Below are 72089 nucleotides of genomic sequence, written 5' to 3'. Positions count from 1 at the left end.
GACTTCTTTTATTTAATGCTGTGATTGACAAAGCACCAAAAGGACGGGAAAGGAGGCAGCTACCTGAAAAACTGGTTGCACCATCTAGTCCCCTGGCTGGAGCGGAAGATTAAGATTCACAGGACAACTGAGGAAATCACAGAAACCTGCCAAACAAATCAAATGGGTCAAAGTTAAGGATCTCCTCATCCTTTGGAATGGTTTTGTTTTTATGGGTCGTGTACAGCATTGCCCCTTTATCTGTGAGGTTGAAGTTACAAGATTCCTTTCCTCCCCCCATATCCTACTGAACTGTACTTTATGGTTTCCCTTTGGCTCCCTACTTATGTGCTTGAAGATCAATATTAAGAAAAATAAGGGGAGGAGGGGGGTGGAGCAATAGCATAAGGGAGAGGGCGTTCGCCTCGCAAGCGGCTGACCCCCAAGTTCGATCCTCGGCATCCCATATGGTCCCCCAAGCACCGCCAGGAGTAATTCCTGAGTGCAGAGCCAGGAGTAACCCCTGAGCATCACCGGGTGTGACCCCCCCACTCCAAAAAAGAGGGGATGGAGGTGGTACATGAACACAAGCACCGTGATACTTCCACAGCCAATGTGTTTATGATTCAGACCTTTATTAATGTGCTGGACAACAGGATGATTCACATCCCGAGGGGAATAGGAGTGCACCACATTTTATCTTGCTACTGAAAACTCGATTTTAAACGCTGTTTGTTTCTGAATTTTCAGCTGTGTTTTTCAGACGATGGCTGAACCTAAGTAATTTAAATCGAGCTAAACCAGAGATAGAACTACAGTATTCACTTTTTAAGACTAGCCTGGAGATGGACGGAGAGATATTACAGCAAGTAGGGTATTTTCCTTGCACCTGACTGACCTGGGTTCAATCTCCAGCGTCCCATATGGTCCTTGAGCTTGCCAGAAGTGATCCCTGTTGTGCAAAGCCAGGTGTAAACTCTGAGCAGTACCAGGTGTGGCCCAAAAACAAAAAGAAAAAGGGGATTGGGGGAGAGCCTGGGCAAGGGAGTGCTGTGCTACCACTCTTAGAGCATGGCCAGAGGAGTTAAAATCAGCTGGGGGTCCTGGTTGCTAGAGAAATCCAGGACCCTTTCAGGCATCAGCTACAAATAGAGACTGAATGTCATCACTGAAGTGCCTCTTATGCAGGAGGAATGGGTAGAATTTCCTTTTTCAGGGCCTCTCCCTCTACACTGGACCTATGCTGCAGGAGGTTTGGGCAGTATTTTCACAGGTATAAGGGGACCAGCTTCCCAAAGACTGTTGAGTTGAATGTTTACCAGCAATAAGATATTCTCATACAACAGCAAGGTGACTCAGAATTCGTCTTGGTCTGACATTGTATACCCAGAAATCATGTCTAATTCTACTAGTAAACGGCTTAGCTCCCAGGATTTCCCTCTACCTCAGATTTCCAGGCCATTATCTTTGCTTTTGACCAATTGGCAGTATAACTCACATAACCAACAGGTTCCCAGAATTGTTGGATTGGGTTAATTCTCAAGCACAGCTCACAAAAAAAGCAAGAAACCCATTTATTCTCCACGTCACCAATTTATTTTTTTAAAAAAATAGTATTAAGCAAGATCGTGGTATAAAGGTATGGAGGGCTCCTTGTGTTCATACAAGATCCTTTTCTTTGTAATGAAGACTTTATGACATAGGCATGATTGATCCAAACTCTCTAAGACTAGAAGTTTCAACTCTGTAATCACATGTTTGGTTATCCAAATGACTACCATTCCTGTTTCCCAAGCCTTATCCTCACAGACATATAAAAAAAATTACACTTTAAGCACTCTTAATATGTAAGGGGGTTGGGAATTGTAAGGTAGAAATATGATAAACCAAATGTATTTTTTAAATGTTAGCCACTTTAATCATATACATACATACAAATTCTAATCAAAATATCATTCCTGCTAATGGAATGCTACTGTGCGTGCTTGTATTGCACCCTGCAGGGTGGACAGGCACACCGAATATGATAAAAAAAAAAATTTAGCCCTCCACAGCAGGATCCTAGGAGGAAAAACGATATGTTTATTTCTGAGCTCTGTGTTACACAAATGTACATATTCTGCTTGCAGACAAGACTATGAGATGCTGAAGGGCAAGATCTTAAAGTAAAAACTAGGGCATTCTTTAAAAAAAATAATAGCTGGTTGCACTTGTTGCTGAAGAAGTCAGAAATCCTCTCAGGTAACAAGTCCAAATGAGACTGAATGTCCCCAGTTGGCAGCTGTTACATCAGAACATGTGCGCAAGTGATTCTGCAATTGTTACAAGTGATTGGAGCCAAACCCTAGTCCCCTGAGTATGAATGCACAGGACCTGCTGGCTAATAGGATGTCTATGGTACATGAAAGTGAAGTATTTCAATGTATGGACCTAGGCACAGGTCTAAACAAACCACCACCTAAATAAAATCCTATTCTACACTAAGATAATGTAATTACAGAGAGGTTTAAGATGCTAGACTACCTGATTAAAAAGTGGATGGCTGAGTATCTTATAATAAATTTCTCTGATAAAAATGTAAATGCTTGGGAAGAAGAAATCAGTTCCATAGACATTATCGGCAAATTCCAGAAACCCCAAGTCAAAATCTTTGTATTGTCAATTTGTAGCTCACCCAAATAGTGTTTGTGCAAAGCCCATCAAGACTTTAACCTACTAGTGATTTCAACCTCCACTAGAAATGTACTCTTAACTGGTCAGTTGGAATTTTCTGGTCAGCATGAATAAAGTAACCTTTTCCGTTCCCTAAAGGGAGATGACATCATCTACTGAAAACATTTCCCCATAGGTTGGTTCCATAAGCCCATAAGCTTGAAATAGTCCTTTCTTCCTTTATCTTGCCCTATTTCTACCTATAAAAACCTTTTATAACTTTTCGGAGCTCTTTGAATATTATTGTTGATCTTAGAGCTTCAGGTTATTTGTGTTAGGGAGTATCTGAATAGGACTGGCAGTGGACCATCCACTAAGAGATGCCGAACACCATGGAGATCATAGATCTCCATCTGGCACCACATCCAAGTTATTAAGTCTGATCACAATTTGTAGAGGTTGCCTCGGCCTCGAAATCACTTTCAGATACTGGTTCATTCTGACTTGGAGACTCTGCATGTGGTTGACTCAGACTCCAGCTCCACATGTTTGGAGAAGCCCCCTGCCGCCCAAACTCTGTGTTTAGTTCTACTGTTTAGTTTCCAGGGATGTATAACTAATGTCCTTATCTGGCCAGGGACAACTAAGCTTCAACAAAGATTTTTCCAGGCTCAAATGACACTGAAAAAAAAGAGACAAAATGATGCTTTCTGGTCATGATTATCATAACCTGTTATGCATCCATCGTTCTAGGTCTACATTAATCACATAAACAAGGTTCAAGACTAGTTTAGGTTTATTGCACCACCTAGATGTTGAGATCATATTAATTTTTTGTTTGTTTTTGGGCCACACCCAGTGATGCTGGGATTTACTAGCTGGCTCTACTCTTAGGAATTGCTCCTGGTGCTTGGGGAAACCATATGGGATTGCAGGGAGGGTTGGCCACCTGAAGGCAAGCACCACCCTACCCATTGTACAATCTCTCCAGCCCCTCATATTTATTTATTTTGGGTAAATAACTCCTGGTGATGGTTGGTGAACCATGTAGTATTGGGGACTGAACTAGGACTGGCCACATATAAGACAAGCACCTTAAGCCCTGCACAATCTCTCTAACCTCAATAAACAGATTTATAAACTAAGAATGGCCAATGTTTAGTAAACTGATATAAGGGAGTGATTATCAACTTGCTGAAAAATGTAAGGTTAGTAAGAGTAAGATACAAGTTGAAAATGCCCAGACTGACAAAAAGACAGAAAGCAAAATACACTGTTGTAAAGTCACTTCAAAATTCAGTAGAAGAAAAGAAAATTTATGAGATTATTTAAACCAAAATTTGGTACCAATTGCTGTGAGATAAATATCAGTGTTTACTAACTTCCTCCCTGGGTTTATATAGGTATACACAAGATTACATTATTATATTAAAGGGCATCTAGATAATTTCTAACATTTTTAGTCAACTAAAAGATAAGTTTCTGGAAGAATTAATAAAAGAGAAATATTAATTAACTCCAAAGCAATTCATTGATCTTGCAGAATTATCCTAGAGCTATGGTTTGGGAAGCTGTAAAGGACAGAAAGTATTTGAATCTCTAATCCTGGGCGGTTTAATCCTATAACTCTAATCCTATAGAAGTCTTCAAAATTAGACTTCATTTGCAAAGATAAAACCAGAAATAAACAATAGGACTATATCAAACTAAAAAGCTCCTCATTGCAAAGACCTGTGTCCTAAAACTAAGATACACCTTACTGATTTATGATAAAATATTTACATTTATTTATCTAATACCTAAGATGAGTAAATTCCTCTCAAAACTTAACAAAAAACTAAACAACCTCATCAAAATTGAGAGACATGGGCGCGTATGCTGCCTGAACCCATGTGCTGCTTGTGCCCACGTGGCCGAGTACATGTGGTGCCCAAGCACATGTGTCGCCCGCATCTCCCCTCTTGAGATGTGTACTTTCATGCTTTCGTGTCTAATGCTAGGATGTGTGTAGGGGATCTCTCCACTCTCGGAGAAGCCCGCATTCTCTCTGGACGCGTTACTCTCTTACTTTCCATTCCCCCGCTTATCTGCTTATCCCTTTCTCTCCCTCTCCAAAAATCCTCCAAATAAAATCTATTTATTTAAAAAAAATTTTGAGAGAGATGAACATACATTCAATAAAAGAAGACAGACATAAAGATGACCAACAAGTATACAAAAAATGTTTATCACTAATTACCAGGAAAATACAAATCAAAATGGCAAGGAAGTATCACCTAACACCGGTGAGAATGGTCCGTTTAAAAAGTCTGGAAACAAGTACTGCTGGTAAAACTGTTGCCTGGGTCAGCCTCTTTGAAAAATGGCTCAGAAACTTCTCAAAAAACCTGCAAATATATACGTTAATCCACGCCATCATGCCTGCCCAGAGGGGAAAGGATGTTGCCCCATTCGCCCTCTCCTCTCTGGAAAGAAAGATGGCTGCCGCATGGGAGACTTATGGAGAGCAGGTATGAGCCGGGGGTTTGGGGGCGACGAAAACCTTATGGGAAGGGGGGCATTCCGGCCCGTTCCTCACGCCCTACGGAGGTCACCAGTTGCCCCCCACGAGCGGCTCTCCAGCACGGCCACGACTCCAGAGCGCAGAAACCAATCTCTTAATTATCTGACTTTTAGTAGAAATACTTCCAGAGCTAATAAGTAAAATAGCAGAAATCCAAAACCATTTGGATTTGGACAACATTTAATTCTTGAACCCAGCTGTAGAAAGCAAATCACTTCACAACGCTTTTTCAGCATGTCTGATTGGGAGGGGGGGTAAACTCTAAATAATAATGGTGCACCTTTTATCGAAACAAGGAATCTAGTCAAAGTAGATAGAGTGTTAACTAGAATTCATCTGCCTCACAGGTATTGGGAGGGGTGGGAGATGGGGTTTTATTGGGGCTCTTCGTGGTAAAAAATAAGTACTGGTAAAGTACTGGTGTTTGATATTTGCATGACTGAGACCTAAACCTGAAAGCTTTGTAACTTTTCCCACAGTGATTCAATAAATAAATTATTTTAAAAAAACCTGCAAATAGAACTTCCAAATAACCAAAAAATTCCACTCCTGGATATTACCCAATAACATGAAAACATTAATTCAAAAGAACATATGCATACATAAATTTATGTGTATATACTCACATAAGGAAATACTAATATTGCTTAGCAATGAGAAAAGATGTTCTTTCAGTTTGCTGTAATTTGTATGGCATTGGAAGGGATCTTGCTAAGTGAAATGGTCAGAAAGTGAAAAACAAATACCAGATGATCTTGTTCATTTAAGTAATAGAAAGAAAGAAAGAAGGAGAGAAAGAAAGAAAGAAAGAAAGAAAGAAAGAAAGAAAGAAAGAAAGAAGAGAGAGAGAGAGAAAAGAGAGAGAGAGAAAGAAAGGGATTAGACTAATACCCAAAGGAAATAGCCAAAGACATGATCAATATAACTAGAAACTGAAGAAACAAAGGGGTCATTGAGAGTATCTTGACATACAGATGGAGGACTGCTGTAGTAGTACTGCAAATATAAATAATTATTTTAGTACTACTTTAATACCTAAAAAAAAGTAAAAAATGACATTTGCTATCAAAAGAATGAGATGAACTATTGAATAAAGAATATTATACAGATATTCACAAATAACTAGAATGTGTTAATACATTAATATTGAAGAAATATATTGATACATTAATATTAATGGTTTATGCAATGATAATGTTTATGCATTAATATTAATGGATTCGTAATACATTGTTATATTAATATTAATGGATTGATAAGACAAAAATCATGATTGCTTCATTAAAATTCTAAGCATAATAAATTCATGGAATAACTAATTATATGAATAATCCATAATAAAAAATTATATAACCCATGGGTATGAGTAAGAGAGGGTTCTCTGCTCTTGGTCTTATTCACACCAAATGAATTCAGGCAACTTCAATTTGAAAATAGGTGAAAGGTCATAGCAAGTAGAATTTGAATTGGAGATCAAGTTCATTACTTCAGTTTTAGTCATTGTCTTATCTATCCCTGGCCTCATATGTCTTGGTAATGACTTTTTAAATTGATGTAGTTCCATGTGTTTATTTTTGTTTTTGTTCTTTGTCTAATGAAATAAAATCATTAGAAGCATCTCACAAGTCTGGGTGTTTATTAATTTTGTTTATTCTCAAAAAAAAATACAGCTCCTGGTTTCACTGACTCTTTGTATTGTTTACTTGATTTTTATATCATTAATTTCTGCTGTATTTTTTCTTCCTTCTACTTTGCCATTTATTTGTTGTTCTTTTTTGAATTTCTCAAAATGAGTAGTAAGATAATTTGAGGTTTTTTCTAGGTTCTAACCCTAACCTTATTCCTACCCTAACCTGAGCCCTACCCTAGTCTTCATTTTACACTAATCCTAAAAAAACAAACCCCAGAACTTACTCTTCTACTTCCAAAGTCAGTCTTTAGTTCTTTTCACCCCGGAATACTTAATCTCACTTGCCAGTCCAACTGGGTGGCAGGTTGGTTTTTTTTTTTTTTTTTTTTTGGTTTGTTTTCTCTGGCTTTTGGCTTTTGGGGAGCATAACAAGACCACCTCTGGCAGGACTTGTTGGCTTCATTGTGCACGCACATTGCAGAAAAATTGTCTTTTCTTTGATATATATGGGCGGGGTCAGGTTTTATCTCATTCTCCATCTATTGCCCGTGTCATATGTCTGTAACATTGCATTCCTTTCTTTCTTTACCTGTTTGTTCTAGATCTATTCCTTCTTTAGACCCTGTCTCCTGGACAGAAAAATGTGCCTGGCTATTTTCAGAGACTGATGTGTGTTTGTATGGGAGATAGGGAGAGAGAGTTTGAGAAAGAAGAGAGTCAGTGTGTCACTGTAATTGATGACAGAGATGTTCATAGAGATGTAGTTAGAAAACAAAGTAAGTAAACAGAGAGATAAATAGATTAAAAGCTTAGTCATTACCATGCCACAACAGGTAAGAGATATAAGATAAAATCTAACAAATGGTCAGACCTCAATTAGAGAAGAGTCTGTGTCCTAGAACCTTCCACCAATTCTCAAAATAAATTTGCATAATTTAGATGCAATGGAAAAGTCAAAGGTGGAGAAGTCCCCATCTTTTATTAAATAATTTATATTAAATTATTAATATCAATTATGCATTAAATATCATTGATTATACTTTTATATCTAAGATAATGTAATTTCATTAACATGATCATATTAACTTCTGGATGTTTATGCATGCTTATGTAATAATATTTTACATTAATAATTATTTAGCTCATTAATCTCAGTGGTGCTTTTCATGATAATTATAATATTTACAGTGAATATTGAGTGATATTATTAAAGTTAATATCCAATTTTAAATGTAAATTTTAAAACTTGATGATTTAAATTTTTGTGAAATGTTAAATATTTTGGTGAAATTTTTAATTTTCTGAAATATTCATTTTTTTTGGCTATTTTTAGCGATAGCATAGCAGAAGGGCTATGGTTATACTCCAAATTAGACGAGCGTTTAGGAGCTACTACCTTTCACATATTTTCAAACTGAATTTGCATTGCTTTGTGTGGACTGAATAAGTCTGAGGTGGGGAAATCCTCAACCACACGAGTTAACAATCTACCATGCATTACTATTATTCACCAACTTATATTAAATATGTATACAAATATAAATTGTGTTAATTAACAATTCTAATTGTATTCCAATATAAAAATTAATTTTATCACACCATATGATAAAGTTAATATCAAATATCTATGAATATTATATGACTAAAATATACATTAATTATTTAACTCAATATCAATCATTCTGAATGATTTGGTGTATGTTAATTTCTAATTATTATATTATGTGCAAAAGATAATAGTTCATTAATACTTTTAATTTGTAGAGATAAAAGTGATGTGTTAAAATATTCAGAGATATATAAACCAGACTATGGTCCTCAGGTCAGGTTAGGGTTAGGAATCTAGAGTGCTGAGATTATATGAGATTTTGTCCTTGAGTCAATCTCATAGAAGTATATTAATATAAACACTTATATTTAATAATACTAAATATATAATATATATTTCTCGGAGAGCCCGGCAAGCTACTGAGAGTATTCGCTATGCCAGACACAGTAACAACAAAGTCTCCAATGGAGACGTTACTGGGCCCGCTCGAGCATATCGACGATCAACGGGAGGGCCTTTATATAATATATTATTAACTAGAGTATTGTCTTAATATGTAGCACTGTAGCACTGTCCTCCCGTTGTTCATCAGTTTGCCCAAGCGGGCACCAGTAACGTCTCACAACAAATTGTGAGACTTGTTGTGACTGTTTTTGGCATATTGATTATGTCACGGGTAGCTTGCCAGGCTTTGCCGTGCAGACAGATACACTCAGTAGCTTGCTGGGCTCTCTGAGAGGGGCAGAGGAATTGAACCCTGGTTGGCCACATGCAAGGCAAAATGCCCTACCCGCTGTGCAATCGCTCCAGCCCATTGTTAATATATTATAAATAAACAAACAAAAAACAAACACTGTCCTCCCGTTGTTCATTGATTTGCTCGAGCAGGCCCAGTAACATCTCCGTTTTTTGAGACTTGTTGTTACTGTGTTTGGCATATCAAATATGTCACGGGTAGCTTGCCAGGCTTTGCTGTGCGGGCGAGATACTCTTGGTGACTTGCCGGGCTTGCCGGGCTCTCCGAGAAGGGCAGAGGAATCGAACCTGGCTCGGCCAGGCTGGCTGTGCGCAAGGCAAATGCCCTACCACTGTGCTATCTCTCCAGCCCTAGTTCTTAATTCTATAAAAGATTATGTTGGATTGTAAAAAGGTAAAGGTAAAGGCCCTCCCGTTGATCGTCGATTTGCTCAAGCGGGCCCAGTAACGTCTCCATTGGAGACTTTATTGTTACTGTGTCTGGCATATCGAATACTCTCGGTAGCTTGCCGGGCTCTCCGAGAGGGGCAGAGGAATCGAACTCGGGTCGGCCATGTTGGCCGCTTGTAAGGCGAACGCCCTACCCGCTGTAGTTCAAAGCATTTTAAGAAGTAACATTGGTTTTCCCTTGCTCCTCCTGCAGGGAGCTTATGTTTATTGACTTACACCCATCATAGTGCTCCTAAGGCACACCCAATTCCATCAAACACTCCTAATCCTCTTTGTTTATCTTTATTTATTTTTTTTTTTGGGTCACACCCGGGGCGATGCTTAGGGGTTACTCCTGGCTCATGCACTCAGGAATTATTCCTGGCAGTGCTGGGGGGACCATCTGGGATGCTGGGAATCAAACCTGAGTCAGCCATGTTGGTTGTGTGCAAGGCAAATGCCCTACCTGCTGTGTTATCGCTCCAGTCCCCTCTTTGTTTATCTTTAACATCTCCTTTGTGCTCTTCTTTCCTTATTTGTTAATCACAAATATCCCCAAAGCAGACCCTGTAACCTGTAGGTCAAATCTCCTGAGGTGGGCTGGGGCAATAGCACAGCAGGTAGGGCATTTCCCTTGCATGCAGGCAACCCGGGTTCGATTTCCAGCATCCCAATGGTTCCCTGAGCACCGCCAGGAGTAATTCCTGACTGCATAAGCCAGGAGTAACCCCTATGCATCACTGGGTATGACCCAAAAAGAAAAAAAAATCTTCTGAGGCTCTGGAGCTTGTATACGTAAGTGAAATATTGTTTTTCTTTTTCCTTTATGTCCTTTGCATATTTCACTTTAGTGCAATGTCCTTTTTGTATAGACACAGGAAGACAGTTAATGCTATGCTTTTTGTAACATGGGAGTTGACTCCAAATAATATTTACTCCTGGACATCGGTCATATTTACTTGACTTAAGCCTCAGTTGCCCTTAGTTCCTAACATCCCAAAAGGGGGGCCTGGCAAGGGACGAACCCAGGGCAAGCCTTAAATTACTCTGGCGTCAAAAATGGACAAACTAAGCACCATAAGAAGAATAAAAAGTTAAGAACATGGCCATGGAACAAACTGTCATGACCCAAAAATGAAGAATCTGAATAAGGACCTTACTGGGGTTAGGAAACCCTAACCTAACCTGAGTACCATAGTCTGGGAAATATAGCAAGATGCCCCCAGGGAAGAACCACCCTTTAAGCTAAATATGTCTCTTATTGTGTCCATACAAAATGACTAGAAATATTATGAAGTAAAATTAAGATGATGTTTAAATGAATTTCCAGCTAAAGAGAGGAGAAAGCAATATACACTTAGATAGAATTCCACCCTTGGGCAGATCTCCTAGCAGGAATCTAGAGTGCTGAACACTTATGTGAGATTTTGTCCTTGAGTCAATCTCATAGAACTTTCCCTGAAGGAAGGACTTTGCATCTGTTCATCATTTATGATAATGTTCAACCACATCTATGTAAAATTGCTACTCTCAACCCTTCATGATTTCTCTATAACTAATGCTATGAGACTTGAATAAACAGCCACTCATTACCAACCAGCCTGATGGCCCTCATTCCTTTGTTTGTCTGTCACCATTAGCCACCCCGGGAGACAGTGATTGGGCCGAAATGTACCAGAGGATTTGGTGTATATTAAGTATACACCAAATGGTCACTGCAAGCAGGCCGAGACATCAGCAGAACAACAACAAAAATATATTTATTATTTAGTGTATTCTATATTTAATATAAAATATTGTTATTAAACAATTTGTTATTATTATTATAAATAATAATATGCTTCTTATTGTGCTTAGTCATAATATTAGAAAATATTATCATTAATGTATTCTAATTTGCCTAACTACATTTGTCATAAGCATATATATCAATGTTTATGTGCAGTGTAGTATATAATGTACATGTATGGAGTTATTGAAAGATAAGTATATTAATAAGTGCATAAGTAAACAGATAATAAGAAAGAGAGTCAGATGGTTCAGCCCTTTTGGAAAACAGTATGGTCAATTCTCAAAAAATTAGAAATTGAGCTCCCATTTGATCTAGCAATACCACTCCTGGGAATATATCCCAGAGAGGAAAAATTGTATAGTCAAAGTGACATCTGCACTTGTTTGTTCATTGCAGCACTCTTTACAATAGCCAAATCTGGAAAAAACCTGAGTGCCCGAGAACAGATGACTGGTTAAAGAAACTTTGGTACATCTACACAATGGAGTACTATGTAGCTGTTAGAAAAGATGAAGTCATGAAATTTATATAGAAGTGGTACTACCTGGAAAGTATCATGCTAAGTGAAATGAATCAGATAGAGAGGGACAGACATAGAAAGATTGCATTCATCTGGGGAACATAAAGTAACAAAATAGGATACTAACACCCAAGAATAACCGAGATACGTACCAGGAGGTTTACTCCATGACTTGGAGGCCAGCCGCACATGCTAGGGGAAAAGGCAGCTCAGATAGGAGAAGGGAGCACCAAATAAAGGGTGTTGGGAGGATCCTCCCAGGATGGGAGATGCATGCTGATAGTAGACTATAGACCGAACATTATTGCCACTCACTGCCTCTTTTGCAAATCAGCACCCAAAAGGAGAGAGAGAACAAAGGGGAATGTCCTGCTACAGAGGCAGGGTGGGATGGGGGGGATGGAGGGTGGGAGGGATACTGGGATCAGTGGTGGTAGAAAATGGGCACTGGTGGAGGGATGGGTATTTGATCACTGTATAATTGAAACCCAAGCACAAAAATTTGTAAGTCTACAACAGTACCTCATGGTGTTTCACTAATAAAAATTAAAAAAAATAAAATAGAGAGTCAGAGAGACAAGGCCTAGTAACTACAATGTCATGATAGATAAGGGATATCTGAGGCAATGGCTACAATCAACTGAATGGTCAGAATTTCAGTGGAAGAGTCTATATGCTGTGTATGACATTTTACCAATTTCAAACAGAACTTACTTTGTTTGGGTTGAATGATCTAATGTGCGGGATTACCCTAATCTTACCTTATGTTTTATAGGGCTCGGTGATGCACTCATAAGTGTTATCATATCATATACACAATGAATTCTGAGTATAGTTTTATTATCATTATGAATTATTATAGTTCAATATCTAGGCTGGAACGATAGCTCAGTGGGTAGGGCATTTGCCTTGCATGTGGCCAACCTGGTCGACCCGGGTTGGATTCCTCTGCCCCTCTAGGAGAGCTTGGCAAGCTATCTTGCCCACACAGCAAAGCCGTGCAAGCTACCAGTGACATATTCGATATGTCAAACATAGTAACAAGAAGTCTCACAATGAAGAGGTTACTGGACCCACTCAAGCAAATCGATGAACAAAGGGAGAACAGTGCTATAATGATATAGTCCAATATCTATGTAAATATAAATGTGTCAACATGATTACGAGTACTGGTTATTTCTGCATATTTATAATATGTTTAAATTTATTAATTAGTTCATTATCTTAACTATCTATTTAATGACAATTATATTTACAAATCACTAAATGATTTGAATATTTTAATTATTAAATGAAACTATGGATACAATATATATATAAATAGATAAAACTAGGTAGAGATTTAAGAGTTGGGGTTAAGGTTAGGAATTGGGTTACAGTTGGGTTTAGACTTATGTGTATTGTTTGGCTTAGAGTTGGCGTTAAGGTTAGTGTAAGCATTATGATTTTGATTTAGGATTTATGAATGTTAGGATTAGCATTAGGTTTTTGATGAGTTAGGGATGAAGTAAAGATATAATTTAGGATTAATTTTCGGGATAGTTTTAGTGCTGTGGTTAGTTTTACAGTTAGAGATAGGTAACAGGCTAGGGGTTGGATTAGTTTAAATCCAAGGGTTTGGGTTAGATTTCACATCATGTTAATATTAGGGTTGTGTTTAAGTTAGGGTTAGGTTTAGGGCTATGGTTAAATTTTAAACCATATTCAAAGTTAGGGATAGAATTATTTTGGGTTTAATGGATATAATTAGGGTTAGATTTTGAGGTATGACTAAATTTCATGTTAGGTTTAGGTTGTTATAGATTAGATTTTAGGAATATGGATAGTGGTAGAGTTCTGTTTGGGTTAGGGTTATGGTTAGGCATACTTCTAGGAGCTTAAAGTTTTGTTTTGGGCTAAATTTAGGGTTAAATTTATGATTATAGTTAAGATTTGGGTTATGAATAAAGATAATTAGACTTAGATTTAATGTTTATGGTTAGGGTGAAATTTAGTGTTTATGGTTATAGTTAGCTGTGTTGTTTGTGTTATAGTTAGAAGTAGAATTAGTATTTACAGTTAGGGATAGGGATGCTTTAGAGTTAGAGTTAGGGTTAGACTAGTATTAGGATTAGATTAGGGATCAAGGTTATGTTTAGTCTAGGTTTATGGTCTATGTTAAGTCTTTTGTTATGTTTTGTGTAAGATCCGAGTTAATGTATGACTAGGATTTAGTGTAAGAATTGGGAAACGATGAATGTTCAATTATGAATATTTAGGTAGGGTTAGGGTTATTTGAGGGTTAGGCTTGTTTTTTTTAGTTAGTTTGGAGTTAACATTAGGTTTAAGGTTATGGCTAGATTCAGGGTCATGGTTAGGGTAAATGGTAAATGTTAGGGTCAGATTAGTTTGTGCCAGATAGAGTATTGTAGGATAACATTGCCACAGGGAGCTTAGGTTTATTGGGTTACACCCATCACAGTGCTCCCTAGTCATTCCCATTCCTCTGTTTATCTGTAAACTCTTCTCTGTGCTCTCCTCCCCAGCCAGTTAATCACCTTTTCTCCCTAATCAGATTCTGTTATCTCCTAAGATCAGATCCTTCTAAGGACACTGAACTTGTATTGTAAGTTATGTCCTTTGCATAGTTTACCTTAAATCAATGTCCTTTCTGTATGGGCACAGGAAGATAGTTAATATTATGCTTTATAACTGGGGAGTTGATTGACTCCAAATAATATTTACTCCTGAGCATCTGCTTTCTTGACTCAGTTGCCCTTAGTTCCTAGCACCCCAAAAGCAGGGTCCCGATGAGAGACTGAATGGACCCAGGGCAAGCTGTGAGCTACCCTGTCATCGAAATGGGCCACAATACTCAACTAAAGTTGAGGGCACGATCATGGACAAATGCTGTCATGGTCCAAAAGTAAGTAACGATGAGACTAGGACCCTGCTGGGGCTAGGAAGACTAACCTGGCCTGAGGACTGACAACATATACATATATATATATATATATATATATACATATATATATATATATATATATAGAGAGAGAGAGAGAGAGAGAGAGAGAGAGAGAGATGTCCTCATGTCCTCAGGAAGAACCAAACTGTAAGTTTATCTCTTACTGTGTTCATACAGAATGACATTACTAGAAATATTAGAAGTAGACTTACTACAACTATTTAAGTAGATTACTAGCTGAGGAAGGACTATACCCTTGTTGGGTCCCACCCTTGAGCAGATCTCCTAGTAATCTGGAATAAATCTCTTTAGATGAGATTTTATCCTTGAGTTAATCTCCTCGAGGAGTGGCCTTACTCTCTTTGCTGATTTGTTAATGTTCAACCTACCTTTGTGTCACCACCCTATTTTTTTTTTATAAAATTGCTATATAAACTAAGACTGTAAGCTCCAAGGGGGCTTGGACTCCAGAGAGCGGAGACTGAGGTTCAGGCAGAGGCTCAGCGCTCGGACTCGGGCTCGGGCTTGGGAGCTTGGGCTCCAGAGGGCAGAGTCAGAGGTGAGAGTGAAGATTGGAATAAACTACAATTGATACCGACCAGCGTGGCCCTCATTTCCTTCCTTTGCCTACCCATCGCCATTGACCTCTCTGGGGTGGGGGAAGTGACGTGAGACCACCGAACGCGGCGGCGGGAGAGATAGAGCGCCACCGGACCTTCCGAAAACACACACAGTATTAGGGTTTATGTTTAGGATTAAGGTCGAGGATGAGATTAGGTTAAGATTAGGGTTTGGATAGATTTAGTACTAGAAGTCAAGGAACAGTACAAAAGGCTAAGAGTACAAAAAGGCTAAAGGGTAGTATTAGGTTTAGGGTTAGGCTTTGATTTTAGGATTATGGATAAGATTAGGGTTAGCATTAATGTTAAGGTTAGATTCAGGATTAAGATTCAGTTTGAGTTTGGGTAGGGCAGGTAGGGGGTGCAACTGATGGTGTTCAGGGATTAATTCTTGCTCTGTGCTCAGGCATCACTCTTGGTGGTGCTTAGAGAACATATTTGGTGCTGGTAATTGAACTAGGATCAGCTGTTATTCCATTTTAACACCTTAATCCCTGTACTATATAAAAACCATCAGTTTTAGAGTGGGTTGAGGTTTACATTTGTTGCTTAAAGTTAGTTTTAGATTTATGGCTTTGGAGTAACATTAGGAATAGCATTAGGTATGGGTTTGGTCAAGATTAGGATTTAGGGTGTGTTTTACAGTTAGATTAGTGCTCTATATTAGAGTTTAGGCTTTGAATCCTTGTCATTGAACTCCAAATTAATTTTCTGCCTCTTCCCTATTCCAGGGATTTCCTATTCCATGTTGTGACATGTGCTTTGAAATTGACAGGAAATGTCTTAGAAACTTGGAGATCCCCACAAACAGATTATTTTCCTTGTACAGTTTTTTCTTCCTTTGCTGTGTTTTCATCATGATGGTGATGATGAAAGATAAAAGAGCTAAGGCAGCACCATGACAGGCTCAATAAGGAGCCAGGACAATATTTCGTGTCCTAGGTTTAAGTTATGGTTTCCCTGAGTTACAGTTTCCCGAAGTGATGTGGTTGGCCAGGACAATCAAACAGAAATGACTAGGAGAAGTCTTCGAAAAGTCTCCAGCAACCGCCTCAGCCTGCCTCCAGCCAACCCGAAGTTATCAAGTAGCTAGAAAGCCCCCTATACCGTTGCCAAAGACAACGCCCTGTTATTTAATGCTGGAAGATTAAAAACCCTGCATACCTGTGGCAAGGGGCCGCTCGCTCCAAGGAAGCCCTCATGTCAGTGAGCCAGAGTGGGGCCCTACCTCAACTAGCCAATAAAGACCCTTTGCTTGTTGCATCACAACTTGTCTTTGTGTGATTTCTCTGGAGAGATCTCAGCCTGGTTTAACAATAACAGGATTTGCACACTTGTTGCCAGTCTTACACCCTTGGTCGGGGCACTCAGGGGAGCCAGTGATCACAGCAGCAGTGTCAGGTTTTGCCCTGGGTGATGTGAGCTGGTGCCAGCACTGAACTCTCAGCTTCATTCATTGGAAGCAGGTGCTATTTGAGGAGTCACTTACCTGGGCCCAGGCACTTCATTTACAGCAACATTTCTTAGAGTTCTCAGTCCTCTGTCAGGCTGTTGATGGCTATTCCGCTCTAGTTGGGCAGTTTGGATTTCCTCCCCATAAAAGGTCTCATTGGCCAGGAGAAAGGACCATTTGTTGACTGGCATAGGAGGTTTGTTTTCTCATGGCTGGTGCAGGACAGTTCTGAGTCCGTGTGGTTCTGAAGTCACAAATTGATAACTTTACCTTGAATACTGAGTAAGTTTAAGATCTAGTTTGTCTTCTAATCATGAATAACTTTGTAACTGTGTATCTCACTGTGATTCAATAAAAAAAAAGAAAAAAAGCTAAAAAAAGATATAGCTTGTTTTAATTTTATTTACCTATTCTGTATGCTTATATGGCTAATTATCACAAACATGGTTAACTAACACTTCTGTCTTGTCACATAGTTATAATTTTTACACTAAGTTTAATAGTATTGCTCTGGAGATTATTTAATTACCGTCACCACCATTTCAAAATTCTTTAAATCTTATTCTAAGCAATTCTTTTTCTTCAAAAACTCAAAGATATTGTTACATCATCTCCTTTCCTGCAACGTGACTGTGGAACACCAAGAACAATTCTTTATTTTTTCCATGTTAACTAAGATTTTTATCTTTCTCTTTGAATGTTTATAATGTGTCCTAATGTATTTGTTGAGCCACTCTATTTGAACTCTGTAACAATTCAATCTGATAGCACACAATTCCTTCAAGTTGCAGTATCAATTTTCTCCTCCCCCATATAAACTTCTCTTCTATTTTGGGACTACAGATATGAATTTATTTCCATCTCTGACCTCTTAGTTTTTTTCTTATGCTTGTTGTTACATAATCCCTTTCTAAAACCATCTTATAGTTATCCATCATGCTATTGTTCTCACCATTAGTTCCTCTAATTTTCATTCCACTTGCTGACAGTTTTTTTCATTAACAATAATTTTGATCAAATTCTGTAATTTTAATTTTTCACAATTGCTACTTCTATCACTTAAATCACTTAAATCACTTAACTTCCTGTTAGTCGTCGATTTGCTCGAGCGGGCGCCAGTAACGTCTCCATTTGTCCCTGTCGCGTACTAGTGTACCCCAATGGCATCTGTTCGCTCCAGGAACATGAAGGGCCTCAAACCGATCGTTCATGATCTTGACGAAGAAGTCTGACCATCTGGTAGGTGGGCGGCCACGCGGTCTTTTCACATCCCGTGGAATCCAGTCGGTAACAGCTCTAGTCCAGCGGTCGTCTTTAAATCTCATTACGTGACCAGCCCATCTGATTTTCGACACCTTGGCAAATGAGACAGCGTCCCTGATTCTTGATCGTCGACGGATGTCAGAACTCCGGATTCTTTCTCTCATTTGAGTGAAACGTGATATTCCAAGCATAGCTCTTTCTATTCTTCTTTGGGAGACCTGAATAGCGTTCTCATCTTGTTTGCGTAGGGCCCAGGTCTCTGAGGCATATGTTAATGCAGGAAGAACAGTGGAATCAAAGAGATGTGCCCGGAGCCGGAGGTTCTTCATCCTCTTAGCTATTTCTTCAACGTTCTTGAAAGCGTTCCAAGCCGCTCTCTTCCTCCTGCGCAGCTCGGGTGCCAGGTCATTTGTCATGTTGACCTCTCAACCTAGGTACACATAGCTGTTGCATTTGGAGATGGTCGTTCCGTTGAGAGTGAATGGGGCGTCAGGAACGAGGCTGTTTCTCATAAACATTGTCTTCGTAAGATTCAGCTGTAGTCCTACCTTTCCACACTCACGGTCAAAGTCGGCCAGCATTTGTGCTGCTTGGCTGATGTTTGGTGTTATTAAAACAATGTCATCAGCAAAGCTTTGCTACTTCTATCATCTAATTATAATGATAACATCATTTCATTTTCTTTTTTTTTAAATTTTGGCTTTTTGGGTCACACCTGGCAATGCACAGGACTTACTCCTGGCTTTGCACTCAGGAATTACTCCTGGCAGTGCTCGGAGGACCATATGGGATGCTGGGAATCAACCCAGGTCAGCCATGTGCAAGGCAAATGCCCTACCCACTGTACTATCACTCCGGTTCACGATTGCCACTTCTAATGTTGACCTCATCTCCTGAGAATACAGCAATTCTCTTTAATAAGCTTATTCCATTAGTTCCTCTTCCTCCATAATTGTTAAATTTCTTTTGCTGCAATAGTTGTTTTTATTTACTAAACAGCACTGATATTCTATCTCCCTCCCGCCCATGTTTGGTGGTCTCTGCTTCCCCCACCCGTGGGAGGCCCCCCACCCCACGGAGGCCGACAGCAATAGGTAGGTGATGGAAGGAACAAGGGTCAGGCTGGTCAGTATCAATTGCAGTTTATTCCAATCTCCTCTCCATTCTCCTCTGATTCCTCTTCTGCTTCTCTCTTTGGAGCCTCCTTCATTCTCCTTCTTGCTTCCCCCTCATTATCTTTTCAGCCTCACTGCCCACTCTTACAGCCTACTTTATACAGAAATCATGTAGGGTGGGGATACAAAGGTGGAGTTGAACATTAACAAATCAACAAAGAGAGGTAAGGCCACTCCTCCAGGAGATTAACTCAAGGACAAAATCTCATCTGAGATTACTCCAGACTACTAGGAGGTCCACTCAAGGGTGGGATTCCACTCAGGGTGTGTTGCTTTCTTCTCAGCTAGTAATCCACTTAAATAAAAGTAAAGTAAAGTAAAGGCCCTCCCATTGATCGTCGATTTGCTCGAGCGGGCCCAGTAACGTCTCCATTGGAGGCTTTGTTGTTACTGTGTTTGGCATATCGACTACTCTCGGTAGCTTGCCGGGCTCTCCGAGAGGGGTGGAGGAATCGAACCTGGGTCGGCCTTGTTGGCCGCTTGTAAGGTGAACGCCCTACCGCTGTGCTATGGTTTCTCTTCAGATCGTATAAATCCACTTAAATAATTGTAGTAAATCTACTTCTAATATTTCTAGCAATGTCATTCTGTATGAGCACAGTAAGAGATATATCAAACTCAAAGTTTGGTTCTTCCTGAGGACATCTCACTATATATTCCAGATTGCAATTCTCAGGCCAGGTTATTCTCCCTAACCCCAGCAGTGTCCTTATTTAGTTACATCTTTTGGGTCATGACAGAGTTTGTACATTACCATGCTCTTGACTTATAGCTAAATATTGTGGCCCTTTGGCCTGCCTCCTTTCAATGCCAGGGTAGCTCACAACTTGCCCTGGGTCCATTCAGGCTCTCATCGAAACCCTGCTTTTGGGTTGGTAGGCTACTAAGGGCAACTGAAGCTTAAGTCAAGAAAACAGATGTCTAGGAGTGAATATTATTCTGAGTATTCTGAGACAATTAACTCCCAAGTTACAAAAGCATAATATTAACTGTCTTCCTGTGTCCATACAAAAAGGACATTGCTTTAAAGTAAACTATGCAAAAGATGGGGAAGAGCAATATTTAACTTACAAGTTCAGTGTCCTTAGAAGGATCTGATCTCATAAATTAACAGAATCTGATTAGGGGCAAAGGGTGATTAACTGGTGGGTGAGGAGAGCAAGGAGAAGAGTTTACAGATAAACACAGAGGAGTGGGAGTGACTCGGGAGCACTATGATGGGTGTAACCCGATCCTAAGCTGCCTGTGGCAAGGGAGAAATGACAAACCAATATTATTCTACAGTTGTTCAGTTGTGTTTATTTTCTATAGCATTCAGTGATTTCTCATCCTGCAGTGCCCCCTTTCTGAAGATCAGCGAATTGGTTTTTGTTTTGTTTGGGGGCTACACCCAATGATGCTCAGGGGTTACTTCTGACTCTGTACTTGGGAATTACTCATGGAGGTGCTTGGGGGGGGGGACCATATTCCATGCCGTGGATTGAACCCCGGTCAACAAATGCCCTACTCACTCTACTATTGCTTTGGCCCTTGGTGAATTGTCATAGACTCCACTGCCAAGGGCCAATGCAGAGGTGAGTAAGTGTTGCCAGAAACCTTACTAATATATATATCCATTCGTTTTTCTTTCCCTTCTCCTATGTCTCTGTCTCCGATGATGGTGTGTTGCAATGCCCAAGACATAGGGATTGCACACAGCCTTGTGCGCAATATTGTGTTGCATGCCATTCGATAGGGTTGCTGGCTATTTGGTTGCAGGACCCCTGGGAAGTCACATATTACGTTGTGGTGCCAGCACACTCAGTTCTGATGTTTCCCAGAGGTTACAACTTAGTTGTAGTGCTTGCCCATGTACTTGATGAAGTCATACCCTTTAGTTTTGGTTCTCAAAAATACTTGGCTCTGGTGACCCACAATTCTACTGTGGCACAAAGTCTTTCAGACAACAGAGCTGCCTGAATCATCCTAGGGACATAAGGATCAAGCTCCAGGCCTCACATTTGCAAGACAAGTATTTTAGCCACCAAGGCCTCTCCTGGCCCCTGTTGTCCAGATACATTTGCTGTATCAAGAGATAGTTGCCCAGATGAGTGGGTATATTTGACAAAAACCAAAAAAAACCAACTGGGACATATTTAATTACTTGGGGAAAAAGTTTAACTTTATCTTCTCTCTCTAAGCTAAAATAAATTGTGTCTATTTCAAAGATGCGAACGTTAATATAAAATATTAAAATGATCCAGAGACACACAAAAGAATCTCTGAACTGAGCAACTTGCTGCAGAGATGCCTTCAGACTTTAAGCTAGGCCAGCTTGACTGGGCTGCCTCAGACAGGGGCAGGCGTCGTTCTTCCACCTTCCCTCTAAAAGCTCTGGCGGGCATCAACTTCCAGAAACCAATGAGAAGTGCAGGTACGTGGGTTCTGTCACGACAAATTCCAGACCCTAATTATCTAAAATTGTAGAATTCCAGGAGCATGCAGCCACTCTTGCGGCTGTGAGACATCTTGTGCTATTCATAACAAGCAATATAAAAGTGAGTATGGGGGAGATTGTCTGCTATAGAAGCAGGAGGAGGGGTGCCATGAGAGGGGATACTGGGGACCTTGGTGGTGGAAGATGTGCACTGGTGGAGGGCTGGATGATCGATCATTGTATGACTGAAACTCAAACAGAAAAGCTTTGTAATTGTATCTCACGGTGATTAAATAATAATAATACTGTTAGCTGTTCTGGAACCTCACCAAGAATGGCTATTTCATTTGGAAGAAACAACCCATACCTTCTCCCATTGGGAAAACCTCATGAATGACATTAAAATTTTTTTAAGCACAAAAAAATAACAATAATAATAATAATAAAATAATATAATAAAATTAACATTCTGAATTTTAAAAAATGTAATGTGGAGTTCATGCCCAACTCAATCAGCTTAATCAATGGCTGCACGCAAGACAAACGCCCTACCGCTGTGCTATCGCTCCAGCCCCATAAAGATTTTTTTGGGGGGGGTCACACCTGGCGATGCTCAGGGGTTACTCCTGGCTGATGCACTCAGGAATTACTCCTGGTGGTGCTCGGGGGACCATATGGGATGCTGGGAATCAAACCCATGTCGGCCATGTTGGCTGCGTGCAAGGCAAATGCCCTACCTGCTGTGCTATCGCTACAGCCAGGTTCAATTCCTCCGCCCCTCTTGAAGAGCCCGGCAAGCTACCGAGAGTATCTCGCCCACATAGCAAAGCCTGGCAAGCTCCCCATGACGTATTCGATATGCCAAACACAGTAACAACAAAGTCTCCAATGGAGACGTTACTGGGCCCGCTCGAGCAATCAATGGCTGAATAAATAGCTGTACTCCTACATTTAAAAAATAATTAAAAAATAAAAATGAAAACAAATATTTGTACAAGGGTGCCACCCCCATTAATGTAGGTGTATGAAAATATATAACAGAACAGAAATCATGACTAAAGAGAAATTTGTCCCAAATTACAAAATTTTGAATTCAAAACACCACACAGAAAAGATAAAAAGCAAAGAACTATAGTTTCCTTTTTAAAAAAATTATTAATTTTTGTTTGTTTTTGTTTGGGGGTTATACTTAGTGGTACTCAGAGTTTACTCCTGGCTCTACTTAGGGATCATTCCTGGCAGGGCTAGGAGAACCCTATTCAGTGCTGGGCATTGAACCCAGGTCTGCGGTATTGAAGACAAGCAGACTACTCTTGGTACTATCACTCTGGTCGCAAGAGTTTCTTTTCAATATTTATGTTAAGAAATTAAAGAACTTGATAATTCTTAGAATTTACCACAAATAAAGAGACACATTCTTTTTTTTTTCTTTTGACAGAAGACTACTCTGTTTATTTGGAGCCTTTAAAAGGTGGACTTTTTTTTTTAATTAGTGAAACACCATGAGGTACAGTTATAGACTTACAAATTTTTGTGCTTGGGTTTCAGTTATACAATGATCAAGTACCCATCCCTCCACCAGTGCCCATTTTCCATCACCACGGGTCCCAGTATCCCTCCCACCCCCCATTCCCCCTATCCCACCCTGCCTCTGTGGCAGGGCATTCCCTTTTGTACTCTCAATCCTTTTGAGTGTTGTGATTTGCAAGAGAGGCCATTGAGTGGCAATCATGTTTGGTCTATAGTCTACTTTCAGCATGCTTCTCCCATCCTGGGAGGATCCTCCCAACACCCTTTATTTGGTGCTCCCTTCTCTATCTGAGCTGCCTTTACCCCTAGAGTGTGCGGCTGGCCTCAAAGCTCTGGAGTGAACCTCCTGGTATTTATCACAGCTGTTCTTGAGTGTTAGTCTCTTATTTTGTTACTTTATGTTACCCAGATGAATGCAATCTTTCTATGTCTATCCCTCTCTTTCTGGCTCATTTCACTTAGCATGATATATTCCATGTAGTACCACTTGTATGTAAATTTCATGACTTCATCCTTTCTAACTGCTACATAGTACTCCATTGTGCAGATGTACCAAAGTTTCTTTAACCAGCCATCTGTTCTCGGGTACTCAGGTTTTTCCCAGATTCTAGCTATTGTAAAGAGTGCTGCAATGAACAAACAAGTGCAGATGTCACTTTGACCATACTTTTTTGCCTTTCTGGGGTATATTCCCAGGAGTGGTATTGCTGGGTCAAATGGGAGCTTAATTTCTAATTTTTTGAGAATTGATTGTACTGTTTTCCAAAAGGGTTGAAGCAGCAGTGAAGGAGAGTCCCTTTCTCGCCACATCCGTGGCAGCACCGGTTGCTTTTGTTCTTTTGGATGTGGGCCAATCTCTGTGGTGTGAAATGATATCTCATTGTTGTTTTGATCTGCATCTCCCTGATGATTAATGACGTAGAGCATTTTCTCATGTGCCTTTTAGCCATTTGGATTTCTTCTTTGAGAAAGTTTCTGTTCATTTCATCGCCCCATTTTTTGATGAGGTTAGGTTGGACTTTTTTTTTTTTTTACTTTACTGGCGCGATAGCACAGCGGTAGGGCGTCTACCTTGCACGCAGCCAACATGGCCGACCCGAGTTCGATTCCTCCGCCCCTCTTGGAGAGCCCAGCAAGCTACCGAGAGTATCTCGCCCGCACGGCAAAGCCTGGCAAGCTCCCCGTGAGGTATTCGATATGCCAGACACAGTAACAACAAAGTCTCCAATGGAGACGTTACTGGGCCCGCTCGAGCAAATCAATGATCAACGGGAGGGCCTTTTTTTTTGACAAATAAATAAATAACCAGATAGAGACTTTTAGGGCAAAGGAGCTCTGTAAGAGAAGTGGAAACTTTGTGTAGTTCCAAATGAACAGAAGGTGGCAGCAGTAAGCAGTGCATGTTTGCAGAAATGTAAAGGTAAAGGCAAAGGTAAAGACCCTACTGTTGATCATCGATTTGCTCGAGGGGGCCCAGTAACGTCTCCATTGGAGACTTTGTTGTTACTGTCGATTTGCTCCAGCGGGCCTGTGTCTGGCATATCGAATGCGTCACAGGGAGCTTGCCTGGCTCTGCGGTGCGGGCGAGATACTCTCGGTAGCTTGCCGGGCTCTCCGAGAGGGGCGGAGGAGTCGAACTCGGGTCGGCCATGTTGGCTGTGTGCAAGGCAAACGCCCTACCGCTGCAAAAACCAGGGATAGGAGACTTTGAGAAAGGTCAGAAAGTGACTATTATTTCTTTATCAGAGAGGCTGTGGTACAGAACATTCACCCTCTCTAGTAGGAATAGAGGGGGACAGAGGTGCAGGAGGCGGCATCTTACATGCCTGGGGCATTTCGAATCTGGTCGTGCCTGCCTGGGAGACTCCCTTGCTGCGGCTCATTTGCAGGCCCATGACATTTTGGCCCTAGCAACGCTGCGACTTTGAAAATCCCCTCCAATTCCATCAGGTTTTCCTGTGAAACTAGGTCAGCTCTCCTCTGTCGCAGCCTAGCACCATCAGGGTGCTCTGCATGTCATGTCTCTCCCTTCCTGTAGATTCACCATCTGAGAAATGTCTGTGGTCCTGATGCCATAAAGCTCTGCAGTTTTTAGCAATTGGGAGATCTGCTCCATCTGCTTAAAAGCCATATTTGACTTGAGATCTTGGGAACGGGCTCTTGCCCTGGTGGATGTAAACTGTTTATTAGCTTACACATGACCACGCCATCTATTAAGCATTTCTGAAAATGACTCCTGCTGGAGTGGGTGGTGATCTCTGTCCTCAGAGCACTGCAGGATCACTTGATCACTTGACTTCCCATTAATCGTCGATTTGCTCGAGCGGGCGCCAGTAACGTCTCCATTTGTCCCTATCACGTGCTAGTGTGGCCCAATGGCGTCTGTTCGTTCTAGGAACACGAAGAGCCTCAAACCGATCGTTCAGGATCTTGATGAAGAAGTCTGACCATCTGGTAGGTGGGCGGCCACGTGGTCTTTTGACGTCCCGTGGAATCCAGTCGGTAACAGCTCTAGTCCAGCGGTCGTCTCCAAATCTCATTACGTGTCCATCCCACTGCAGGATGATCCACCAATTTTTTCTCCAGGTCCACATCATCCTTATGCTAGATCTTCTCTTGCACCTCTCTCCTTTAAGCTGTAGCTTGGGCCCCTGTTAGCCATCCCTGCGAAAGAAGAGAGGATATGGGCAGTATCTACACAATAGCTTCAGCAGCCCCGGGTGCCCTGCAAAAGCAGCTGGTAGGAGGCTGGGCAAGCCAGTCCAGGAGCAGCCAAGAGATGTTCTTAATGCGAAAATGCCTAAAGGAGGTACAGAAACTGAGCAATACTTGTGGACTTCTGACTGGATCTGTGAAGGATCCATCAGTCTAAGTGGAACCACTCTTGTTCCTGTCATTCCTTGGGGAAAAAAAAATACTAAGAAAGGGAAATTCTAATTTAGAAAACAGTTTACCACTTTGTTTGTTTTGCTTTTTGGGTCACACCTGGTGATGTTTCAGGGGTTACTCCTGGCTCTGCACTCAGGAATTACTCCTGGCGGTACTCAGGGGACCATATGGGATGCTGGAATTCGAACTCAGGTCGGCTGCATGCATGGCAAACGCCCTCCCCGCTGTGCTATCACTCCAGCCCCTAGTTTACAATTCTGTGAGAACTTGGGAAGGTTAAAACTAGCTTAGAATCTGCGGTTAAACGATCATATTCAAATATGATTTAACTTGCAGGACAAGCTGAGTCATTGGCTGGAGATCAGAACAAAGCATAGACCAGCAATTTTAGAGACCCATGTGTTCCTTAGCTAGGAAAGCTTGAGTTCTAAACCATAAGGACACACCCAATACTCCATGCCTTTGGGAGAGGCCTGTTGGGTCTATGATGTTTGTGTTATGTGCTATGATTTGTGATTTGGAGAGTACTTTTCATGTTTCCATGTATGTCCATTAGTTTATGTATGTGACAGCTAAGCTCTAACTTTTCTCTTAATAAGAAGGAAAGTAAACAAAATTAATGTACACCACATTTCTAGGCTAGCTAGGTATTGGGCTTTTTGTTTTGTTTTTTGGGTGGCTTTTTTTTGTTTTGTTTTGTTTTTGTTTAATTTTTTTGGTTGTTGTTGGTTTTGGGGGGTTGGGTTTACTTCTGACCATGCTCAGGGGTTACTCCTGGTTCTACACTCAGGAACTACGCCTGACAGTGTACCATATAGTCAGGTCCCCCTCAAGGGACCAAATAGGATGCTGGGGATCGAACCCACATTGGATCTCTGCACAAGGCAAGCATCTTACCTACTGTTCTATCACTCTAGCCCTACTACTGGCAGTTTTGAGGCACAAACTACTGCTTAAAATATGAGTGGAGGGCAAAGAGAACTTGAGGAAACTTTGGCTCTAAATGAATCATATTTGGCTGATATTATTACTGTATTTTAATACTTAGTTTTGAGAATCACTAACAAACCACCTCCACAGTATTTTAAATTTGTGAAATACTAAGCTCGGAAATAGATACAGCATGGTGATCATTTCACAAAGTATAGGAAGTACCCAACATGGGCAAAGACGCTTGGAAAAGAATATTTTTATAAAGGGGAATTAAAAAGGAAGCAGTTTGTCAAATAACTATTATTTGAACAAAACTTTGCTATCTAAAATGAGAAGTTGATGTACACCTGAAACTAACATTTTATTATCAATTATTTTTTCAAAATACCCAAATTTCTCAGCTAACACTTGCATCTAGTCCTTAGCAATGAAAAAGGGGACAGCGGGAAAAGTCTGGAAAACATTCTCTTAACGCAAAGAAAAAAGACAGTGCCTCCATAACCTTGTTCATTTGGTTTGTTCACATCTTGATGAAGAACTAAATTGGTTAATTCAAGGGCATGTGAGGAAGTAGAAGGGGGAAGATAATCTAGATGATTCTGAAAAAGGATTCCTTGATTTTTTTCCCTTAGTTGTCAGGGGATACTTCATCTTAAACTGCCTTACAAACTCCATCACTCTGCTACCTTAAAACCTAGTGCACTTTGCAAACAACTCCTCAGAGAGTCAGTGAGATTGTTTACAATTCTTGGCAGGTCAAGGTAAACAGCCTTCAGCCAAAGAAACAGTAAATAGTCCTTGTGGGCAAAGAAAATGTCAACAGCCTCCAAGATCTGTCAGCCATTAGCTTCCAAAGGACTTAGCTACAGTGAAATTTGTACAAAGTTGCATTACACACCACTGAGACATCAGACAAACTTCTCAAAATCCTATCTCAAAACGTTCCAACTCCATCTGGTACCCTAACTAAGAGAAAAACAAACAGCATCAATAGTCATAGAGTAGTGGTCCAAGCTACTGCCGTTCTGAAGAGAACCAATAAAACCTTTAAATAACAACTGCTCTGTAGTGCCCTTTCTCTGATCTCTCTCTTAGTAAAGTCTTTCCTAACTTTACTCTGAATAAACTTTCACTTGCTTGAAAGGTCAAATCTCATATTCAATAGGCAATGTTTGGTGAGACAGACTAGGCCGGGACCACTTGACACAGCTCTCCCTGTAGAGGTTTGTTTATACCTGTACTTATCTGCAAGAATCCAGTTGATCATTTTAAATTCCATTTAGATGGGGTGTAGCTGGTCTGATAGCAAAAACAGCTGAAGGCGGGGAAAGGAGACAGATCTGATAAACCAGGAAGAGTTGAGTTCCAGGAACTGAGGATGCACTACTGCTTGGTTCTTCGGTGCTGCATTAAGTAATTTCTCTTAGAATTTAGTTCCTGGTTTAATCTAATACACACACACACACACACACACACACACACACACACACACACACACACACACACCCTAGGCTGGGTCTGGCGGGAATTACTAGAAATTTCTCAAACTCATCCCCTTTGATTTTGAATATTCACATGATAGCAGTGAATCATGTGACGAAAGTTGAAAATAAATTTCAGAAAGCTCTTGTCTTATTTTGAATCATTCTAGCACTTGACACAAACATTTAGCTAGTAATTTTGGCTGCTCTCTCTTTTTTTATGTATTACAAATAGATATAGGTCTCTGATGCTAAAAATTAATAGATGCTCAATCTCAGGGTGAAAGTATTAAGTGGCTTTGAAAAGAAATCAGGTGAGAAAATTGAACAGGGCTGAGAAGACACGGCATCTGGTCCCAGCATGACCACCACTAAATCAGTAATTGCCCTCTTATTTTTTTTTTAACCTGAAAATGAGATGTTTGGGCTGGGGGGACGGGAGAAGCACATGACTCAGCATAGTGCCTAGCATGTGTGAGTCCTGGGTTCAATATCTTGTCCTTGACATTACAAAAATACATGAAATGATGTAAACAAGAATGACATGCCGCAGAGATGCCTCCAGACCCCACACCAGGCTGTCTTAACCAAGGCAACTCGGAAGGGGGTGGGTGAATTCCCCTCTTGGTCCCAACAGCGCCCGGGCAAACAAAAAGTTCCAGAACTTAATCACTGTCATGCTCATGGCCACTCTCCACAGGCTTTGAAAAGCCTCACCCATGAGTGAATCTACTATATAATCGTATTCTAAATTTTAGAGTTCCTGGAGTGTGTGGCCACATTCATGGTCCCTAAGACTCTCATACTCTACACCACTGATGTACCAAGAGTAGCACAAAACATTTGATGGGGTTTAAAGTAGAAGGCAGCCAATCTCATGGGAGGAAAATATATATGCATATATATATATATGTATATGCATATATACATATATATATGCACACAAGACTCAACCTTTAACAAACATGTTAGTTATCTCTTATACAAAGGCTTAATGACACCAGGATGAAATACAACAATCTTCACACACTTTCCTCTAAAGAAAATTTGTTGGACTATTTTTAGAGGAGTATTCATAACAAGCAATAGCACTGTAGCACTGTCCTCCTGTTGTTCATCAATTTGCTCGAGCAGGCACCAGTAATGTCGTCGTTGTGAGACTTGTTGTTACTGTTTTTGGCAGATCGAATACGTCACGGGTAGCTTGCCAGGCTTTGCTGTGTGGGCAGGATACTTGCGGTAGCTTGCCCAGCTCTCCAAGAGGGACAAAGGAATCAAACCCAGGTTGGCCACATGCAAGGCAAATGCCCTATCCGCTGTGCTATCGCTCCAGCCTGTAACAAGCAATACAAAATGAAATGTTTCGGTTTTGCTTTAGGGGGCATCATTTGGGATTTGGGTTGGAATCATTCGAAATATGGCGGTGGGAAGGTGCAGCGTTGGTGGAATTGTGTTTGAATATTAAGTGTAACGAATTATTATGAACAACTTTATAAAAATTAAATTAAATTTAAAAATAAAATAAAGTAAAAAAATTTTAATTGAATTTTAAAAGGAAGGGCCAGGGAGATAACTCAAGTTTTAGAACATATCCCTTTCTATGTATCAGGCCCTGAATTCAAACCCAGTCCCCTGAGCAGCCACAGGTAAAATCTGGTGGCCCCTCAACAGTCACTCAAAGTGGTCCCTCTATAACAAAAAGAATAAAAATTAGAGCAAACAAAAAGCAGCTTTAAAATAACGTAAATAGAGGCGAGAGCAATAGTACAGGGGGTAGTGTGCTTGCCTTGCATGCAGCCAACCCAGTTTCAATCCTTAGCACTCCATATGGTCCGTATGGTTCCCCCAAGCATGGCAAGGAGTGACCCTGAGCAAAGAGCCAGAAGTAAACCTTGAGAACAGCCAGTGTGGCCCCCTAAAGGAAAAGAATTACAACTAAATAAAATTAAAATTATGTGAACACTAAAACAGGATAAATTTTTGTAAATAATACTTGTAGTGGGCTGGGGCGATAGCACAGCGGGTAGGGCATTTGCCTTGCATGCGGCCAACCCGAGTTTGATTCCTTCGTCCTTCTTGGAGAGCCCGGCAAGCTACTGAGAGCATCTCGCCCACACGGCAAAGCCTGGCAAGCTACCCCTGATATATTTGATATGCCCAAAACAGTAACAACGAGTTTCACAATTTCTTGTGAGATGTTACTGCTGCACGCTCAAACAAATTGATGAACAATGGGAGGACAGTGCTATAGTTCAATACTTGTAAAAATATGCTAATAACTTAGACACAGTAATAAACTACATTTTAACATAACTGCTTTATTTTTTATAGTTATGTATAATAAACAATTCCAACATAAACAGAAGTCAAGAGAATAGTATGCTGCACATCAGGATACCCATTACTCATGTTAAATAATTGTCTTTACTTTCCTATATTTGCTATAAGTACTTATCTACCTATCTTACAAAATTATTTGAATATAAATAATAAACAATGACATTTCACCCTGCAGCTCCTAAAAAGAAAATCATTACCAAATGCTATAATAGCATCATTATTATGACCATAAATGGCAACAATCATTCTTAAGTACCATTTTGTTATTTTTGTTTTCTTAGAAGATACATATTTTTTTGTTGCACTTAGTTATCTTATTCTCTTTAGGTTCTATTAATCTGAATTAGTACTCCTCAGCTACCCCATCCCCTTTTCCCCACACATGAACTAATGGTCATCTTGTAAAATGTATAAATGATTCTTTCTCCTGATATAACAGTCTCCAAGATCATTGTGCTCTGAAGGACTTTTATTTTTTCTTTTTTGGGGGGTTACTCCTGACTCTGCACTCAGGAATCACTCTTGGCGGTGCTCGGGGGACCACATGAGATGCTGGGAAATTGAACCCGGGTTGGCCGCTTGCAAGACAAATGCCCTCCCCATTGGACTATTGCTCCAGCCCCTCTGAAGGACTTTTTTATCTTTATGTTAATTTATCTTTTTTTCATTTTACTGAATTTCTATTACAATATTTGTAATTTCCAATTGCCCTGCTTGCTCTTAGATTGTTTCTTCCTTTAGCACCCAGTTTTTCTTTGATGGATACAATAGCTCTCTGAAGTATTCCATCATTTTGTGCTTCAGTGCTTAGTTTCCCTAATTCCTCCCTCCACCCCTCTCATTCTTATATGTTGAAGATTCTTCCCCTTGTTTCATATTTAAGGTTTTCCTCTGGTATTTGCTGATTTTAGGCCACTCATTTTTTTTTTATTTATTGAATCACCATGAGAACAGTCACAAAGCCTTTCAGTTCAAGTCTCAGTCAGTCATACAATGATCAAACACCCGTCCCTTCATCAATGCACATTTTCCACCACTAAGAACCCCAGTATACCCCCCTCCCACCCACCTTCTGCCTGTGTGGCAGATTTCCACTTTACTCTCTCTCTATAGATAGATAGATAGATAGATAGATAGATAGATAGATAGATAGATATCTACGTTGATCACATTCAATATTACAACAAAAGGCCAACATTGTTATTTGGAATTTTCCCCAACATTCAGACCTGCCACGGAGACATCATCAGATAATTTGTTTTCTATTGCTGATTATGAAGAGCATATGATGTTGTATGGCTGCAATAGCAGCCACGCAAATTTGGATTTCTGATATTTTAGTAATAAACCTAGAGGGATTACTGCCAGAAGGCCCTGGGTTCCAAGATTGGTATGTGTGCCTCTGGGTTCATGGTAGGTCAGAAGCTGGAGGAGGCATTTGAGGGTGGTAAACCGGAGCATTGTCATGGCAGGGAGCAGGGCCAATTCCACCCCCCATCCCATGAAGCCCCATGTGCCTCGTCAATGCAGTCTCATACCTGGCTGTTGATTAGGCTCTGAAAGATGCAAGCCACCATGCTGCCGCTGCCGCAAAGAGGACAGGCGGAGGGATAGAAACCATTCCCCTCCCAGGACGGCACAGCACCATACTTAAATACACAGTCCAGATATTTTTCGGTTGGGCATTATCTTTTGCTCAGATTTTCCCACCACCACTCAAGCCTGATTTTCAGGGACAAATGCTAGATCATTTACTTTCCATTGATCACTTTGCATATCAGGAAATGCCGCGTGGCTGCAAATGCAGCCGCATGGTTTGGAAAAAAGTCCTGGTACCCGCATGCCAGAGCCATGCTTATAGAAGCTCATGGTCACCAGGATTCCATCTGGGGAAGGTGAGGAGACAGCACCTACCCCATCTGGGACCTCCCAGTGATATCGGCTCTGGCTGGGGCCCGAAGAATTCTCCGGGAGGTGTGGGGCCCTCCAGCTGGTTTTTTTCTTCGCTGCTGTGTGGACACTCATTTTTTAAGAGTGATCCTAAAAGCTGCTTGGAGGCTCCGAGTGTAAATCTGAGTGTTGATGGTTTTCCCTATGGGAATCCCCAAATGCTATTTTCTGACTCTTTTTATTCCCAGCATGGTTCAGTTTTTCATAGTGGAGACCCTTATTTTCTGCAAGAGGGTAGCCGTTGGTTGCCATGTTCTGTATGTGAACAGAAGAGGCCTGGATGTCTCATTTTCCAGTTTAGATTTTTATTCCTCTTTTCCTTAACTGTCTCCCCTCAGGAGCTAACCACTTTTCAAACAGGTTTTCAAAACAATGTCACCTTTCACTAGTGCCCTTGTGCCCCTCCCCTCCTCCCACCACCCTAGGCTCCTTCATTCAGGTATCTCTCCTTTCACTTCCCTGAATTGCTGTCCTTCCCCACCTCCCTTGTTTTCCTGTTCTCTTATATTGTGGTCTAAGGTGAGTATCAAGAAAAAAGAAGAAAAGGAAAGGAAAGGAAAGGAAAGGAAAGGAAAGGAAAGGAAAGGAAAGGAAAGGAAAGGAAAAGAAGAGAAATCATGGTGAAATTTCTGTTACTGGTCTTTCTTTTCTTCCTTGTTAGTTTTGAGAGAAATGGTGAAGGGAAACCAAGTACAACATCTTTGAGCATTTATTAAAAAGACGACAAGTGAGTAGTTTATTCCCAACTATTTGGCAATGCCACATCAGTGGTACAAACTGAGTGTTTCACAACAGGCTAATGGGCAAGGCTGTCATTGTTCCTTTCACATAAAGACTTTTTGTGCATCATGATGGCAACTAAATCTTGATTCTCAACTTTGTTGATTTAGTTGTTTAGTAATTTTATCCAGTGTTGATCTGGCTCTGATGTTTTATTTGGAAAGCATGTCTTTTTCCCAGTAGAAATTTATTGGAAAAGTCAACTGAAAGCAGATAGCTGACAGTTAAGTATAATTAAAATACCAGGCTGCCCAAGCACCAAAAATGCCAGGAGCTCACAGTGCTTTATCCTCAAGCCCCTGCTACCCAAATCTAGCCCAAAGACAATAATCAAAACTGTGAGGTAGCATTTAACACTGGAAAATGTGGGATATTTGAAAGATGATGAGTCTGAATTCAATTCAGGAATTTCCTCCCATTGATTTGTATAACTGCTATTGTCTTTCAAAGTAATTTCTCTTAAGTCTTCCTTCTTCCTCTAAAGCTGCAATACAGATTCACTACATTTCATGTTCAAATGTAGTCAAATGTAATGACAGGGCTTGAAATGTGGCCAGTCCAAACTGAGATAAGTATAAAAAGCATCCAAGATTTTGAAGGCCTCTGTTAAAGTTTCAGTTACAAATTTTATGTTGCTTACATAATTAAAATGATGACATTCTATATTGTGTTAATATACATCATTAAAAATTTCAATTACTTTTTTTCAATTACCAATTTCAATTACCAATTACTTTTTGCTTTTTATAGTGTAGTTACTATATAGCACAGTGGGTAGGGTGTTTGCCTTGCATGAGGCCGACCTGGGTTTGATTCCTCCACCCCTCTCGGTGAGCCCGGCACGTTACCGAGAGTATCTCACCCGCACGGCAGAACCTGGCAAGCTACCTCTGATGCATTCGATATGCCAAAAACAGTAACAACAAGTCTCACAATAGAGACGTTACTGGTGCATGCTCGAGCAAATCGATGAACAGGAGGACAGTGTTACAGTGCTACTATAAATAATACAAGTACTTTTGTGTGTATAGTGGAGCATTTTTTTTCTTGCAGTTTGACTTTTTTTTTTAATTTTTATTAGTGACCATGAGGTATAGTTGTAGACTTACAAATTTTTGTGCTTGGGTTTCAGTTATACAATGATCGAATACCCATCCCTCCACCAGTGCCCATTTAGTGGAGCATTTTTAAAAGCTATCCCTCTTACCTTCTTTCTTTGTTATTTCAGTCTGAACTCTCTTATCCAGTTTCCCCCCTTCTAGTCACTGCTAAAATTTAGAAGGTAATATAGAAAGTCAAATTTCGTGGCCAATTATTTTTAATTTTTGTAAAGTTATTCACAATAATTCATTACATTCAATCACTGTCACTGTCACTGTACTCCCATTGTTCATTGATTTGCTTGAGTGGGCCCAGTAACATCTCCATCGTGAGACTTTGTTGTTACTGTGTTTGGTATATCGAATACGCCATGGGTAACTTGCCAGGCTTTGCCGTGTGGGCGAGATACTCTCAGCAGCTTGCCGGGCTCTCCGAGAGGGGCGGAGGAATCAAACTCCGGTCGGCCATGTTGGCTGCGTGCAAGGCAAACGCCTTACCTGCTGTGCTATCGCTCCAGCCCTACATTCAATATTTCAACACTAATCCCATCACAATTATACCTTTCTACCACCATTATTTCGAATTTTCCCAGTCACCACCCAAGTCTGTCCCCAATAGTAAGCCCTAAATAATTTATTTTGTATTGCTTGTTATAAATCTACCAAAAATGATCAAAAATTTTTCCTTAGAAGAAAGTGAAAATTGTTGTATCCCATCCCATTAAGCTCTTTTTATAAGAGATTACTAACATGTTGTTATAGGTTGAAACTTGTGTTCTAAATATATTTTTAAATTGAGATCTGTTGTCTTCTATTTTACACCCCATCCAATGCGGTGTGCTACTTCTGGTACATCAGAGATAGAGTATGAAACGTCGTGTGGCCACAAATGCAGCCTCACAGTCCAGGAATTCTAAAATTTTGAATGGTATGATACAGCTGGAGTTAATTTTTTTTTTAAATTTTTTTTTCCCTTTATTGTATTTTATTTTTTTTTAAAGTTGTAGATTTACAATTTTTTGTGCCCATCCCTCCACCAGTGCCCATTTTCCACCACCATGGATAATATCCCTCCCACCCCCATCCCCCCATCCCCCCTGTCTCTGTGGCAGGGCAATCCCCTGTGTTCTCTCTCTCCTTTTGGGTGTTGTGGTAAAAATATGGAACGCTTCACGAATTTGCGTGTCATCCTTGCGCAGGGGCCATGCTAATCTCTGTATCGTTCCAATTTTAGTATATGTGCTGCCGAAGCGAGCACTGGAGTTAAATTTTTAACTGTATGGTGACTTCAGGGTCCAGAGGCATCTCTACAACTTGATGATCTCTTCTGACATTTATTTGTGAGTCTCTAGATCATGAAGTGGCCAATATTTTTTAACAGAATTAAGTATACAGGTAGAAGATGAAAGTCTTTGTTCAAATTTTCTACTTACTGGATTATCACAATAACATTTTTAAAGGAATGGATGAAGAGAATTAAGTACACAGGTAGAAGATGAAAGTTTTTGTTAAAATTTTCTACTTATTGGATTATTGCAACAATATTTTTTAAAGGAATGGATGAAGAATAGCCATTGTTGGTGTATGTCTATAGAGGGGACTATGTATAGGAAGATTAAAGATAGAAACAAGAATTATTCTGGGCTGGAGTGATAATACAGTGGGTAGGGTGCTTGCTTTACACATGACTGGTCAACCTGGGTTTAGCATCACATTTGGTTTACTGAGGTCCCGCCAGCAATGATTCCTGGATGAAGAACCAGGAATAAGCCCTGAAAGTGAAAGAAGTGTCCGCCTTAAAAAAACCATCAACAATCATTCTGGGAACAACACACACACACACAGAAAATAGAACAAAGAAGGAATTGCATCTCCAATCTTTCTCTAGGTTTTCAACCTACTTTTTCTTTTGGCTACTCGAACTACCTCTTTTTCATAAGGACCAATCTAGATCATTCCCTTGATGTAATATGGCTACTGAGAAGATGAAGAACAAAATGCTGGAAGATGAGGAGGGATGCAGCCAATACAGGAAAAATAAGCTACATGGAAATATGTTTATCTAAGTTGAAAGAGGCCTTAGTGCTCAGACATTTTTTAATCTTCCACTCAAATCCACTACCTTTTGTGTATGGAATAAAAATAATGGAATGAATTATGGAAAAAATAATGGAATAAAAACTGCTGCTTATGATGGAATATCAATATTCATATCAACATTTATAGAAAAATTGGAGTTTCTGAAAAACATCCTTCGCAACAGGGATAAAGAAGAAAAAATATGACGTCATTGTTTATCAACCTAAAGAAGTCCGAATCCCTCTTCCAAAGTAACAAATTGTTGCAAACCACTGTGGTTTCAGTTCTCAGAAAGCATACATGACCAGACTTGTCAGCAACAAGCCACTTTCTGCCATGGCAGGTAAGAAATTCTTTGTATTAACGCCAAGGTAAATATTCCATTTAATATTATTTTTCTTGGTATTGAGAACATAAAACTGAACATTAAATACTTAAATATTAACTATAAGAAGATACAGGCAACATTCACCAACAAAGTTTTGTTTATTTATAGGCCACAGCCTGTGGTGCTCAGGATTTACTCCTGGCTCAGTGTTCAGGGATCACTCCTGGTGGGGCTCGGGGGAGCTGGGGATGAAACCTAGATCAGCTGTGTGCAGAGGCGCGCACCATACCTCTCTGTAATCTCTCTCCAATTCCAGCTCCAGTGAAATTTGCAGGTGATAAACATCTCACACTGATTTTGCTTCAGGATATTCAGTATTACTTTTCATTAGTCCTAGGCACTGATTTGACAAAGAATTAGATGGTTTGGCTAAAAATCGATCAATGTTTTATTTTAATAAGGCTTTTTCTTTAAGCATTATCTGGCATTGTATTTGTCAGAGAAAATTGTTTCATTAAAAAAAAAAGAAGCATGATTCCTAATTATCCTTGATTGTTGGGGACAAGACCTGTGATTTAAAGAGCACTAATGAAAAGTTTTTGAGGTGCTAGAGGAATGAATGCCTCAGAGAGCTGGAGGGGAGCCTTGCAAGGACAAGTCCCTTGATGGACAAGTTCCATCCTGAGACCCTCTGGTCCTCTGAGAACCATGGGTTAGTGGGGGACCTGGTGCACCCCAGCCTCTACTGCAGAGCAACACTACGTCCTGGCCCCTAGATTTGAACCTGTGTTTACAGTTCATTGCAAAGTGGCCCCCAGGCCCCCTGTGCACGGATTGGGAACCCTCCCCGTAAGATCCCCCACAAAAAGAGGTGCTGGGATGAAATGGACGGTATATTAGGCTTCTATATGGCAAATATAGTAAGCATCTGAATTATTAAAACAAATAATCTTAAACCTTAGACTTTCATGCCCCCGAGAAAGTGTAAATTTCAAACCCCTGACTCGTGCCAAAGGAGGGCATTTTCTAGAATAAGCTCAACTGACTGAAGTAGTAAATTTTCACCAGGGTGGGGCTGGAGCAATAGCACAGCGGGTAGGGCATTTGCCTTGCAAGCGTCAGACCCAGGTTCCATTCCCAGCATCCCATATGGTCCCCTGAGCACCTCCAGGAGTAATTCCTGAATCCCTGCATGAACCAGGAGTAACTCCTGTGCATCGCCGAGTGTGACCCAAAAAGAAAATAAATAAATAAATAAATAAATATTCACCAGGGCAGATGAGATTCTGTCAACTACAAAAACTTTCTAGAACGTGGTGTTTTTTCTTACTTGCAGTGTAATTTCCACACTGTAACGTCCACCTTTGTGGTTCCGCTCCATCTACTACGGATGCAAAGTCTTTGTTGCTGGACTTCGAATCTCTGGGGTCCCGGAGCGCCCACCCAATAGAAATGGGGGAGCCCCCAGGAACCTCTTGTTTCTTTCCCTCACTTCTCCAGGGCGCTTCTCCTCAGACACCGCACAACGGCGCTGAGGAATAAGGGACCGAGCGGCACGTAGGGCGAGGGACGCGGTGAAGCTCGCGGGGAACGCGTTGCCCACGAGCGCGCTGCGCCCGGCGACGGCTACCGGTCGGGAGCCTGCTCTGCGCCTGCGCGGCCGCGCGCACAAGCCTCATTGGCCCCCGCCGGCCCACGTGACGGCCACGCCCAAACGGCCGCGGCTCAGTTCGTTGCCCGGTTCCCCTCAGTCTCAGCGCGTTCCCCGCGCTGCTGTCCCGCGCAGGTCCCGCATAAGCTCGGGAGTCCGAAAAACAAAAAACAAACTAAAAAAAAACAATCAAAATCAAAAAGCCTCGAGTTCCGAGGAGAACTCTTACGAAGGAAGCCGATCATCTCTGCAAGGATCCCTTCTCCCCCAGTGACGTTTGTCCTGGGCTGCAGCACCGTGAAATTGGAAATCACAGGCCGTTAGTGGCCTGAAGGTGACTGGCTGAAACCAAAAACCTCTGTGACTCAGGGGAGAGTTACACACAAAAACTTAATTGGGGGGGGGGGAGGGCGGAGCGAAAAGGAAACTCCCCATAACGTTGGTGTGAGAAACGGTCACACCATTTTTTTTTTTTTACTGTTGTTGTTGTTGTTGGTTTTATTATTATTTTTTTCCTTAGAAAAGTTGAAGGGGTGGGTCTCGGTCCCTGTGGTGTGAGAGGAATGAGAAACTCAGAGAAACGGGACAGAAAACCAGAAGTGCTGAGTGAAAAGCCCACCGCAGCGCTCCTCTCCTTTGAACCCGCCCCAAATTATTGACCAGGGAGGCCACAGGAAACAAAGGCTCCCCGAGTGCTTTGGGTGGGAGCAGCACGTACAGGAAGTGACGGACAGGGCCTGTGGCATACTCTGTCCCTCCAAATAGTGCTCATTTTCAGTTTCTCTCATTTTCAGGTTCTAAGAGTCAACCCTAAGACCCGGGATGTGCTCAGGAGGGTGTTGCGATGCGCACAACCTCAAAAGCCTGAGGCGATCGCTACCCCCTTAGAAACTGTGTTCCACTCCTCTACTTTCCTCTTTAAAAGTTTTTCCATACGCTCCCGCCAAATTTACGAACTACGATATTCCAGTCACTGAGCTGGGTTCTAGGGTGACAATGGTGTATAAAAATAAGAACGGCCTCTCTCCTCCTGGAGGGTTTGAGGGGCTACAGGAGGCAAGTACTGGTCAATCACACACACACACACACACACGCACATGCACACACACACACACCCCAATATTAGGTATAATGTGGTAAGTGGTAAAAGAGGCCCAAAGGTTATCATGGGGGTTTTGATTAAGCAAAGAGGCTTCCTTCCATTGAGATGAAATCTGGACTGAGACCTGAAGAGGCTAAGGGGAGGTGGGAGTTCAGGAAAAGAGAGCAGCTTGTATAAGGGAGAGCAAGTCACTTCTTCCCTTTCAATCACTGCATACCCACCCATTTCAAATCACTATATATGTGTTCGACTTGCCTCTTAGTGGAAGACACTTAGTGGAAGATACTTCTTTTTTTCAGTCAGTTTCAAGTTCTCAGGGAGTACTTCACTGAACCTATAAATAATTATTATAACAATATGTATCCCAAAAGTAAGTATGTTAATATATGCTTTTAATGTGTATTATTGTGTTTTACAAATAGGCAATGATTAGAAAAATATGTAGAATGTAGGACAAAAATTGTAGTAGTAGAACTAAAAGTGCTATGTAGATATATATTCCAAGTGGTGAGAGATCAAAATGTCTTGGAAGATTTGTATAAGGTTTCTTTGAGACTGTAATGTTTGAGATATGCTTCTAAGGTAAGATTTGGTCATAGGGAGAATACAGTTCAGTTACAGTAGGTGGTTCAAGAAGAGTCAGGAGATGGTGCAGATAACGTTCTAAGGACCTTGGAAATCAATCCAGTGAGTTTGTAGAAACAAAAATGGAAATATTTTATTTAAGTTTTAAGACTTTCTAAAGATATTTTTAAGTTTACCTTGGGAAATTTAAAATATACCCAAAGGTTGCAATAATAAGACTATAACTACTCATATACCCTTCACATGAATTTGCCTCATGGGCGCACTCGCATACACATGCACATATGCTGCTAGGGATCAAATCCAGTGGCCAGAACCTTACACAACCACTGAGCCACATCCCCTTTTTGCTTGTGTGCATGTGTGGTCACATTTGCTTTCTCTTTCTCAGCAATTCCCCCTTGCCCCACTGATATACAAGCATGTTTTTCTCTTCCTTCCCTCTCCCCTGTCACTATTTAAACTTGTGGTTTACAAAGTTGTTCATGATGATTTGTCACAGTCCTTTAATATTCTAACACAAATCCCACCACCTCTATCACATTGTCTCCATTTTCCAACCAGCCCTCCAGTCTGCCCCTATAGCAAGCCAACAGTAATTTATTTGTATATAGCATCTTACCATTAAAGAGATAACAAATGATCAAAAAATTATTTCTGTAGAAAAAAAATTGCAAAAATTGTTTCATCTCACCATGAGGACATTAAGTCCTTGTTTGAGATTTTTCCTAAGCTGTTGTTCCAAGTTAAGCCTTCTGTATTAATGTTTTTGTTAGTTGACATTTGGTTGGCTTCTGCGTCACATCCCATCCAACCTGGTGTACTACTATTGGGATGTCAGTGTTACAGAATTTGGACATATTGCACGGCTGTAAATATGACTGTGTGCTCCAGAAAACACAAGCGTGTTCTACTTTGATATGAAATTGAAGACATACTAGCTTCATCTCTAAATAATTTACCATTTTGCCTCCCAAGAACAAAGGTTTTTCTACATAATCACAATACAGTTATAATAGTACTGTGATAGTTTTAAAATTGAATTTTAAATAAGAATTTATTCAATGATTGTTAATAATAATAGATGTTGTTAATTTTAAGTAGCTTGACCCTTAAAATTTAACTGACATATTAAAAGTGTTGAATAAGTTTTAAACATGTTTTAAAATATTTATTGTTAGAAAACTACAGGATATGAAAAAGTATATTGTGAAAATCTTTCCCGTATTTTCTTACTGAATTTGCTCAGTTTCTACTCTTGTCACTTAAAATCATAGGTTACCCTCATATTTAGATTATTGGGTAGCTTTCTCATTTATTTATTTATTTAATGCAAATACAACTAATTGTAAATATATTTTCTATTCCCTTTATTCTTATTTCAAGGGGGTTATTAAGTACTATTCTTGTTTTCTCACTTATCTATACAATTTGGGTATCTTTTTGCATTAATACACAGAGAACCTCCTCATTCCTTTTTATAGTGTCATTATATGCCATTTTATGGGTAAATTCTAATATAAGTTTGGGTTTTTCCCATGACTTAACATTGAAATCAATGGCACAACAAATTTGCTACAGCAGTTGTAAGAATATCTCTAGACTTATGAGTGTAAATATGTGATTGTGTATTATTGTTGTTTTATAATTTTAAATGAAAACTCTTCAAGGTAAACTTAAAAGATGTCTGTTTTTAATAACTTATAACAGTAGAGAGCATTTCTACCCAATTATAACATACTTTTCTAGCCCACTGTCTTCCAACTGTATATTTATCATTATAATGAATAATATCTGTTGAACACCATGTATTTATAATGTACTGAGCTAGGTCAGATTTCTGGAATTGATATATGTCCAGAGGATTCACTATCTGATTGACCAGACATGCACAAAATATTATATTAGGCTCCATAATGCAAAACATACCTCTCAGTTCTTTCTTGCATCTCTCTCCAGGTCTATCTTTCTCTGCCCCTTTCCCTAAATAACCCCAAGGCTTGATGGCTTTTTTCCTTTATTCTAAGATCTGTTACTAGAGAATAGACTCAAGAAGGCTACAAATATTAGGAGGAATTTGGGTGAGTTTCTGCTCATTCTTTCCTGTACCTTAAGGAAAATAAGGGAGGACTCCTGAGTTCCTACACTGCACAAGCAACTGCCCTGTCAAAAACCACATGGTAAATATCAGGCCATATCCGTGTCTACTTGATGTGCTCAGTCTAGGAATTAACACTGCCACCCCGATTCTCAGGGGAACTATAGAATTTAGACAGGGACAGTATTTAGCTCCAGCCCCCTAAGTAATGCATATTTACTTCTCTATCTCTTGGTTTTCAAATTGGTGCCCTTCTTGATTTCAATTTTCTTCTACTAATTGGTTATTGCAGGTTATTTTAATTTCCTCTTTATTCAGTCTTGGGAAGTCTATATGAGTCTAAAGGATTCTTCAATTTAGTGGCATAAGTTAACCTTTTTTTTCTTTTTGGGTCACACCCAGCGATGCTCAGGTGTTATTCCTGGTTCTGCACTCAGGAATTACTCCTGGCGGTGCTTGGGGGACCATATGTGATGCCAGGGATTGAACCCGGTAGACCACCGTGCAAGGCAAACGCCCTACCTGCTGTACTATAACTCCGGACCCCAAATCTTATAATCTTCTGTATTTCTGTAGTATCTGTTCTACTTTCTCCCTTTTATTTCTCATCTTATTTCTTTCTGTTTTATTTAAAGAGTTTTCTCTCTTTTTCTTTAAAGTTTAGGCAAAAGGTCAGTCAATCTTGTTTAATCTTTCAAAGAACTAACTCTTGATTTTATTGAGTTTTGTATTTTTATTTTATTCATCTATACCCTAATTTTATTATTTCCTTCCTTCTAGTTACTTTGACCTTTATTTTTTTTCTTTTTCTGGTTCTTTAAGATGTGAGGTTCAGTTTGAGCCTTTTCTTGTTTCCTGATGTAAGCAGGAACTCCATCTTTTACTGTGTCCTGTATGTTTTGAAAGTTCATGCATTCATTCACATTTGTTTTCAGAAATTCTTTTATTTCTTCTTTGAGTTTCTCCTTGAGCCAGCAGTTGTTTAATACTATGTTGTTTAATCTCCCAGTGCTTGAGATTTGGGAGTCACTCCTGACATGGTGCTTGAGGGGCTGAATGCACTCCAATCCCTTGAACTATTTCCCACACCCCTCTGTCCTTTTATAATGATTTTCTCAATTGTATCCTCAAGTTCACTGATTCACTCTTTAGCTCTTGTCTTTCTGCTGTTGGTCCCTTCAGTTTTATTATAATTTTAATTTTAACTACGATATACTTTAGCTCACTGGTTTCTGTTTAAATTTTTCCCACATTGAACATAAAGTAACAAAATGGGAGACTAACACCCAGGAGTGGCCGAGATTAGTACCAGGAATTTTGCTCCATGACTTGGAGGCCAGCCACACGTGCTAGGGGAAAAGGAAGCTCAGATAGAGAAGGGAACACCAAATAAAGGGTGTTGGGAGGATCCTCCCAGGATGGGAGAAGCATGCTGAAAGTAGACTATAGACCAAACAGGATTGCCACTCAATGTCTCTCTTGCAAACTACAGGACCCAAAAGGAGAGAGAGAGAACAAAAGGTAATGCCCTGCCACAGAGGCAGGGTGGGATGGGGGGGTTGGGGGGTGGGAGGGATACTGGGACCCGTGGTGGTGGAGGATGGGCCCTGGTGGAGGGATGAGTACTTGGTCATTGTATAACTGAAACCCAAGCACAAAAATTTGTAAGTCTATAGCTGTACCTCATGGTGTTTCACTAATAAAAAAATAAATAAATAAAAACTACATTGTATTTAGGGGGGAAATAAGAAAGACATTAAAATATTTTTTTAAATGAAAAAAATGTTTTTCCACATCTTCTCTTATTAAAATTTTCTTCCACTGGTTTTCTTATTTTGCTGTATATTGTAAGGATTGCTGCTTTGAAATCTTTATCAGGGAGTTGACAAAGCTCCAGTGAGCCTGAGGATGGCAATCTTGTCTTCAACCACCAGTGCAAGTGAAGTCCTCCTTTTTTTCACTCTGGCTCTTGTTTTGTAGGGATCTTTGTAATGGCAGCTTGGTGCTCCGTGGTGGGCTTTCTTTGTTGATGAGGACATCCTCTCTTTCTTTGCCTCTTTGACAATTCTTCTGTCCCTACTCATCGGAGTCTTAGTTTTGCTTACATTAATCCACATCAGTGTGGAGCTCCAGGTCTTGAGATTGTTCCTGTTGGCTGCAACTGAGGCCCCTAGACTCAGCGGGCCCTAGAAATTTCCCCGTTATATCCTTGATCTTCATATTGGAGCTTCCTTCCTGAAGATTCTCTCTCTCTCTCTCTCTCTCTCTCTCTCCTCTCTCCTCTCTCTTCTTTTTCCTCTATCTCCTCTCCTTTCTCTCTCATACACACTTACATAAAAACCATAAATATTAACAATACTGTAAGTAATTTATCTAAACTACAAACAAATGAAAAAAAACTTCACAGTCTCCCAAGCCAGAAAAATTTCCCCATCCATATAATCTGTTACCAAGCTCGATTCAGATATTATCTTCTTTGGTACATATTCCCTGACTCTTTAATGCAGACCTTGGTCTAACTTGAACATGTTGGATTGAGCTTTATGCCTCTCTCCCACTAGAATATTTAAGGAAAAAGGTTTAGGGGATCTTGTTCAAGAACTATGGACACAAACACTAAATAGAAAAATCTGTTTTAAAAGTCACTACTAACCACATATAAGTTATTGAGCACTTAAATATGGCAAGTGCAGTTAATAAAAGGAATTTTAAATTTATTTTATTTTAAGGGAAAAATTGATCCTTTGATTGTTGTGAAAAATTAAGTATGTTTTTAATAATTTGGATATATGAATAAACTTTTAAACTATAAACTTCATGAAATCTAACTACAGATCAAGGTTTTCCAGTGAAAAGTTAGCACCTGAATTGAGATATTCTGTAAGTATAAAATAAACACTGGAGCTCAAAGACTTGAATATAATAAAAATATTGTAAAGCATATAATTATTTTATATTAATATTTTATATTACATATATGTTGTAATTTAATATTTAAATATATTAACTGAAATAAAATATATTACCCTAATTAGTTTTACCTAATTAGTTTTACCTAATTTCACCACTGGAAAAATTTAAATAAGTAATTAAAATTATATTTCCATTATACATAGTTAATACATTCCACTAAAAGGCTTTGCTTTTTTGTAATATTTTATGATGATGTGATTTCAGCCTCTTACTGACTAAGATCGTTTTTAATGACTAGTGGTGAGCATTTATGGTAGTTAATGAGATTATCTCTTTTAAATTGTTTCCATTCAAATCAGATCACAATCTACTTTCTCAGTCCAAGGATAATAGCGTTGGCCAGAACCATAACCAAGAAGAAATAATCCCCAAGTTGGCCATGCAGCTAAGAAATATTGGGGACACCATCAATCGTAGGATGGTTCATGAGGTAAGTGACTCTCAATTTTTCCTGGAAAGGGCCTATTAGGTAGGAGAAACCAAAGAGAACAGTGACTGGGAACTAGAAGAATACATGGATTAGTAGTTTCCAGCCCACCCACCATTAGGTTTTAAAATAATGGGGCTGGGAATGTGCTAGAGCATAAACCTATCGTACATGAAGCCTCAGTTCTACGCCGGCACTACAAAAAAAAATAAATTAGAAAGAAACAAATACTGTATTAACCCACTAATCTTCCCTCCCTCCTCCCCCTTTTTATAACCAAAATAAAAAATAAATTAAAAGTGTGAACCTGAATCAGAGACAGTATTTGGTTTCACACTTGCTATTCAAACTATGGTCCATAGAGTAACAACTTCAATATCACTTGGCAGCAAATCAAATATGTCAAATTTCAGTTCCCATTCCACAATAGTGGAATCAGAGCCTACCTTTTTACACACACCCCAAGGAATTTGTGTGCACATTAAAATATGAAAAACGGGGGTATGGTGCCAACAGCAGATCAATCTTTACCTGTGAGGCGAGTGCATCAGCAGCCTGATGGCACCTTCAGACTTCCAGATACCCCAAAATTGCTGCTGTGCCTTTGGCCAGACCCCAAAAACTTGGGGCAAAGTTTACCAAGAAAGTAAACGGCCAAAAGTTAGGTATGTGGGAGACACACCCACAAACCACCTCTGGCACAGCTATATAATTGGAGGCATGGTCTCCCAGAACGACCACCAACTGGGAGCTCTTTGGCACTATTGCGGCAACATGAGAAGTTGCTATTGTTGACAACATTGATAAGGAATACGATCGACTGGTTCAGCACCTCCATGATTGTGCAAGGAATGCCAAGAGAGAGATAGCCACAAAAAAACACCTGTCTTCAAAAACTCTTGAGCTTATTCGCCAGCGTGGTTTGGTGCATGCCTCAGGCAACCGCAAGCTAACGTCCGAGCTCGCAAAGCAGTGCAGAGATGCGATCAAGGAAGACCTCAAAGAGAGAAGAGCAGAAGTGCTGGTAGATGCGGCAGAAGCCGGGAAAAGTATTCGTAACGCCCGCCTGTCCTTCGCCAACTACAAGACCAAGATGACTGCCCTCCGACGTCCTGATGGATCTATCACATCTTCCAGAACGGCAATGGAGAAGATTATCCATGACTTCTACTCAGATCTCTTCGATAGCCATGTCCACCTGCTGACATACCAAATTCCACAGGATGGATATGTCATTCTCAATGTTCTCCCTTCCGAAATCCAACACGCCATTTCGTCAGTAAAGAAACGAACAGCACCCGGCCCAGACAAGGTCAGACCTGAACACCTGAAGAACTTGCCATCAGTACTCATCAATACGCTGGCTCGGCTCTTCACACGCTACCTGTCTGAATGCAAGGTTCTGTCCCAGTGGAAAACCAGCCAGACTGTACTACTGTACAAGAAGGGAGACATCCATGACATTGGCAATTATCGCCTGATCTGCCTATTGTCTGTCATCTAGAAGTTTTTCACTTGAGTCATCCTGAATAGGATTGGCAGAATACTAGATGAAGGACAACCATGCGAGCAAACCGGGTTCCGCAAAGGATTCAGCACCATCGACCATATCCACACGATAACCAAGCTCATTGAGGTTTCTCGGGAGTTCAAGATGCCGCTCTGACTAATGTTCATTGATTTAAAGAAGGCCTTTGATTCTGTTGAGACGGAAGCGGTCATTGAAGCCCTAGCCAATCAGGGCATTCAAGCTCAATACATCCAGATCCTCCGTGAGCTGTATTATGGATTCACTACCAGGATCTCACCATTCTACAAAGAAGTAATCATTGATGTCAAGAGAGGGGTTCGGCAGGGTGATACCATTTCACTGAAACTCTTCAGTGCCACCCTCGAGAACATCATGCGACGACTGGAATGGGAAGGAATGGGAGTGAAGATAGATGGTCGGCAACTACACCACCTCTACTTTGCTGATGACATTGTTTTAATAACACCAAACATTAGCCAAGCGGCACAAATGCTGGCCGACTTTGACCGTGAGTGTAGAAAGGTCGGACTACAGCTGAATCTTACGAAGAACAATGTTTATGAGAAACAGCCTCGTTCCTGACGCCCCATTTGCTCTCAATGGAACGACCATCTCTGAATGCAACAGCTATGTATACCTAGGTAGAGAAGTCAACATGACAAATGACCTGGCACCCAAGCTGTGCAGGAGGAAGAGAGCAGCTTGGAACGCCTTCAAGAGCGTCGAAGAAATAGCTAAGAGGATGAGGAACCTCTGGCTCCGGGCACATCTCTTTGATTCCACTGTTCTTTCTGCATTAACATATGCCTCAGAGACCTGGACCCTACGCAAACAGGATGAGAACGCTATTCGGGTCTCCCAAAGAGAAATTGAAAGAGCTATGCTTGGAATATCATGTTTCACTCAAATGAGAAAAAGAATTCAGAGTTCCGACCTCCATCGACGATCAAGAATCAGGGACGCTGTCTCGTTTGCCAAGGTGTCAAAAATCAGATGGGCTGGTCATGTAATGAGATTTAAAGACGACCGCTGGACTAGAGCTGTTACTGACTAGATTCCACAGGATGTCAAAAGACCACGTGGCTGCCCACCTACCAGATGGTCAAACTTCTTCATCAAGATCATGAACAATCGGTTTGAGGCTCTTCATATTCCTAGATGGGCTGGAGCGATAGCACAGCGGGTAGGGCGTTCGCCTTACAAGCGGCCAACATGGCCGACCCGAGTTCGATTCCTCCACCCCTCTCGGAGAGCCTGGCAAGCTACCGAGAGTATTCGATATGCCAAACACAGTAACAACAAAGTCTCTAATGGAGATGTTACTGGGCCCGCTCGAGCAAATCGGCGATCAATGGGAGGGCCTTTACCTTTACCCTTTTATCATATTCCTAGAGCAAACAGACGCCATTGGGCTACACTAGCACGCGGCAGGGACAAATGGAGACGTTACTGGTGCCTGCTCGAGCAAATCGACGATTAACGGGAAGTCAAGTGATTAAGTGATCAAGTGATGGCCTCTCTGGCTCCTGATCGAACTGCTTGATGGCCATGGTCCCAGGGACTCAGAAACAAATCTCTAAACCCAATGGCTTTTGGCAGAAATGTATCCGGTCTCTGCAGTAGGTTACTGGCGCTGGGCCAACCGAGGTGGGAATAGGTAACTTGGCCTGTTCCCCCTGGCAGCCCAGTGGCCACCATCCTCCAGAGGCCACTGGACAGTCAGGTTTGGGCCCACAGTGACGAGACACACGAAACCTCATAAGATGGAGGTGGAGCAGGCCCTTTCCTACCCACCCCAACGAGACCTCGAGTCACTGCCCATGAATGACCTCTCTGGCTCCTGATCAAGCTATTTAACAGCCATGATCCCAGAAACTCAGAAACAAATCTCGTAACCTCGTGGCTTTTGGCAGAAATGTGTCTGGACCCGCATTAGGTTACTGTGGCTGGGCCACCCCAGGGGGGAAAGGGTGCTATCCCTTTGCCTGCTCCCCCTAGGTGGCTCGTTGGCTGCCATCCTCCAGAGGCATTGGACAGTCAGGTTTGGGCCCACAGTGACAAGACACATGGGGTGTCATGGGATGGGGGTGGAGCCAGCCCTTTCCTCCCTGTCCCAACGAGACCCTGAGTCATCGCCCATGAATGGCCTTTCTGGCTCCTGATCAAGCTGCTTAATGGCCATGATCCCAGAGACTCAGGAACAAATCTCGGAACCCAGCAGGTTTTGGCAGAAATCCCTCTAGATTTAAGTGTTAAAATTTCGGAATTTCAAAATCGCACAGCCACTACTGCAGCCACGTGACATCATATGTTATTCTTAACCAGCAATAGAAAACAAATTGTCTACTGTTGCCTTTTCAGCAGATCTGAGTGTTGGGGTAAAATCCCAAATAATAATGGTGGGTCTGGTGTCAAAATACTGAATGTGATCAAAGTAGAGAGAGAGTAATGTGGAAATCATCTGCCCCACAGGTAGGGGGAGGGTGTGGAATGGGGGTATACTGGGGTTTTTAGTGGTGGAGAATGGGCACTGGTGAAGGTACGGATGTTTTATTGTATGACCGAGATTTAAACCTGAAAGCTTTGTAACTGCTCTCACGGTGGTTCAATAAATAAAATTATGAAAAATGAAAAAAAAGTAAGGTGGAATTCACGCCAAATTCAATCAGCTAATCAGTGGCTGAATAAATAGCAGTAGTCCTACATAAGAAAATTCATCGATTTGCTCGAGTGGGCCCAGTAACATCTCCATCATGAGACTTTGTTGTTACTGTGTTTGGCATATCGAATACATCATGGGTAGCTTGCCAGGCTTTGCCGTGCGGGTGAGATACTCTCAATAGCTTGCCAGGCTCTCCAAGAGGGGCAGAGGAATCGAACTCGGGTCAGCCATGTTGGCTGCGTGCAAGGCAAACGCCCTTCCCGCTGTGCTATCGCTCCAGAATAAGAAAATTTTAAAAAAATAAAATATGAACAACTCTGCTCCACTCCCCTCAAACTAGGATGTATTGGAGCTACAGAAACACCAGGAGAGATTCTGATTTAATTTAAATGAGGTGTGGTCTTGCTATTCAAACTATGGTCCATAGCAAGAAATGTGTCCGGTCTGTATATTATTATATATATAATAAATATATATTATATATAATTAGTTTTACCTAATTTACATATAAATTACATAAATTTTTATATAAAATATATACTGGACTATATATATAACTAATTAGGGTAATATATATATATAATATAGCCAGGTAAATACCCAATTTTGGGGTATCTGGAAGTCTGAAGGTGCCATCAGGCTGCCTCACAGGTACAGATTGATCTGCTGTTGGCACCATAACCCCCGTTTTTCATATTTTAATGTGCACACAAATTCTCTGGGGTGTGTGTAAAAAAGTAAGCTCTGATTCCACTGTTGTGGAATGGGAACTGAAATTTGACATATTTGATTTGCTGCCAAGTGATATTGAAGCTGTTACTCTATGGACCATATAGCAAGAGACCTGGGCCCTACGAAAACAGGATGAGAACGCTATTCGGGTCTCTCAAAGAGGAATTGAAAGAGCTATGCTTGGAGTATCATGCTTCACTCAAATGAGAGATAGAATCCAGAGTTCTGATCTCCGTCAACGCTCAAGAATCAGGGATGCTGTCTCATTTGCCAAGGCATCAAAAATCAGATGGACTGGACACGTAATGAGGTTTACAGACAACCGCTGGACTAGAGCCATTACTGACTGGATTCCACGGGACGTCAAAAGATTGCATGGACACCCACCTACAAGATGGTCAGACTTCTTCTTCAAGACCCTGAATGATCGGTTTGAGGCTCTGTATGTTCCTAGAATGAACAGATGCCATTGGGCTATGCTAACACGCAACAGGAATGAATGGAGACGTTACTGGCACCCGCTCGAGTAAATCGATGAATAACGGGGTATCAAGTGATGAAGTGATTAAGTGGTCTGATGAAGCATTTGAAAATATTGCCAGGTAAATCTAACCCTTGTTCAGAAAAACTTTGCCTGAGATAGTTTATCATCCTTGAACCACTTCAAAGATTATGATGTAAGCCAGGAGTTCTTACACTTTTTTTTTCCTATTCATGACCCCTTTTCACACAAGAAATGCAGTTTGGGCATCACTACCAGAAATGCCTGATTCATTACTCAGTTTATTTCGATTTAGTTTTGTTTATTGTTAAGAAACCTTTTACTGCTGCCAAAGTTTTCACAACCCCTTAGGTTTAGTTTTGTGACCCCATGTGGGATCTTGAACCCACAATTTTAGAAAAGAGTGTCTAGGCTATATTCCCACCATTTTTTCTTGATTTCTCCTAGTCATTATAAGAGATAATGAGGTAAAACAAAAAATTATTACTGTTTGAAAAATTCACTGTCACTGTCCTCCCATTGTTCCTCGATTTTGCTCTAACGGGCTCAGTAACATCTCCATTGTGATACTTGTTACTGTATTTGGCATATATAGGTAATAAAATCTACAGCCAAGTTGGTTTTCTTCTAGAACAACCTATAGTTACCAGAGGAGACACTAGCCACCTGAGACAGGGCAGGGGGCTGTTCCTCAGAGTCCAATTTCTTATCCTTAATTACATTCACCTTTCCTGTGATGATCTGTTTTAATTGTTGCTGCTAACACTATTTTCAGGGAATTCCATGTTCTCTATGGTGTTCCGATACAAATCCGACACATTTGTATCGGATATTCATTTGATATTCAAACAAATATTCATTTAGTGCCTATTATATTCCAAACTCACTTTGAGGCACAGATGGATAAAGAAGAAAGCAGGATAGAAGATGGGTCTGCTCTAATAGAACTCTTCATGTAAAGGGGGGCAGACAATAAAGCAGAGGAATCCATAAATACTCTAGTCCAGAGATTACCGTACTCTGTCCCTTTGGCCTACTGATCCATTTCAAATAAAAAATATGCTCAGTGCTCTCCTGAAAATCTGCCTTTTCCAGTTAACAGAGAGTGTCCCTAAGTGTATACAAGGTGTCTACTGCTGTCCCCAGGTAGATGTCAAAGACTGAGGCTGGAGCACGTGTAGTATGTTTATAAGGAAAAGATAAGAAGTCAGTTTTGCTGAACCTGAGTGAAAGAGAAAGACTTGAATCAAGAAAGACTCTACATCTGTACCTCATGGTGTTTCATTAATAAAAATTAAAAAAAAAAAGACTTGATCAAAGTACTGGGTCGGGGGTCGGGGGCAGAGTAGGTAGGCCTTCATATCACTACTTCCTTGAGTAAGCCCCTGAGGGGCCACTGAGCAAAAGAGCTGCATTTCAACTGTCTCGAAGGCTGCTGCATTGAGAATAACCAAGAGGAGGAACGAGGTGGTGGAGAGCCACCTATATCTCCCTTCTCTTCCTTCTCCTGGTGGTCCCATATAAACTGTGGTGTTTACTTACCACTCTGCCGACCTGCTGGGTTCTCGCTCCTCTCCATGTTTACTCAGATTCACTCTCCTCTTGACTCGGCTCTTCTACGTGTTCTTCCAACAACAAAGTCAGTTTCCTTGCAGTGAAAAGTGATATGGGAAACCAGAGGAAGAGGCATTAGCCCTTAAAAAGAGCCTCCCAAAAAAGTATAGTCGAAGTGACATCTGCACTTGTTTGTTCATTGCAGCACTGTTTACAATAAGCCAGAATCTGAAAAAAACCTGAGTGCCCGAGAGCAGATGACTGGTTAAAGAAACTTTGGTACATCTACACAATGGAGTACTATCTAGCTGTTAGAAAAGATGAAGTCATGAAATTTATATAGAAGTGGTACTACCTGGAAAGTATTGTGCTAAGCGAAATGAGTCAGAAAGAGAGGGACAGACATAGAAAGATTGCATTCATCTGGGGAACATCAAGTAACAAAATAGGAGACTAACACCCAAGAATAGCTGAGATAAGCACCAGGAGGTTCACTCCATGGCTTGGAGGCCAGCCGCACATGCTAAGGGAAAAGGCAGCTCAGATAGAGAAGGGAGCACCAAATAAAGGGTGTGGGGAGGATCCTCCCAGGATGGGAGATGCATGCTGAAAGTACACTATAGACCGAACATGATTGCCACTCAATGCCTGTTTTGCAAACCACAGCACCAAAAGGAGAGAGAGAACAAAGGGGAATGCCCTATCACAGAGGCAGGATGGGATGGGGGGAGGGGGATGGGGGATGAGAGGGATACTGGGATCAGTGGTGGTGGAAAATGGGCACTGGTGGAGGGATGGGTACTCAATCATTGTATAACTGAAACCCAAGCACAAAAATTTGTTAGTCTACAATTGTACCTTATGGTGTTTCACTAATAAAAATTTAAAAGAAAAAAAAGAGCCTCCATTTGCTGATGGTGTAGAGCACCTTTATTTAGGTTTGGTTGTTGTAATTTGGAAGTCATGTTTGTAGTATTGTTTGTGATTTAATTTAGATATATACATATGTCACACCTCCACATCACCAATGTGCCTAAGGATCCAGACTCCTACCCCTGTTACCTCCTGTCCATGTTTTTATCTCTACTCCACTCCCTTGATTTCTTTTCTTCCTTGTACTTCTTATTTCTATAATCTAAGATTAAGTGGCTCAAGGCAACTCTTGACATGCTTAGATGAGCCTCACCCATGAAGGAACTGCACAGCAGAGCCTGGGAAGCTACCCATGACATATTCGATATGCCAAAAACACTAACAATAACAGGTCTCATTCCCCTGACCCTGAAAGAGCCCCCAATATGACAATTTTGGGAAGAATGAGTAAGGAGAGGCTGCTAAAATCTCAGGCTCTTTGTGTTCCTGGAGCGAGCAGATGCCATTGGGCTACACTAGCATGCGACAGGGATGAATGGAGATGTTACTGGCACCTGTTAAAGCAAATCCATGAGCAATGGGATGACAGTGATACAGTAGAGGAGAAGCCACTGGGTGGGGAAGCTTCCCAAGAGAGTGTGAAAGGGTATAGGATGGAACAAAATACTTTCCTTCAACTCATATAAGTCATAAAATAACCCAAAAGCTGGTTTGTGGCACTGGTTGAATTAATATTGATTTTCTTATATTATTTTCACTCTCACAGGATCTTCAAGAAGAAGGCAGAGATGCACTGGCTCGTTTTGTCATATTTGTCTTTGGAGGAGTTGATAGGTTCCTGCACTTCCTCTGGAATAACCACTTGATGTAAAGGAAATGCAGGCGTCCAGTTCTGTTTCTCTCTGCCCTCTGAGAAGAAACCCGAATCCCCAGAATGGATGGGAAGAAGATTCTCTCTGTATCTGTCTTTTTACCCACCACTGTTGATTTATGTCTGGATTTTTGGAAAGCTGTCAACTCACTGATCATTTGTCTGCTCAGAGCCACTAGCTATGAGATGTCTAGAACCACAAGCTATGAGATGTCTAGAACCACAAGCTATGAGATGTCTAGAACCACAAGCTATGAGATGTCTAGAACCACAAGCTATGAGATGTCTAGAACCACAAGCTATGAGATGTCTAGAACCACAAGCTATGAGATGTCTAGAACCACAAGCTATGAGATGTCTAGAACCACAAGCTATGAGATGTCTAGAACCACGAGCTGTGAGATATCTAGAACCATGAGCAATGAGATGCTCTAGAGCCACTAGTTTCATGGTAGAGCCCATGGAATACTGAGAAAATGCCAGAGAATGCCAGTGCTCTCGTAAAAAAGTCTCTCTCATCTCTGGAAGGATGAATGAATCTGAACCTCATCCTCAAACCAGAGAACACCAAACAGATGCCTTCTTGGGCTTCTCTCTGGGTTCCATGCCCTCGAGCCTTTTGTTGCCTGAGGCCAGACTGCAGAGCACAGTCTTCTCCCTTTGCCTTCTGTCTACCTCATAGATCCTCTCTCCCCCAATTCAGAAGTATTACAAGTACTAAAGTTTGTTGTCATAAATAAGTTCTATGTATGCGTTTTGCATACTCGTAGGAAAATGTTATTTCAAATAATTTTAAAATAAATACTGCTTTTTTACTGACCATGAAACATCAGTGTATATTTCTTTCTTTCTTTTTTGGTGTTTGGGCCACTCCTGGTGGTGTTTAGGGCTGCTCCCAGGATTATGCTGAGGGGTCATTCCTGGCAGTGCTTAGCAGACCCTGAGCATCCAGGGATCGAGCCTAGACCGCCTCCATTCAAGGATTCTTCATGCTTTGGGACTGCTATTTCTTTCTGAAGGATGGAGTCCACTTGTTTGTAATTTGCAGGGGTGATGCAAGGGATTGAACCCACAGTCTCAGGCCTGCAAGGCAAATACTATAATCCTGAGCCACATCTTCAAGCTCTGGTTTGTAATTTGTCGGCCATTTCCTAAAGGAAATGTCCCCATTTCTTTAGTCCATCTCAGGCAATACCTGTTTATTTGCATCACCACCTAAGTTTTAACTTGCTGGCATGGAACAGATTATAAAGCTTACTTTGTTTTTTTTTTTTTCTTTTTGGGTCACACCCGGCGATGCACAGGGGTTACTCCAGGCTTTGTACTCAGGAGTTGCTCCTGGTGATGCTCGGGGGACCATATGGGATGCTGGGAATCAAAGCCGGGTTCAGCCGCATGCAAGGCAAACGCCCTACCCACTGTACTATAGCTCCAGCCCCTAAAGCTTACTTTTTAAAAAAAGTTTTCATTCCTATGGTTCAAACAATATGGAGAGGTTTACATAGAAAACCCTTGCTATTTCTATCCTGAATCCTAATTATGTTTATTCACTTTACATATCCTTCTGGCATTTGGGTGTACTAATAGCAATATACACATATATCACCCTACATATTCTTACAAAAACTAGCTTATAATCCATGCTGCTCTGTGCTTGGATTTCTTTCTTTTTGCTTACCAGTGTTTTCAGGCACTTTTGTAGAGGTATCTTGCAATTGTTAACTCATTTACTCATCAAAATCTGATGAGACATTATTATTATTATTATTATTATTATTATTATTATTATTACTGTCTTACCGTTAAAGGCACTGAAATGGTAGTGGAGAATGGCAGTAAAAAGATTGACCAAAGGAACATATGTGGGCTAGCAAGAAGAGACAGAGATTTGGGATTTTAAGTCAGACAGGCTGTCCCCAAGGTGCAGAACATAAGTGCTGTGCAGAATCCTTTGGGGAGCATGACACAGTGCTCAGAGAGCTTCATCAGAGGCCACACATTGTTGCCTGTGGCCAGACTGCAAGACATCTGTCTTCTTCCTTTACTTTCTGTCTACCTCATATGACTTCTCTCTCCTCGATTCAGAAGTATTACAAGCATTAAAGTTTGTTATTATAAATAAGTTCTAAGTATGAATTTTGTAGAAAAATTGTTATTTAAATTTTTTGATGAAATACTGCTTTTTATTTAACCATGAATCTTTCTCTTCCTTCTTTCCTTCCTTCCTTTCTTTCTTTCTTTCTTTCTTTCTTTCTTTCTTTCTTTCTTTCCTTTGGTGTTTTTGTATCTTTGGCCCTAAGGACTTACTCCTGCCTCTGCACTCAGGGATCACTCCTGGCAGTGCTCAGGGGACCATATGGGAAGCTGAGGATCAAACCCAGCTTGGCCATGTGCAAGGTAAGTGCCTTACCTGGTGTTCTGTCACTCTGGCTTATTTACTGTGTTTCTTTTTTTCTCAAACACGGGAGATCATTCTGTATATATCTGTCCCCGTCCTTCTGACCGACTTCACTCAGCACAATTATTCTCATTTAATTTTTATGGCTACAAAGGTGTCAGGTACTTGCTGTCAAACATTAATAAATGGCAGTAACATGCAAAAATGTATAGAAAAATCAAATCCATCCAAAAATAACCAAGGGAAATTGGCTAGCAAGACCCTTTCTTTTCAGGCACTGAAGGCATTCTCCTGTCATATCCATGAGCGGACAATGGCGTATTTATATGTTTCAAATGGCAAAGCTGACAGGTAGAAAAGCTAAGTGATAGGCTCAAAGTCACACCAGGCGTGCAGTCCTGCTGATAATCTACTAGATTTGTGTGTGCGTACACAAATGTGTGGTCCCAGGGATCCAACCCGAGCATCACAAAGGTAAGGCATGTGCTCTGCCACTAAAAGATTTTTAAATTTTGCGTCACACCCAGTAGTGTTCGGGGGATTTTTCCCTGTGCAGTGCTTGGGGTGACTCCTGGAGGTGCTTGGAGACTATCTGGGGCCAGAGACAGAAAGTAGGGCTCCTGCATGCAGAGCCCTGCAGCCCTTGGAGTCATCTCCCAACCCAACCACTCACAGATTTTAAACACACTTGCCAGCTGTGGGAATTGTAGTGTAGCTAGCTGCACCCTGTAGAGATCTTTGTTCTAGGCAGGATATCAGGGTGCCCACTGGGAGGCAGTAATGATCTGAGTTGGGAAGCAGGACGGCCACTTCCTGCTTGGCTGTCCCAGGGCTGGAATCAATACACTCCACTAATCTCCTGTGATTTCTGGGTGACGACTTGCTTTTTGAGCCAGCAGGGGCAGGGCTGAGCAGAAAGTGGGGTGTGACTTCACTGGCCTTGGAAAGACCCTGCTCTCCTCAGATGCCTCTCTTTCCCACCCCCTGCAATTCTTTTTTTTTCCACTTTATTTAAACATCTTGATTTACAAAGTTGTTCATAATACAGTTGTTTCAGGCATTCAATGTTCCAACACCCCATCCCAGCATCAGTGTGACCTTCCCTCCACCGGTTCCCCAATTTCCCACCTACCCCCAAGCCTGCCCCCTAGGCAGGCACAAGATTGTTTAGTTTTAGTTGCTTGTTATAACACGCACTAAAAAATTACTCCTATATTAATAATTCCCTTTGTCGTGGGGGTTGTTGCTTAGATGTATGGGATGGCACATGCTTATTGGCCCTCTGAGGTGACACTGGCTCTCTGAGGTTGCACAGGCATGCTGACTATATGTTTGTCTTAAAATTGTTTGGATAGACCAAACATGATTGCCACTCAATGCCTCTCTTGCAAACCACAGGACCCAAAAGGAGAGAGAGAGAACAAAAGGGAATGCCCTGCCACAGAGGCGGGGTGTGATGGGGGGCATGGAGGGTGGGAGAGATGCTGGGACCCGTGGTGGTGGAGGATGGGCGCTGGTGGAGGGATGGGTACTTGATCATTGTATAACTGAAACCCAAGCACAAACATTTGTAAGTCTATAACTGTAACTCATGGTGTTTCACTAATAATAATAATAATAATAATAATAAATTATTTGAATTTGGGGGTGGAGCGATAGTACAGAGGGTAGGGCATTTGTCTTGCACGTGGCTGACCTGGGTTCGATCCCCGAAATCCCATATGGTCCCCTGAGCACCGCCAGGAGTAATTCCTGAGTGCAGAGCCAGGAATAACCCCTGAGCATCACTGGGTGTGACCCAAAAAGCAAAAATAAATAAAATCCGCCAAGCTTTAAATAATTAATTAATTAATTTAAAAATTATTTGGATTCCATCCTTGCTTTCATGAAGAGCTGGTAGCACCTGAAATTTCATTTTTCTTTACTTTTTAAATTTTTCATAAAGTTGTTCACAATAATTGTTCACTTTCAATATTTCAACACCAATCCCACCACCATTGCACCTTCCCACCACGGTTACTTTGAATCTTCCCACCACCACCCCATCCTGCCCCTTAGGCAGATGCTAAATAGTTTATTGAGGCTTTTTCTCCTGGAAGGGAGCAACACGGTGCCCCATAACCATGTCACCAGACCCTGTGTCAGGCTATTTCACTTGGGGCGCCCCAGAGAGGGGTGGGTGAGAGCCCTCACCGCCCCAAGTGACCCAGCCCCGGCAGACGAAAACCTCCACATACCAGTCTCCGCCATGCTCAAGGTTACGCCCCACATGCTCGGGCAGAGCCTCGTGCACGCAGGAGTGAATGTATTCCTGGACCACGTGACTGCATTCGAGGCCTCAGAGACACACCGTAAGACACTCCCTACCCATTATCCAAGAGTACCAGAGCACATTTGATGGGGTTCAATAGTAGGCAACCAATCATAGAGGGAAATATATATATATGTATATATACATATTTTCAGATCACTTGATCACTTGACATCTTGTTACTCATAGATTTGCTCGAGCAGGTGCTAGTAATGTCTCCATTTGTCCCTGTCGTGTGCTAGTGTAGCCCAGTGGCGTCTGTTTGTTCTAGGAACACAAAGAGCCTCAAACCGATCATTCAGGGTCTTGATGAAGAAGTCTGATGGTCTTGTAGGTGGCCGGCCAAGTGGCCTTTTGACGTCCCGTGGAATCCAGTCGGTAACGGCTCTAGTCCAGCCGTCATCTCCAAATCTCATTAAGTGTCCAGCCCATCTGATTTTAGACACCTTGGCAAACGAGACAAAGTCCCTGATTCTTGAGCGTTGACAGAGGTCGGAACTCCAGATTCTTTCTCCCATTTGAGTGAAACGTGATACTCCAAGCATAGCTCTTTCGATTCCTCTTTGGGAGACCCGAATAGCGTTCTCATCCTGTTTTCTTAGGGCCCAGGTCCCTGAGGCGTATGTTAATGCAGGAAGAACAGTGGAATCAAAGAGATTTGCCTAGAGCTGGAGGTTCTTTGTCCTCTTAGCTATTTCTTCGATGCTCTTGAAGAAATTCCAAGCGGCTCTCTTCCTCCTGTGCAACTCAGGTGCCAGGTCATTGGTCATGTTGACATCTCAACCTAGGTACACATAACTGTTGCATTCGAAGATGGTCATTCCGTTGAGAGTGAATGGAATGTCAGGAACAAGATTGTTTCTCATAAACATATTTTCAGGTAGATATACAAAAGCTCAACATCAACATCACTCAACCTTTAACAACATGTTAGTGATATCCTAAAGAATGTCTTAATGACCCCTGCCAAAATACAACAATCTTCACACTGTTTCCTCTATGGATACTTTTTTGTAGCATTTCCGGGGTTTTTCATAACAGACAAGGCAAACGCCCTACCTGCTGTGCTATCACTCTAGCCCCACATATCTAACTTTTGGCCATTTAATTTCTCAGGAAACTTGGTCCCAAGTTGTTGGGGTCTGGCCAGAGGCACAGCGCAATTTGGGGGTATCAAGAAGCCTGAAGGCACCATCAGGCTGCTGATGCATTCACCCCACGGGTTCACGCAGACCTGCTAGGCAACACCATAACCCCCCTGCCTGGCATTCTTGAGTGGGGAACAGTCTGTCTTTCCATCACAAACAATAGTGGAACTAACGGGGCTTCTCAGATTTGCACAGTTGCATCATCTCCTGGGGGCCTGGGTGGAAATGCAGAACAGGGCCTGAGATTCTGCCTACTAGACTCCCAGAGGGCTATCGCCCCTGCCAGAAACACTTTGGAAGGACTGGTTTTACTCAGCTATGTCCTAAGTGTGTGAGGGCAAAACTGATGTCATGACAAGCTGCAGCTAACATTCCATCTCAACTGGGCCTCAGTTTCTGTTTCCTTGAAGCAGAACTTGCAGTTTCTGGTAAACTCCTAGTTGAGTAATTTTCCAAGATAAGGAATTGGGCAGTTGGGTCTGGCTGGTCAGAGGGGTCACTGTACCCTCCTTAGAAACTGTTACTAACCATTGTCTAATTGCTGATCACTGTTGTAACAGGACTGATGGTAAAAATAACCCAGTATATAGGCTCCTCTTAACCTGAACTGGGTCTCTCCACAACTCTGAGGAATGAGTGCTTTCAAAGCATTGCTCATGCTTCACTAGAAAGGTGAAATCAGCTTAGTGGGTCAGGAGAAGTACTTTTTAAAATATAAACTAGACTATAATGGAGGACAGCATACATAGTAAAGGCAGCTGGGATTTCGTGTCTATTCTGTATGCTATTTTGGTATGCAGGTTATGAGACTAAATATGTTTTTTTCCTCTGCTCAGAAAAATGCTGCTGTAGAACTTGCCACATTAGCAGCAGTAAATTCTATACATGCAGGTGTAAAACACAGGGGTGTTTTACAGGAAGAGAGAGATTCGAAGTGAACGTTCTGGAAAGTATGAGTACTGAAAGTGATGTCATTCCTTGATAATAGAAGGAAATATGCTAAACCATAAACAAATGGGAGTGTTTAAACCCTAACAATAACTCTGGGCCTGATCACCGCGTACCTGTTAGATGCTGGGTGCGTGGGAAAACACCTTTGAGGGAAGGAAAAAAAAAAAATCAAGCTCTGGTTGGCGTTCACCTCCACTTCCCCATCTGCCCGCTAGATGGCGCTTCTGTGCGGGACGCTCCACAGCTGCCACAAGGCCTCCCCCACCTCCGCCCTGCTGATGACGCAAGCCTGAGTGTGTTGGATAGCAGTATCAGCCAACAGCCCCGGCGAGCAATGGATGGGAAGGGACTCTAGACAGGCTGTGACACACCATGGGCGAGGGACAAAGGCAATTGCTAGGTTCATCAGTCCGGGGAGGGAAGCTAGCCTCCTCTTCCAGACTAGCCCTGAGAGTCAGTCCGGATGCTGATCTTCACACCAAAGGGCATTGGCTCACTCTCCCGGTTTACAAGAGTACAACATGTCCAGGCACTGCTTTGCACTGGACATGTTGTGTGGACTGTCTGCTTACAGACATCGGGGGCCTGGAAGTGGGTTGTTTAGCCGTCCCTACCCTGTGTAGATGAGAAAACTGGCCAGCACCAGATGAATTCTTTCGTCCACCATCTCCCGCCAGTAAATGGTGGACCTGAGATTTGCACTCCACAACCCCATCCCACCCTCGGCTCCTCTAAATCTGAGTTACAGCCGTCAAGATCAGGACAACGACTCCCCTTTCCAGGGGACTGGCCAAGCCCCTTATCTGTCTTCTGCTTTCCTCTTGGGACCCACCCAGGAAGGTGGAAGGCAACTGTGGGTTCTGACTTGGTGGGTCAAGGCTGGACCTGTTCAGAACCTCCTGGAGGTCACTCACCCTTGTGAAGCGCCCAGTGTAGTGACATGTACCCAGGAATTGCCTTGTTCTGGGAGGAAAGGGTTGCTCAAGGGGGTCTTGAAACCAGGATATGTGTGTGTGTGTGTGTGTGTGTGTGTGTGTGTGTGTGTGTGTAGGGGGGTGTTCTTGAAGGGGTTTATAACCGGGGGCAGTAGTCATTTAGAAACCACATTAGCTTCTTTTGTGTTTTAACATATTTTTGTGGGCAGAATCTAGGTGGGTATTTTCATTTTGTTTAGTTCCTTTGTTTTCTTAGGTTTGTTTGCTTTGTCTGGGAACCACACCCGGGGTTGTTCAGGGTTTACTCCTTGCTCTATGCTTAGGGATCACTTCTGGTGGGGCTCAGGGGATCATATGGGGTGCCAGGGATCAAACCTGGTCCTGCGCCCTACCCACTGGGTTATAAATCTACACGCAAATTTATGCAAATCACTTCTACATGTGAATAAAATCTTTCTGCAGCAGACTTAATGCTTGTCTTTTTTTTTTTTCTTTTTGGGTCACACCCGGCGATGCTCAGTGGTTACTCCTGGCTCTGCACTCAGGAATTACTCCTGGTGGTACTTTGGGGACCATATGGGATGCCAGGGATCGAACCCAGGTCGGCCGCATGCAAGGCAAATGCCCTACCCACTGTGCTATCACTCCAGCCCCTTAATGTTTGTCTTAATGTTAGCATAATACCCACTGTGACCATTCTTGTTGTTGCAAATCTTTTTTGCTTTTCTTTCCACAGCTGAATGGTATTTCAATGTGTGTGTGTGTGTGTGTGTGTGTGTGTGTGTGTGTGTCTGTGTCTGTGTCCTGGCCATTATGATTGATGCCACCACGTGGGGCACGTATCTTTTCAAATTAGTTCCTTTTGTAGTCTTCAAGTGCATAACTGGATCTTACTGTAGTTCTGTTTCCAATTTCACACTATGCTCTGGAAAAGAATGAAGGGTTTGCTCTGGAGAGTCAGTGAGCTTCTCTGGGTTACCCAGGGAGGCAGTCAGGATACCTGAGGCCTTTCCCACTTCACATTGATTGCCCAGCTCACTCAGGTGGACATTTTTTGATTCGTTTGTTTATATATTTGTACCACACCTGACTGTGTCCTGGCTCTTGTGCCCAGAGCCACCTGCAGGTGCTTGGGGGACTTTCTCCGGTGCTGGGGATTGAACCCCAGTCGACTGCATGCAAGGCAAGCGCCCTTCCTGCTCTCCTGTCTCTTCAACCCTGAAAGCACAATTTTCATGGACGAAGCAGCCAGCATGTGACGTTCCTTGTCCTCAGTGCAACAGAGACAACCAGGATTGATACTGGAGAAGTCTGTACCTCAAGGAAGACAGGAAAGCTTGCAAGCCCCATGAGAAGGGCAATAGAGAGCATCCATATTGCTGAGAAGAGGAAGGGACCCCCCCGCCCCGACACACACACACCACAGCTAGCCTTGCTCTGGGAATGACCTGGCATGCCTCTGTGGGCCGGGCTGACTGCTCCTCTGCCCACCTCAGTTGGGACTCTTTCCAGATCTGTCCTCTGTCTGGCAGCTGGCCAAGCTACACCTGCCTGTGGGAGGGAGAATGAGGCAATAACGGACGGGAGTCTCCTGAAATCACCGTGGCTCACTGCCAAGGGAAAGAGCCAGGCATACAGGTGCAGCACCAGGGGGAGAGTGAGCTCGGCTCCAGCCTCAGTGCGTGGTGATGGGGGGGGGGGCGGGCGTGGACATAGTGGGTCAGCACCACACCAAGACACTGAGTCATGGAACGTCGGGGTGTGCTGGCCTTCAGAGTGTTTCTCCAAGCCATCTCCGTCTCTGGAAATATCCGCCTCCGTCCACACTTCACCTTTGTATAGATCAGCTCTGACAGCTGACCTCGGTGCATAAGTTCCGTGAGGACGTGACAGTGTCCTCGTCACTGCCCCATGTGGCTGGTTCTGTTCCTATCATCGTCCTGGTTTTACGGAAGAGGGGAATGAGGCCCTGTCCCATCGGCCCGATACGGTAGCGGGAACTCTTGGTGATCATCTGTTTTGATTGTCACTGTCAAGGTCCTCCTGTTGTTCATCGATTTGCTCAAGCGGGCCCAGTAATGTCTCCATCATGAGACTTGTTGTTATTGTGTTTGGCATATTGACTACGTCACGAGGAGCTTGCCAGGCTCTGCCGTGCGGGCGAGATACTCTCGGTAGCTTGCTGGGCTCTCCGAGAGGGGCGGAGGAATCGAACCCGGCTCAGCCGTGCTGGCTGCGCACAAGGCAAACACCCTACCGCTGTGCTATCACTCCAGCCCCTGTTTTGATTACTTTTACTTTTTGGAAGATGTAATTTACCTGCAGGTGATATGCAAATCATCAGTGATCGGCTCCATCTTTTTGGCGGGGGTGAGGATGGGAAGGATGGTTTGTGTCCCGTCAGTGTTCAGGGGCTGCTCCTAGCTCAAGGGTTGCTCTGTCAAGACGGGGGGACCATGTGGCACTAGGGGATCCAACCCAGGCTCCCTGCAAAGCCCGACTCAGTCCTTTGAGCCATCTACCTGCTCCTGAGCTGAATCATGCAGATATACCCACACCCACGGTGCCACCATCTCGGCGCTAGACCATTTCCAGCACCTCCAGGAAACTCCCTGAGCCTCTTTGCCGGCAGCTGCCCTCCTCCCCTTTGGTGTCTCTCCTTTCACTGCAGTGTCTATGCTTTGTGGTCGTGGTTGGTTTTGTTTGGGGTCTTCAGGGGTTACTCCTAGGTCTGCACTCAGGGAATCACTCCTGGCGGGCTTGGGGGAGGGGGGCATATGAGGTACCCAGGATAGAACCCAGGTAGCAGTGTCTGCACTTACTAATGCTTTAGACCTCACCTCTTCCCTCCAGGGTAATGCTGGAGACGGCTGTCAGTGCGTGGCGGGTAGTAGTCTTTCGTACGTCGTTGCTACATCATGCACAGAAGTGTCATCTCAGCATGTGAAAGGATCTCAGCTGGGCTGCCCGTTCTGGGCAGATGGATGTTCAAGTGTTTCTGGCTCTTTTCTATTGTGGATGCCCCGGTGGACGTCCACATATCTGTCTTTCAGTGGTCACATTCCTTGCGTCTCTTAGTTCTTCGTGTAGGAGTATGGAATGTTGGGTTGTAGGTATGCATCAATGGCCACCTTCTACACCACCCCGCCCCTCAAACTGCCTGGCAATCCAATGGCATAATTAGCCCATTCCATGTTGTTTGAGTTTTCTTTTGGTGTTGACCTATTTTTTTTTTTGACAGGGTGGGAGTAGGGGGCACACGTGTCTGTGCTCAAGGCTTACTCCTAACTCTGTGCTCAGGATCACTTATGGTGGGACTTGGAGATCATATGGGATGATGGGAAGCAAATGACCCTGAGGCTCAGCTTCTGCTGACCCAGTGCCACACAGGTTTCCCCACAGAACCACCCTATTGCACTGGCAGGAACTCCGGGAAGTCACCTGTCCTGCCAGAGGGGAAGTGATTTGCCCAAGGTCACACAGCCCAGCCTGCCTCCTCCACTCACTCTGCTGCACCATTTCTCCTGGTCTTATACTCAGGGATTGAAGACTCGGCTTTAAACTGGACCTTGGGGCCAGAGAGATCAGTCAGTCGTCTGGGGCACATGCTCGGTATTCAGGAAGCTAGAAGGTTCCACAAAATCCCCTGTCATTCACCCATCCAGCAGGTTCTTGACCCAGCCCCTGGAGATGCCCCCTCCCCCTGCCCACCCCCACTCTGTTGAGATGTGACTGACACCTAACTTGGGGAAGGTCCTCATCGTCTAGAACTTTCTGGAATTCTGGAACCTGGCTATATTGTGGGCTCTTCCTGCAAGACCCTGAGTGGACACAGGTGACCCGCCCTCCAAGGGCCCGAGATTACAGCTGTTCCTTGATTCTTTCTCCCCCCCACCCATCAACTCACATTTTCTTCTCAAGTGCAGCTGTATAGAGACACAGAGAGACTCATTACCACCCAATCTCTACCCCCAATACCGCAAGGTCCATTGAGCACCTCTGGGCGCTGAGCCAGGAGTAGCCCTTGAGCACTGCTGAGTGTGGCTCTCCCCATACACGCACACACGCACGCACGCACGCACAGAGAGTGGGGGGGGGGGACCAGAGCGGGTCTCAGTACCCCCAAATCCTCCAGGATCTGGATAAATGGGATGGCTGCCCTATGTCAGAAGATCCTTCCCAATGCTGAGGAGCACTTGGAAGAGGCTTTCGCTACCCAGGATCTGGGGCGCTCTCAACTGTGGCATTCTCTTCGCGGGAGGATGCTGTGTAAGGCCACGTCCACGAGGTGGCGCCAAAACCTGTTTGTATCCGCTTTGGGGCCCCGTGATCTGTGGCTCCTGTCCCGTCCCTACTGCCACCCGGTCTAAACACTCCAACTCGGGCTTGCTCCGCAAGAGATGTCCAGCCCTCACTCCCTGCTCAACCACCATGAATGACGAGGCGCCGACCCTTTCCGGGGAGAGATTAACAGGACTGTGAAACTATCCAGAGGGATAATACTGTATACTATGCAATACTGTAACGTACAATTGATAATATGTTTATAGATGGAAATCAATCACTTAACTTCCCGTTAGTCGTCGATTTGCTCGAGCGGGCGCCAGTAACGTCTCCATTTGTTCCTGTCGCGTGCTAGTGTAGCCCAATGGCATCTCTTCGCTCCGGGAACATGAAGGGCCTCAAACCGATCGTTCATGATCTTGACGAAGAAGTCTGACCATCTGGAAGGTGGGCGGCCACACGGTCTTTTGACATCCCGTGGAATCCAGTCGGTAACAGCTCTAGTCCAGCGGTCGTCTTTAAATCTCATTTCGTGACCAGCCCATCTGATTTTCGACACCTTGGCATATGAGACAGCGTCCCTGATTCTTGATCGTCGACGGATGTCAGAACTCCGGATTCTTTCTCTCATTTGAGTGAAACGTGATATTCCAAGCATAGCTCTTTCTATTCTTCTTTGGGAGACCTGAATAGCGTTCTCATCTTGTTTGCGTAGGGCCCAGGTCTCTGAGGCATATGTTAATGCAGGAAGAACAGTGGAATCAAAGAGATATGCCAGGAGCCGGAGGTTCTTCGTCCTCTTAGCTATTTCTTCGACGTTCTTGAAGGCGTTCCAAGCCGCTCTCTTCCTCCTGCACAGCTCGGGTGCCAGGTCATTTCTCATGTTGACCTCTCGACCTAGGTACACATAGCTGTTGCATTCGGAGATGGTCGTTCCGTTGAGAGCGAATGGGGCATCAGGAATGAGGCTGTTTCTCATAAACATTGTCTTCGTAAGATTCAGCTGTAGTCCTACCTTTCCACACTCACGGTCAAAGTCAGCCAGCACTTGTGCCGCTTGGCTGATGTTTGGTGTTATTAAAACAATGTCATCAGCAAAGCGGAGGTGGTGTAGTTGCCGACCATCTATCTTCACTCCCATTCCTTCCCATTCCAGTCGTCGCATGATGTTCTCGAGGGTGGCTGAAGAGTTTTGGTGAAATGGTATCACCCTGCCGCACCCCTCTCTTGACATTAACGATCACTTCTTTGTAGAATGGTGAGATCCTGGTAGTGAATCCGCAATACAGCTCACGGAGAATCCTGATGTATTGGGCTTGAATGCCCTGATTGGCTAGGGCTTCAATGACCGCTTCCGTCTCAACAGAATCAAAGGCCTTCTTTAAATCAATGAACGTTAAACAGAGCAGCATCTTGAACTCCCGAGAAACCTCAATGAGCTTGGTTATCGTGTGGATATGGTCGATGGTGCTGAATCCTTTGTGGAAACCGGCTTGCTCGCATGGTTGTCCTTCATCTAGTGTTCTGCCAATCCTATTTAGGATGACTCGAGTGAACAACTTGTAGATGACAGACAATAGGCAGATCAGGCGATAGTTGCCAATGTCATGGATGTCTCCCTTCTTGAACAGTAGTACGGTCCTGCTGATTTTCCATTGGGACGGAACCTTGCATTCAGACAGGTAGCGAGTGAAGAGCCGAGCCAGTGTATTGATGAGTACTGACAGCAGGTTCTTCAGGTGTTCAGGTCTGACCTTGTCTGGGCCGGGTGCTGTTTGTTTCTTTACCGATGAAATGGCGTGTCGGATTTCAGAAGGGAGAACGTTGGGAACGACATTCCATCCTGTGGAATTTAGTATGTCGGCAAGTGGACATGGCTATCGAAGAGATTTGAGTAGAAGTCGTGGATAATCTTCTCCATTGCCGTTCTGGAGGATGTGATGGATCCATCAGGACGTCGGAGGACAGTCATCTTGGTCTTGTAGTTGGCGAAGGACAGGCGGGCGTTATGAATACTTTTCCCGGCTTCTGCTGCATCTACCAGTACTTCTGCTCTTCTCTCTTTGAGGTCTTCCTTGATCGCATCTCTGCACTGCTTTGCGAGCTCGGACATTAGCTTGCGGTTGCCTGAGGCATGCGCCAAACCACGCTGGCGAATAAGCTCAAGAGTTTTCGAAGATAGGCGATTTTTTGTTGCTATCTCTCTCTTGGCGTTCCTCGCACATTCATGGAGGTGCTGAACCAGTCGATCGTATTCCTCGTCAATGTTGTCAACAATGGCATCTTCCCATGTTGCTGCAATAGTACCAAAGAGTTCCAGTTGGTGGTCATTCTGGGAGTTCTCTTTTTGAACTTTGCAGCCCTTTCTCCCCGCTCTGTGAAGTAGAATTTTGCACGAAGGAGACGGTGGTCCGATCCCATTCGAAATTTTGGGACAACAGCGACATCAGTCAGGCAAAACCGTCGATTGAATATGATGTGGTCTATTTCATTGTGGAATCGTCCACCGGGAGACTCCCATGTCCATCGTTTAGATTCTGCCTTCTGGAACTTTGAGTTACCATGAATGGTCTTGGTCGACATGATGAACTCAGACAGTCTCTCACCCTGTTCGTTCCATTCTAGGCCATGGGTCCCGATGTGAAGTTCTTCAGCTGATCTTCTCGGTCCTATCTTGGCATTAAAATCACCCACAATGATCTTGTAGAAGGTGTGATCTTCTTTATAGAACTTCTCTAGCTCCATGTAGAACTTCTCGATTTCTCTTTCATCGTAATGAGATGTTGGTGCGTAGACAACGAAGATAGAAACTGCAGGCAGTGAGTCACATCTATTCAAATGTAAACGTCCGGTTCAGGTTGTTAGGCATTCGAATGAATCAATGCTCTTGGCCAAGTTTGTGTTGACAAGGACACCGACGCCTCCAACACCTCTTTTATCGCATGTTCCGAGGAACAATTCTTCTCCAGTGTTGAAAACGGCATGGTGAGATTCGTGCCTTCTTGTCTCGGTCAGACCAATGATGTCGTACTTGATCATTCGCGCTTGTACCATCAGGTCCTCGATGGATGCATCTGATGCTAGCATACGTGCATTGAAAGTACAGACGATCATTTTTGTCTTCCTTTGTTGTGGCAGCCTAGGTCGGCCTTGAGATTTTGTCGGCCTCTCCTTTCTCATCCTTCTCAGTGCTGCCATGTCGGTGAAGCCATCGGGGTCAGGTGAATGAGACCAGTTGTAGTTACTGGTTTTGGCATATCGAATACACAGCGGATAGCTTGCCAGGCTCTTCCGTGCGGGCGGAATACTCTCGGTAGCTTGCCAGTCTTTCCGAGAGGGATAGAGGCTTTTGTGGTGACCTCTAATCACCCTTGTAGGTGTTACCATATTTGAACACTATCAAATATGGTACGACAATTCCGGAAGATGGGTATTTAGTGTCTTATGATGTGTCGCTCGGCCACAAGCGGCCGCGCGGGTCCAGAAAGCGTCCTGGAGTGTGGCGACGGCTGGGTAGTGGAAGTAGTGTAGATGGGTAGATGGGTAGTAGTGCTGGGTAGATGAAAAACACAATAAAAATATGCACCTTGATACACAAAATGTTTCAGATTAGGATATGCCCTTGGGGGTAAACCCTTGGGAGAAGTTGATTGAGGTCACCCCAAAATCACCCTTTTTCTTAGCTTGAATTTTCCATCTCCCCTTGCCTTGCACACACCTAACCTGGGTTTGATCCTCAACACCCCATGTGGTTCCCTGAGCCTCAGCAGGAATGATCCCTGAGCGCAGAGGCAAGGAGTCAGCCCTGAGCATGGTCAGGTGTGGCCCCAAACCCACACGCCCACCTTGAGGCATGGTCTAAAGGGGTAGGTTGAAGGAAAGTTAAATGACTCGTTTGCCTGAAGCCTCCACAACCAGCTGAGGAACAGGCTGTCTGGGGGTGATGATCCTTGTAGAATTCCCAAGACATGGTTGTCGCCTCACATATGCCTGTTGTGGAAAAACTCCAAACCGAGCACAGAGCCAGGGTTGGGGGCTGGAGAGAGAGAGAGAGAGAGAGAGAGAGAGAGAGAGAGAGAGAGAGAGAGAGAGAGAGAGAGAGAGAGCGCTTAGTGGGCTCAAACGGGCCCAGTTGAATCTGCAACTCCTGAGCCAGGTGTAGGCCCTGGACACCTCGAAGTGCGGCCAGAAAAAAATAAAAATAAATTAAAACTGAACCAACAAATAAAAGCCAGGAACTCAATTTTGGATCCAATTTGGATTCCAGACTTGAATCCAGTTTGAATCTTTACTATGAATTCATTTTGAAAACCTCTATTGGTTTTCCATTAATGTGGGGAGGTGCCGTGACTAGTTTTTTGCTGTTTTGTTTGGACTGTATTCAGAGCTTACTCCTGGCTCTGTGTCCAGGAGTCACTCCTAGTGGTGCTCAGGGAACCCTATGTGGTACCAGGCAGGGATGGACCACAGGTCTTCCAGTTGCCTTAACCCCTGTGCTATTTCTCTGACCCGTTACTAGTTTCTTTTCGGATCAATCGCATGCACCCTCAGGGATGGGACCAATGGACATGGGAAGGCAAAGGAAGCCAGCTTACTCCAGAGTCCTCTGCCCTTTGCCTGTGGAGAGCCACCCGCCCTCTGAGCCAGCTTCCACCCTCAGCTCTGCTCCTCCAGAACCTTCTGCTCCAAGAAGTGCTGTGCTTTGCAGAAAGCGCTCTGGCTGGAAAGCCCCAGTGTTTCAGATACAGCTCTTGAAATCCCAGCAATCGTCAACAGGAAGGGATTTCCCCCCACCAGGTCATGGGATCGTTTGTCCCAAGTGGTGGCAAAGGACATGGATGAGGGCACACAATGCAGTCTCCAAGGGGGATTCCCCAGAGCTCCGCTGAAGTCCCTGAGACAAGGCACGTTTTTTCCCCAGCCTCAGGAGCGTCCTGATCTGGGTGGGTTCTGAGGGTGGAGAAATGAGATCAGAGGTGTCCAGGGGACCCCCAGGAGGGCCTCCGTCCAGGGTCCCTTCAAGGTTTGGAAGAGAAAATGCCAATGATCTCCTTCAGCACACTTTTTTTTTTCTATTGAATCACCATGAGATTCAGTCTCAAAGCTTTCATGTTTGAGCTTCAGTCATACAATGATCGAACACCCATCCCTCCACCAGTGCACATTTTCCACCACCAATATCCCCAGTATCTCCCCCACCCCACCCCCCACCCCATCCCAGTCCTCACCCTGACTATATGGCAGATAATTTCCCCCATTCTCTCTCTCTCTCTCTCTCTTTTAGGGCATTATAGTTTGCTCAAATTTTCCCACCACCATTCAAGCCTGCCTGTCAGGGGCAGATACTAGA

General features: G+C 42.6%; 1 protein-coding gene, 1 non-coding gene and 1 pseudogene across 2 annotated transcripts; 1 reads left to right on the top strand and 2 right to left on the bottom strand.

Annotated features, from left to right (window-relative positions):
- Positions 1-24988: 24988 nt before the first annotated feature.
- LOC130040110 (transgelin-3-like) lies at positions 24989-25933 on the bottom strand (annotated as a pseudogene).
- A 134-nt stretch (positions 25934-26067) lies between these two features.
- On the top strand, positions 26068-54712 carry PXT1 (peroxisomal testis enriched protein 1). The gene is given in 6 exon segments (XM_056132129.1): positions 26068-26080; positions 37008-37055; positions 37058-37100; positions 37102-37166; positions 45860-45990; positions 54608-54712. Coding segments are annotated over 6 exon segments (405 nt in total).
- On the bottom strand, positions 35899-36002 carry LOC130040524 (U6 spliceosomal RNA). The gene has a single exon (XR_008795008.1). It is a non-coding gene; the product is annotated as a U6 spliceosomal RNA (small nuclear RNA).
- Positions 54713-72089: the final 17377 nt, after the last annotated feature.

Source organism: Sorex fumeus, unplaced genomic scaffold (genome assembly GCF_029834395.1).
Source record: "Sorex fumeus unplaced genomic scaffold, SorFum_2.1 ptg000094l, whole genome shotgun sequence".
Classification (NCBI taxonomy): domain Eukaryota; kingdom Metazoa; phylum Chordata; class Mammalia; order Eulipotyphla; family Soricidae; genus Sorex; species Sorex fumeus.
Note: the sequence above shows the minus strand (reverse complement) of the source record. Positions and strands in the feature narration are given on the sequence as shown.